The 72,089-nt window shown below is 25.9% G+C and overlaps 3 protein-coding genes across 4 annotated transcripts; all 3 read left to right on the forward strand.

The window, feature by feature from the left end:
- The first annotated feature begins 10,794 nt into the window (after positions 1–10,794).
- LOC113554601 lies at positions 10,795–14,614 on the forward strand. Its single transcript, XM_026958514.1, has 6 exons — positions 10,795–10,892; positions 10,977–11,334; positions 11,859–12,160; positions 13,420–13,488; positions 13,565–13,654; positions 14,465–14,614. The coding sequence occupies exons 2-6, from the start codon at positions 11,013–11,015 to the stop codon at positions 14,531–14,533; spliced, it is 852 nt and encodes a 283-aa protein (XP_026814315.1). The 5' UTR covers positions 10,795–10,892; positions 10,977–11,012; the 3' UTR covers positions 14,534–14,614.
- Positions 14,615–18,085: 3,471 nt separating this feature from the next.
- LOC113553739 (ectonucleotide pyrophosphatase/phosphodiesterase family member 5-like) lies at positions 18,086–34,591 on the forward strand. Of its 2 annotated transcripts, XM_026957237.2 has the most exons (7): positions 18,086–18,702; positions 26,973–27,082; positions 27,407–27,580; positions 27,805–27,986; positions 28,067–28,264; positions 28,809–29,075; positions 34,372–34,591. In XM_026957237.2, the coding sequence occupies exons 1-7, from the start codon at positions 18,343–18,345 to the stop codon at positions 34,407–34,409; spliced, it is 1,329 nt and encodes a 442-aa protein (XP_026813038.1). In that variant the 5' UTR covers positions 18,086–18,342; the 3' UTR covers positions 34,410–34,591. The 2 variants fall into 2 exon arrangements, with proteins under 2 accessions (XP_026813038.1, XP_026813037.1); XM_026957236.2 differs by lacking the exon at positions 34,372–34,591 and having other exon boundaries at positions 18,343–18,702; positions 28,809–29,883.
- A 2,478-nt stretch (positions 34,592–37,069) lies between these two features.
- On the forward strand, positions 37,070–47,027 carry LOC113553523 (ectonucleotide pyrophosphatase/phosphodiesterase family member 5-like). The gene is made up of 6 exons (XM_026956891.1): positions 37,070–38,118; positions 43,814–43,923; positions 44,457–44,630; positions 45,015–45,196; positions 45,264–45,461; positions 46,450–47,027. Exons 1-6 carry the CDS (start codon positions 37,678–37,680, stop codon positions 46,776–46,778), a joined length of 1,434 nt encoding a protein of 477 aa, XP_026812692.1. The 5' UTR covers positions 37,070–37,677; the 3' UTR covers positions 46,779–47,027.
- Positions 47,028–72,089: the final 25,062 nt, after the last annotated feature.

The raw sequence follows: 72,089 nt of genomic DNA on the forward strand, positions 1-72,089 counted from the left end.
ATTCTATTTCCGTTGGATTTTAATCGTTTATCAATTAATTTTGTATATTTTTAATAATACCTATATGTAATAATTAACAATTTAAAAATTGACTCCTCAAATAAAAAAATATTTAAATATAATACTTAGTTCCTCCATAGTTTTAAAATATGATTACAATGCTAAGCGTTAAAAAATAACCAATTTAAATGGTTACAATGGAAAATATTAAATTATATCATTGAATTATTAAACAAAATAATTAATAAATAATAATTATGTGTTAAATATATATGCGATCGTGAATATTGTTACTATTAGATAAAAATATTTTTAAAAATTATTTTTAAATGCATACTATATAAATACATAATATTGGCATGATTTGAATATTGTCGTATTTTCTGTATGGGTTATATCATTTAAAATCATTTGATTCTATAACTAAGTATTTTTAAATGCATAAAAAGTAATATTATGATTTCTCTTTGTATATATATATATATAAAAAGTTATATTCGTCATGATTAAAGACCGGATTTAATTGCACTAAAAATATGTCAAAATTGCAATGAAATTAATACAATAATTGCATAACAAAATCAAAAAATTGTTTAAAAAAAAGTACAAATTGAATTATAAAATGTATTCTTAAAATATTACAAAATGTATAATTATTATTTATTTTCTTACAAACATGATAGACATTTAAAAATTATAAAATAAAAAAGTTTTTGAAAGTATTCAATAATTAAAATATATTATTTTTCTGAATTAAAATTTATAATTATGTACATTTCTAAATTTTATTCCTTAAAATTATATTGTCGGTTACTTAAAATATATTTATACAAAGAAAATGATCTTTCAACATCCACACTGGTTATTGGCACATATTTAAAACAATTAAAAAAATATGGTGTTATGTTTATATCTAAATTAACAATTAACATTTAAATTACCTGCTATCAGCTCAGAGTAAGTTTTAACTGTTTTAAATCCATCATTTTTGTCTAATATATAAATAAATCTATTTTTTTATTATTTTTTCATGAGGACCGTGAATGGTGGAAATATTTATTAATATGTATAAGTAATTGGCTGTTTGATTCTCCTAAATTTGTGAGTTTTGTGGTTAACTCGGATAAATGTAACTTTAAAAATGCCAAACCACATTTCCCTACATTATTATTTATTAATGATTTTAATTTACCAACACTAATGGCATCATCGTCTAAATTTTCTACTAAATTTTTAAAAGTGATTAAAAATTGATTTGTACATTTATTTACGTAAAATATACAAAATTTCAAAAAATTTCCAAAACATTAAAAATTGTAAATAAATTGCAACATAAAATTAAATAGAAAGACTGTAATTAATACAGATCGTGTACATATTTGATCAAATTCGAATTATTTGATGATACAAATAAGTTGCAATATCAATTAAATCCGGTTTTTAGTCTTGATCATAGAGAGTGTTTGTATGAACTTTATATGATATTTTAACAATTTCCTATTATGAATGGATTTAAAAATATATTTCATTCAAGTTATATTAGTTATATAGTTGATATTCTAAATATATTTGAAAGATTTACTGCGACAAAAAAAAAAAAAAATTCATTGTATTGTTTTTAATCATTTTAATAAAAAGTATGTAATTTATATTATTATGTAACATAATAAGTCAATTAAACAAGAAATTATGTAAGAACATTAATTATATGGATATACTGTACGGTAGTTACTGATAGTCGTTTAGCGATTTAAAAAATTAAATATTTTATACCCCAGAAAATGTATTACGAAATGAATATGAAAAATTGCCAAAGTAGCTATTGTTATTTCTAGTTAAGTATAAATGCGATAAAATTAAATTAGAATGGACAGTCATGATTCATAATATTAAAATTAAGGCTCAAATAGGTGTATTGCATAAGACAATTTCTCATAAAAAAAATCATTACATGGTTTTTTCATAGGCATATTATCTTTAATAATTTTATTATAATATGATTTAAATTTCTGTTTTTATAGATACTTAGTTACATATTTTTTTTAATATGATAGTTTCATTAAAATGTTGATAATTAGATAAACCTTGTAACTTTGGAGACTAAATTGGAGTGGCATCGGATAAAATATCATTTCTAATAATTAATATAATTTTAATTGTGAATTATATGAATGCTACATAAGTATTTAATGGTTTTAAGTATTTACTCTGTATATATTTTATTTTTATTTATAACATTTATAATCTGTATTTCTTAATTTACTAGCTCTCCAGACGTGCAGTTACCCGGTGTTGCCTGGGGATAAATGACACCGAGATGGGCAATCGGTAATGCGGTGGCATTATCGGCATTATATGTGCGGGAATCATCAATGCAGTGGATAGTAATATGCAGGACTCGTAAGTTCATGCATTATCATGTATTTTTTGCTACACAGGAAAACATGCTAACTGAGATACAAATCCACTTCATAACAAAAGTAATAATTATATAAAGTTTAATAGTGCAAGTTTTTGCATATTTTGGGTGTAAAAGCATATTTGATATATTATAGTAGATTTGTTAGGATTATTCGCGCATACTACATAAAAAAAATATTATAATTATTTATTTAAATATTTTGGTTCTTTTTTGTTTCTTATTTTATTTATTTTCTTATTGAAAAAAATAGTGTTAGTTTTGATTTATTTTTATTAATTTTGACTATTTAAAATAAATATAACTAAAAAAAAAAATAAATAAAATAACTCATTCAAATTTTGTTTTTTTTTACGTTAAAATTTTCAGAAAAAATATCCAATAAATAATTTACTGTTTACAAAAGGGTATGAAATTTTAAAAACAAAAATTTGTATCACCACAAGTACTACAAATATCAATTATTTGAAAATATTGTCTTTAAGTAGGTAAATTTGAAAATTATAAAAATTCAATTTTGAATAACTGTATTATTTAAAAAGAAAGTTAGCATGCTTGGTAAATTACTTTTTATAAAAAAAGATAAGAACAAGAATGATATAATATATTTAAGTTTAAACTTTATTTAAACATTTTTTTTTTTTTTTAATAGATCTACCTTAACAAATTATAGGTTAATAGGTATTAAATAAAAGTAGGTACAGCATATATTAACAATAATATAAATAATTTTGAAATTTTAAGATATATGGAATAAAAGCTGCTTTAATTATACAAATACAAATTCTAATGAAGTTTACTCTTAACTCATCTAACTTAAATTGTATGTTTTCAGTTGATCACGGTCAATCGTTCTACCCACTCGTGTTATAATAGCAATATTGTCATTCAAAAAATGTGGTTTTTCAATTACAGTACAATTTTTAAGTAAATTCTCAATTTGTATTACATTTTATGTACTCCAATCTTAATACATCCTTATAAACTATGAATTCTAATACATAGGTGTTAGATTACGTTAGGTTAGGTAAAACCAAAACCTATACTGTTTTACAAAAATTATTCAATTCTGTTTTTTTAATAAAAACCTATAAAATTGCCTGTATTTGAAATATAATATTCTAATTTATAGCTGTATAACTGTGTAAGTAATAATTTTTATTTTTTTTTTTATTAAAAGAAAAAATATATACAATCTGTATTATACTGTATAATAAGTAATATGGTTAATAATTTACAAAACTGGACGGCTTGATAGAAGGGGGTGTCCAAACAAAACTACTTAAATTCTAGACTTTTATTATTAATTTTTTAATTTTTTTTTTTTTTTATTGGTTGAGAAGGTCCCTGGGCCAATTTCGCTTTAGACAACGTGGTGGGTTATCAGGGAATGTGAGGGAGGAGAGATTGGAAATGAGTGGATTAGGATGGTTGACTGTGTTATTGTGAAGTAATTTATAGTAGCGGGAGGCTAGGGTATTTACGTTTGGGATTTTGAGGTCAGAGTGGAGTGTGAGGTTGCTGATGTACCAGTTGGTGAGGAGGCGAAGGCAAATTGATTGGAAGGATTGGAATTTTTGAATGTTGAATTTTTTGGAGGTACCCTATAGTTTGGTAAGTAATACTGTAATTATTTTTAGTTGAAAGTGCAAATTTAAGTTTCGCTGTTTAATCATAACAATTAAATAAAAACATATCATAATATTTTAACAAACAATTATTTTACTCAAAGTAAAATTAAAAATATAGGTTATGTAACATTCAATTTGTCGTTCGTGTTTTTTTTTGTAGTTTGTAATTTAACGACCATTAATTTTATACGAAAGGTTTAAATGATTTTTTGCTAAACGTTACAAATAATGAATATGCGATCATTGGTCAACTGTATTAACCGTTTACTAGTTATTAGGAAATTATTAAAGAATATCCACCACCTACAGGTTAAAATATTGTAGTCAGTCAAACCTTCAGGAGAAGTAATGTGTAGGTGTTTCCTCTTACCAATAACAATGCTACAGTAAAAAAAAAAAAAAATACTTTAGTTCAGAAAGTAATTTAGAAAGGCAATGGGCACTATTAAAAACGATTGTACCTAACCTCATAAAATAAAAGCCTTGTTGCAGTTTTCAACTAGATGATCGATATTTGTAATTTATATAAATATATACTATTTATTATATTATATTTGTATTTATTATTTTGTATTTGTATATTTATTAATTCATTAAATCGACCCTTTTATATTAATTCAGATTATCTTAGCGAAACCTGCGAATAATACATACATAATTAATTCTTCTATATGGTATGTAATATATTAATTATTAGTTCATCAAATAACAATGATTTATTCAATTTTACAATATAAAACATAGAAATTTAATTATATATATTTAAATCAAAAATTGCACTGACCGAAAGTTGGATCAACGCAACTATTATTCAATAAAACGAAAGCAAGATTATAGAAGAATCATAGTAATTAAAAAATGACGATGCAATATAAATCTTAAGCCATCAGAGCATAAAATATACGACTAGTGCAACGCCTAGAAACACGCGATAACAAATTTTATGACAACATATTATATTATAAGTTTCAAATCACTGAACATCGCAATATTATTTTTCGTTTTATATTTTTTAACTGAAATAACTGAATTGATTTTTATATTTTAGTATTAGTTTATGGTCATGTATAAATGGGGAAAGTTCATAGTCGCTCTACCGGTAGGCATCAAGTGTTACTTCGTCTTTGAGTAAGTTACTGTATAATGTAAGTGTTAAATTTTAATTAAATGATTAATCATTGCATACAAAAAACGATTCTGAACAAAGACGGTCAGACAACTTATATTATTACTATTATAACGGTAAGTTGAATTCATTTTTTGCCAAACACATTGTACTTGAAATGTCATTGTGCCTATAAAAAAAGGTAATATACGTTAAATAATTCAAGTACCAGTGTCCAGTGAAGCAGTGGATAATATTTTATAAACTATAACCATAGACCTTAAGGTTTATGACTATAACTTAAAAACCAAAATCGTTGTTCTTCGTTTCAATATCTAAATTTGTCAACATGTGTAGGTACTTCATAATAATATGCTTGTTAATAAAAAATTTTAATTTTAGTTTTGACCTAAAAGTACTAACTATAATTATGTACCTATATAATTAATTAACTTGAAAAAATATAAAAAAATAATTTTTCAATCTAATCTGATATTATTTATTTTATTAAATTACTAATTTGTTTCACAAAATCCATTTAAGTGATGCAATTCAAATTTATAAAAATAATAACATGTATTTTCAGTTAGGTAAGCCCGATATTAATTTATAAAATATAAAATAATAATAATAAGAAATAATGATCATTTATATACTATATTTTTATTCACTTATGTTTTTATATACCAAAAATTATTTCGAAATTTGATACAACTAGAACGAATTTACTACTTACTAGTTACTTAATATATGCATTATAAGATAATAAGTTAGTAACAAAATAGTATTTACATTACAATTACATGGATTTATTTTTAAGTTTAGTTTAAATATATTTTATAATAATTGATAATATAATTGGTCTATATATGGATGCCCACCGCTAGCCCTCATTAAATGTTAGAAGACATATACAAATATAAAATCTTTTTTTTATTTATTAAGTTGATAAATTCTAAATAGACATTACAAAAAGTCAAAAGACACAACTATGAAAATATTTACGTTATTATTTGTATTAATAATTTAAATAAATAAAGAATTATAAATATGTTAAAATATAAACGATTTATACTACGTCTACTTATATACTTATACTTTACTACTCTATTGTTTATGCCTATAATTCGTGTATAGATAATGTATTTAAGTATAATAATGTTATGTTTAAGTGGTGAAACTTGTTTATGAAATCTATAAAATGTGTTTCCTAAACAAGATTTCTTTGAATGATAACCATGCCTATTTTATTAGTCAGAAAGTTCTTCTGTTTAATTCCGGGGTATGGGTATACATAATATTTATATACAGCAAAAATCATAAAATTAAATAGCGAAAGTGGTTTAATATTTCAAAAATATATTTTTCAACTGAAATTTTCCGTTTTTGACGGTTTATAAAATCATACCTAAAGTGTTAAACATTTCTTAATAACATTAAAACTTCTGTGAACTCTATCTTGATTAAACTTAAACAAAATAGTTTATACTATTAACCGATAGATTTTATAGTAAAATTGAACTATTGTGAGTTAAGATTTTATCAATACTTAATTTAGAAAAAATTTAATGAAATAATTCATTCCCTGTGATTAAGTCCCATAAAAAATTATTATAGATTTAATTTTTTATCTAAAAAACTATACACATTTATTGCTGACTGCTGCTATTGATAATAATGACAACTATATTATGTATTGTGTTGAAATATTTGTTTCTGTAACAAAGTTTATTATTACAGTGTTATTTTTACAAAGGTCAAAGAGTACGACAAAAAACATATTTTGTTTTAAAAATACATACATACATTTATCGTAAAAATATATTAACGTATATTATACTATATAATCATAAAAAATAATATTACGTCCGACGTCGAGATTCGATCGCCGTCGGCCTGCTTGGTGATGCTGTCGATTTCAGCAAAACCACCTGCAAATGGTCAGTCCAACACTCCAAAAAAATATGCCGAAATTTTCAGTTCGACGATAAGATAATATATATCAATAATAATAATAATATATCAATGCCCAATATTGTAGTGATGTCTGGTGCAGATCGTTGTCTTCGGTATCGACGCAGCATGTGTTTGTGGGCCTGACCGAACCGGATGTGGCGAGCGGCGACTTCATCGATCTACCGAGGAAATCATGGAGTTCGATGTCGGACATTCTCATATAACGTTCGGGGACTTAGTGCAACCAAAGCAACCGAGTTTGAGTGCATTCTGATACAAGTTTTGGCCTAGGTTCAATAAAATATACAAAATTGATCAACAATTCTGGTCTATGTACATAGTTATTCAGATCCAATAACCAGCCACAGTGCTGGAAAAGAGTCCGTGGTTACCGTTCTTGCGGAAACGCACAAAAAAATTTGTCCGTCGCATGTTTTGTTGTGCGTAATATAGCCTATAGTAAATATAATACAGTTTATAATGTCCGAAATTATAACCGCGTGCACGTTAAAATAAAAAGTAAGTATTACATAAGTTATATAGAATGACTACCGAAAATAGTATTTATTTACACAAATAAATATTTTCGTTATATTATTTAATTGATTTTTATATTTTATTTTATGTATTATTATTAAATAAGGTTAATACACATTTGTAAAATGTTAATTTTATATTATTTTACAGATACTTTCGGTAATTTTTTTTTTTTACCAGTGTAAAAAAAACTCGCGAGGTTAAGTTAAGTAGTGAATATTTTGAAGCTTTTTGACAAGTTACTTATATTCTAGTATTCCCCTTTACACAAGAACTGACCGCACATATCAGAGAGTGAATCACATAAGTATTTTTAAATTATATACATATTTAAATATTTAATGTGCATAATAATGTACACGAACAAGATTGTAAATAAAACGTATAATATAGATATTTTTCAAATTAATGCAAAAACAGTAAAACTGTCAAATAGGTACAACAATTTAAATAAAAAATAATTCGTATATACTCTCATTATGTACCTTTATTACAAAATATTTTTTTTAAACCATTTATGTGAAGTTTCGTCTTATTTTTACAATTTATTTTTAGAATGGATTTATTATCATTATAATTTCAATATAATATTAATATTTAATATTAAGTGAACACGCGAATTGCTTAGAAAACAGCCGTAATCGTATGCTATCGTATTGACCGTGATGTAATATTTAACATTGGAATAAATTTGTTCGATTATTATCGTATAATGTCATGCGCTATCAAATGCCATACTATAATATTATGTAGGTTTTTTTTACACTAAAGATAATTCAATGAAAATAGCATATTGGAAATACTTTCACTGAGTCATGGAATAATGACAGAGAAATAATCAATAATAATAGTAATAATTATTCAATAGATTAAAAATAATAATAATAATAAAAATATTATCATCAAAGTTGTAGAACATTAATAATTACGATTTCCCATTATGTGCACTTAAAACACTCATTATGTTTTCACCTATGTGTGTACAGTGCAATCGCGTCACATGGGACATTATAAGCTCAACCGTCGAACTTAAACAATCGATTAAAATATATCTACGGTTGTGAGATTTATTCATTAATTAAGACGAACAATATGCGTATGATTGGCGTACAATAAAATCAATTTATACCTATTGAGCTTCGGAGAACGCCTGCGTAATATCATGTATTATACACTGCGTATACAAAAAATTCAGGAAGTAATAAATACATATTATTGTTTGTGAAGATGTTACACAATTTTAATAAACGCCGTTTACGATTAAGTAAAAACCGGATCTATACCGTGGAGTGTACGACATTGAAACAATATATAGGTAGGTAGGTACTATAACGGGTATAACGTCATCAAAATTTCTTTCTATGCTTATGAATATACTTGAACAAATTCCAAAAATATTTATGATGTTTAATTCTTACCCAACAACTAATATGAACCACTAGTAAGAACCAATATTTTTAACACAAAAAACTACTTTACTATAATAATGACATAACGCGACATAACAAAGTTACGTTCAGCAAAACTATTGATTATAGAATATATATTCTATAACCAATGGCAGAACCAATCTTGTGTTATTAACACCTATATTATAAGAATGAATTGTGACCTATTATCGAAATTAAATTTAAAAATATTATTTTTATTTCTACGTTGTCTTTTGAATAATATTTCAATTTTTTGGTGATATTATATGCGTGTTTTTAAATTGTTATATTTCACATTATCACAAATTTCATAGAAATTTAAATATAGCAAAAATTCAATGAAGAAATATTGATAATTTTCTCAATTTTCAATTTGATAGATTCAAAAATTAGTAGAGTGGCGTAAATAATAAGCGCCTACTGTGTAAAAGATTTTCATATTAGGTATATCTCACAAAATCACAAGCGTAATTGTAATGGGGAGGTAAAAAATGTATTATTTTTCTTCCCAGATATGTGAACAGTATACATTTTTAAATCTTCTAAGCTCGATAATAAAAAATGTACTTAACGTATTTATAAGATAAAAATATTCTTTTCATCAAGATATTGTACAAAGAATCTACATTTATTTAACTTTTCTGCTGTTGTATAATTGAATATAATTACCTAGTTACACCACTGTCAATGTACTATACTATATGATATAAACGCATAGAACAGAAATCCATTAATACAATTATTATTATATTATTTTCCAGGAAATCAATTATGTTCTATGCAGTAACACGAATCTGGTGAAAAATCGTGTTATTGGTAGAATGGTAAATATATTATAGTTATAAAATCGACAGATCGACGCTCGCTATGTGGTGATCGCCATCTATTGGCAACGGTTAGTGTAGTGGTAACGTTTGCTCCGTTTACTGTCACGTCCACTGGGCCGCGTGCGATAATATGATAAAAAGAAGAGTCGATGAGTTGTATATCTGTAAAAGTGGATAGAAATCGTCAGAAATAGGAAGAAGTACAGTAAATTAATTACCTATACAATTTATGTATTTTATCGTATTTAATCATGAGTAAAAATACTTATATCCTATAACACTGAAAAATTATTGGTAGCCTATAACTAACTCCAATATTACTGTTAAAACATATTATTATTTTAAATCCAAATTCTGATTGAAATGTATATTTTTATTATGTTAACTTATACTTTTCAACATACAAGTATGATATATATTATTGATTATATGTCTATTTACTTATGTACCCATAATGTATATCCTTAAATATTTATGTTCATAATGACATAAATACGATCTGAAGAGCTGTCAAAAACATTGCTTCTAAATTATACCATTTATTCAGAAATACAATAAATTATTAGAGGATAGATATGGATTAATTATTAAAATCAATCACTACAGGTAGCAGGTTAATTGATTTCAGAGTACTTTAAAATACTTATATAAAAAACTGGTGACTAAATGCAAGTACTTGCCGAGCATCTGCTGTCGAAATATTTTAATGTCGTCTTTATAAACAACGGAAACTATACGTATTTAAGATTCCCGCGTGCGTAGTCTGTTAAGTGAATTAATATGTATTCGACGTGGAGCAATTTTAACCTAATATATTATACAGGAAAATTAATCGGTTTCTTTCCATTTGCTGAAAACCATAAGTACTTATCCTTTTGTTATTCATTAGTTGTGTGGATTTCATTATATTTTACAAGTATATCAATCCATATTGGACTTCACAAATATACTAATAGTATAGCACCATCACAAAGATTGATAAAATATGTAAGTTCTTTATTCATTTCGTCACGTATCCACATTAAATATCATATAAAATGTATAATAAACTACCATACTATCTGATTTCAGGTTATTTTATTCGAAACATATGTTAACTTAATTTCGATGGTTGTTAACGTAGTACTTTCAGCAAATAAAAGTAAACATTTTTTTAAAATATTTGATTCATTTTATCGATTTGATGAGCTTGTACTACAAGTCCATTGTTCATCGAATTATAAGGCACAACAATTTTACTTAGTATACGTCTTACTAATTGGGACTTACCATATAACTTTCACATATTATTTTTATAATTATAATTTTTTCATATTATTTATGTGGAGTTTGATCACTTTATTGACAATGATAACAGTATTACCATATATTATAAGTATAAGAATGTTAAGAGACAGATACAAACTAGCCAACTTAGTATTTAAAAACAGTAAGTACCTTCTATAATAGTCAAATATACATTAATATTATTTGATGGTTTATTAAATATAGTGACCATTCGAAGTATCCACGGAAATTTATAATTTAGTTTTATCCACCTAGGTTAGGATTATGATTTATGACCATGATATACTGTGATATATTATACAATAGTCACTAACTTACAACTTACAGTCCTATTATGAACTGCATTTAAATGAAATCAAATTTTTGTTAAAATTTGTATAAATTGCGAAAATTGTATCAATATAAAATGTATATGTATATATATTTACAGAGTAATTCACGGAGCATGCTTATATTCATTTTATTCTTAAATAATATAGTTATTCAACATCTGATTTTTGGAAATTTTCGGTATACTTAGACAATATTTAAAATAATTGAGATTTTTAAATTTTAATTCTATACTTAAGAAGCATCTTATGGAGATTAAACTTTTATGTTTAAAATGACAACCTCTTTTTAATACAGTAAGTTAGTTGATGAACACTTAGTTGTTATCATTTTTAGATTTAAGCAATCCAACTGCAACTATTACTACAAAATGTTTCTATCCGACCGAAATACACAATTTATTTATTGAACTACGGAATTTGACAGAAAAAGTAAAAACATATTATGCTTTTCACGCATTGCTAATCATCATCGAATCAGTTTTACTTATTGCTTCAAACGTAACAAAATTAGCATTTAACTACACCAACAACATTAACACAAGCTTAGCATTCAACAGATTAGCTTTAGTATTTTATATTTTGAAGATGATATTTATATTTTTCATCGTTCGAGAAGCGCATAATACTATACAAGAAGTAAATTTTAAATTTGTTATTTATTTATTATTTTTAAATAGTTATTATATTATTTTATAATTTATATTTTATAGAATATTAATATAAAATTATAAGCTAACATTGTCCTAAAATTTTAAAAATTTTATCTTATTTTAAACTGTAATAAAAAATAACACTGTTAGTTCAGATAATTGAAATATTTTAAAACAAAATATGTATTTAATAACATTTCACGTAAGTAAAGTATTAAACAGTAAAATCATCTTAAATTAATCGAAAATTTTAAAATATTAAGTTATATATGATTAGATTTTTATCAAAAATAATATTATTAAATGATCTATAAGTTTAGTTATAATTTGAGTAAATTCTAGGTACTCAATATAAGCGTAATAAAATGTAAATACATATAACTTCAAAATATGATATATTATTTTAATTTATTTTTTTTTAACAGTTTAATTATTTTTTTATATTTTTCAAGAATAAAAAGTTAATTTCATGAAATGAAAATGATAAAATATTACTTGTTTTTAGACAATTATTAGTTATAAGTTATAACATTTTTTGAAGAAAACTGCTGGAAAATTCCAATAGTTCCAATAGTTAAATTTCCCTATGCGATTTCTTATTGTTTGTAATTTATATTTATTTTTTATATAATATTTTCTCAACATCTTGAAAATATTAAAATCCATTCTTAATTTAAAAGATTACATTTTTAGAAAACCAATATCATATACTCTCTATATAATCATGAGACATTTAATTTTACATAAATTAAATTGTTTGTTAAGAATTAAAAATGTATGTTTTGAGATGTAAGAGTTTAAGATGTATGCTGCTTATATCAATAAATTAATAAACTATAAAATTTACTATAGTTCGTGTTTTTGTCTACATAAAACAACTTTAAACTGTATTCAAAGTAAATCATTACAGTTATTAGTTTCCAAGATTGTAATTTAGGAAATTGTTTTTAAACTAAAAAAATACAAAATATTTTTATGTTATTTCTATTGCAGTGATTTTCCCATAAAATTTGTTGATATATATAAATATATTTTCTACATTGACAATTTTTAAGATTTAAATTCTTTATGTTTATTTAGAAATCAGTTTTTTTATAAAAATTTCAGATACTTTTTTTTAGATTATATGTGTATACCTACAATAGCACGGTATTGTTAATTTATACAATAATATATTAACAATCTTATAATTAGTATTTGCATGTCAATAACTAAATGTAATAATGTATGCTTATTGTTATGCAGTCAAAAAAAACCGTTTTGATCGCCCATGATATACTTCGTACTACGACAAATACTGGGATTATCAAAGAAGTAAAATATTATTATTAACCTTTTAAAATAAAAATATTCTAATGTCTATAAAATATTATTCATTATATATATATAGTTTGAAGTATTTGTATTGAGTCGTTGGAACAACCCAATCATATTTGATGTGTATGATTTTTTTGATTTGGACTACAAACTCCTTCAGTCAGTGAGTTTTTGAATATATGTATTTAAAAAAAAAAAATATTTAACTATCAAACATCATTATTAAAACAAAATGTAAAAATGTACGAACCAAAAAGGCAAAAGTACTAAATAATTATCTTAATATAGATTATAGGTATTGTGTTTTTAGTGTATTAAATAATACTATAATAGACATTATATATTATTCATTCAACAGAGTTAGAAAAAGTGTGTAAGAATTTTCAAAATAATTATATAATATAATGATGTGTTAGGTATTTTTTTTTATTAAATTATCCATACAGAAAACTAAAATTTATTAATTCTTAAAATTACAGAAATAGTGAAACAATTAAAACGTATACATAAAATCGGTTTTTATGAAGTTTGAATAATCTTAGAATAAAATCATCTATTATAAAATCTATAAAAATAATATTTTTTATAAAGTTTTTTTAATAAGTTTATTAAATTATTTTTGTAATTTACTTATTATTTTAAGTTATATTTAACTTTAACTTAAAAAAAAATAAAATTATTAGTATAAATAACTATAAAATTGTATTGAAATTAATATTTAGATAACGTTGTATATTATTATTGTAATAAATGATTTGATTATTATTATTATTATTATTTAATAGATTGACTTTAAAATTACTCAAAAACTATAAAAACAAATTTTACTGAATAATTTGGATGTTGCGACTGTTGCATAGTTATGTGTGTGTCAGAAAGAAAAAACAAATAGTTTTTATATAGATAGGTAGTTTTAATATAAACATATTATTGATTTATGTTATATAATATTTTACTAAATTTATTCTTTCAGATAATTGCATCCATCGTCACGTATATTGTAGTTTTGGTTCAAATTCAGTTGGCAATATCCAGTCAATAACAAAACAAAAAAAAAAAAAATTAAAAAAACTAGTTTTACCTACGTAGTATAATGAATATTATATGATTTTCATAATTTTAGTTGTTCAAATAATCGCACTTTAATAATTATATAACTAAAGTATGTTTACTGGTTTTATAGCAGTTGTATTTAGTTTATATACAAAAAAAAATATTTTCTTTGAAAAATGTATTTGTATAACATTTTTTATATCTTATAAAATATATAGTATACTTAAATATGTAAAAAAAAACCTATTTCAAAAATACGAACGATGGAGACTATATTGAATCATTTAATATTATTAATTGTAATTATGAAACAATAGTATCAATCAAAATTCATACGATGTCGATCAATATACTACTACGAGTTTAAAAGTAAAACAATTCATACAATGATAGTCACTAGCGGATATCGCGGGAGGGATTGGTGGATCACCCCATCCCTCTCTTTGGATTATACATTATTACCTACAACTTAATGCTTAAAAAATTAAATAGGTATATAGGTAGAAGGTACCTACATTAAATCATTCAATTTTGATAATTTTTTTTTTTTAATTTCCAGTCAATTTTAATGATAAGAAGTCATTACCGTATTGTAATCATCAATAAAAACGATTATTATTATCTATAGTTGTAATAAACAACCATTGAAATATTGATTATATAGAGTTGTAACGCCCTGATTATCTACATCAATATTTTAAACGTTAACTACCTATCCAAAAACAGTTGAAATAGGAAAATATTCTAACAGGAGTGTGCTTAGAAACTTTCGTATGGAAAGGATATGAACATTTAGAGAAATTACAACCAACAAAATGTAAATTATTTTTATGTTAATTAGAATGATAAATTTGTGAATTTTAAATTTGATTCTTCCCCCCCCCCACACACACACAGAACTACTTCGCTACTGATGATAGTTCACTTAGAAATTATGAGCTGTATTTGGTTAAGATTCCTGACATCACCGCCAATAGTGTATAATATATTATTATGTATATAATTTTTCTATTCATAACGTCTGTGTTCTTAAAACGTATTATTAGCAAAATAAAAGGTATATAATATAGTGACATGGACGTACTGTATTACGCTAAGTGCTTATCCACCACCAAAAGTATAAAAGGCAAAATATGAACTTCTAAAAAACACCAATCAATAATAATTTGTTTATGTAGCCAAAAATAAATGCACAATGTATTTGACAGACACTAATTGAGCAAATATTGTGTCTTGGTCAACTCTTGTCTTCTATTAAGGTTTTATTTAGTATTTATTGAACATTGTGACTGATTATTTCTCGTATACATATACATATATATATTATAGATAGGTTGTAAACCATAAGTGCACAATATGTCAATATACATCATATAAGTGCACTTATAATGTCGCTAATCAAATATATCTTACTGTACTAACTTATAGATTATACAGTTATAAATATGGTATTAATTTTTTCTGCTACTATTGTACAGTTTTATTTTAATCATTATTACCTATTTTTCAGAGAATCCATATCACATAAACAATATGGCATTCCAACATAAATATCGCATTAAAAAAATTTTAGACAATTATTTTTTTTCTTATTTTTTATTATATAAAAATAAATGTGTGATACGATTAATATATTAATATAAAACAAGGTCTGTAAATCTTGATATGAGAAGTATAATTTAACGTAAAAATATAATTAATAATCAAAGGATTTTTTCAACAATGTATAGTGTATTATATTTTAGTGTTGCTATAATAATAATATAGTATAAAATATTAATCGTTCCGATAACGATTTGTTTTCTCTCAGTCAAAGTCGGGGTTCACTGAGTGATCCATCATCTTTATAATATACATGTGTTCATATAATAATCATATGTTAGACGAATGGACATCAAAGGCTAATCTACTATGATGGGTACAACGATCGACCGTAATTTCTGACCACGAAAATCATATTATTATTAATATTATTATTATACTTCAAAAATATTTAATTTAATTGAATTTAATATTTATAGACCTAGTATCTATATCTATATTTCACACAGACCTATCAGTGCATCGTGCATCACACATTTATATACAATGACCTACGCAAGTAGACGATTTCATTGACAAGGGTTTACTAGTGTATGGTAGTAGATACGAGCCGATGACTTATGACTTGCTGATATACTATAACTCCATAACCTATTTTTATTCGATTTATGATAAGTGATGTTATGAATTCGTGATAATAGGTAGGTACGGTTGGACGTTTGAAAATAATATGTGAATAAGATTAACGACGGAGGATGAAATTTTTTCATTGTTCATACATCACTCATAATACATTTGCCTTGTCAAGACCGTACCTGGGGGGATTGGAGGTTCACCCCCGCCGAAATTTTTTCGTGTTACGGCCTTGTGCCTTGTGATTACGATTTACCATTAAATCAGTTATATTGATAACGTTAAACGGAAACGCTAATAAATGTGCTTGTGAACGTAATGATAAAAACCTCACGTTCATTCCTAGGCTCAAGAGTTAGCCTTGTTATCACGCCACTGATGATAAGATTAAACAAGTACGTGCAGAAGAAGTCATCAATAATTTTGATAACAAAAAAGTAAATTAGACTAGATGAAAAATTTAAAAATATACGCGTACATTTTACACTGTATATAACCTTTATTGTTGATAATATTATTAAGTTAAGTGAGTCACCAAAACTTTAATGCTTCAAGTCCCACTCTAATTTGAGTAAATCTTAAATACAACTGCGTGTACGTGCATGTATCTAATATAAGCTTCACCAACACGTCTACAATCTATAGTCTTTGTACACACAAATTAAGTAGGAAATAGTATTTATATATATATATATATGTATAAGTCTTTTACGAGTACTATTGTATGCAATTTTTTTTTTTTTTGAAATTCTTAGCACATACAGTATACTTGTGTACTATTGTATATTGACGTGTCGTATTACAAAACTTAAAATAATTTTAAGTAATTTCACATCGCACTCTGTAGTCTGTATACACATTTTGCACCCACAGGCAATAGCAGAGTGTGCATCAATTATTAAAATAACGCATTCTCACTGAGGCGTATTTGCAAAACAAATAAAATCATTGAATAAATCAAAGCCATTTTTCATAGAAAAAAAAATACGCTGCGAACGTTTTGAAAATAATAGCAATTAAAAATGGGTAATTTATGTACCTAACCTGCGGTACCTATTATAATATAAATGATGTTATAGAAACATTTGTTGTCGTTGTTTAAACTCGTGAAGTCGTGATCTCAAACAAATATACTTATCTGTAGTACTACAGTACAGATCATCATTATGATTGTTATTATTTCAATACTCATCACGATATGAATAATAATAATGAACAATAACAATAATAATATGAACAAAAAACACACACACACACACACTGCAGTACGACCGGAGAGTGAAGCTCTCTTTACGCGTTGTCCCCACTCCGACGAAGCACCTGTTTTGATGTGCGCGTGCAATTCGTTTGATCAGTGAAGGGTACCGTCGACGGTGTGTTTGCAGTTTTTTACCGCACACCGACCCGCACGCACGTCGGCCCGTCGACCACCGCGTGGCCAACGAATAGGCGACCATTGCAGCACACGTGCGATCGATCTGATAATTCCGACATCGGACTCATCCCACGTGTCACGTCCGGCCACTCCGGAAGCAAACGTCGATTTGTCGATATACCAGACGTAGATCGCGGACTAAAACCTTCTCGGTCCGCTGCCCGGCACGTCACCGTCCGTCGTTGGCCATGTGCAGGTCAGCCGCCGCACAGTGCTACTTGGTCGCCGTGATATGCGCGGTGGCCGGGGTGGCGGCCGTCAGCCGACACCCGGTGACGGTGGTCGTGTCGTTCGACGGTTTCCGGCCCGAATACATCCGGCAGAACCTGACGCCGACAATGGCCCGGTTCCGGAACGCTTCCGCCGCGCCGCCGTACATGCGCGCGACGTTCCCCACGAAGACGTTCGTTAACCATTTCACCATGGCCACCGGAATGTACCCGGAGACTCACGGCGTGCTCGACAATTACATGTTCGACCAAAACAACAAAACGATGCACTACACGTACGAGCAGTTCCACTACGACGATTCGTTGGTGCCTATCTGGGTAAGGTCCCGCCGCCCACGTGACTGAGTTATACATTTTGATATTCAATTTTTTTTGTTTTTGGTTGACGCGTATGTAGTAAACGTTGTCCTTACAATGACAGTTCCGGCCATGTGTCGCACGTGGTTTGAGACATTTGGTGAAAATGTTAAGGTTTATCACGAATAATAGACCACAGACGATTGGTGCGTACACCCCGTGATAGTTTATGATGTAGACGTAACTACTGTATGAACTGCAAACAGCAGCGGTGTGTTGGCTGACGAAAACAAAATATTCGGTTTACGCAATTATTTGTAATTTTCAATTCTCAAATGTTATTCAATATAGTTATCGAGTAATTTTCAAAAAAAAATATATATTTTTTGATAAACAATGACATTTTGTTTACAATAGGGTGGATATACCGTTTATGAGTATCACTGGATACTTTACTTTATGGATATACTGAATTGAATGTCATTTTTTTGGAATTCAAGTTTCCAAGAATAGAAAATGTCATCTATGTGCGACTTCTTTTTTAAAAAATATTTATTGGATTTCAATACATTTTATTTGGATAAATACCACAGTAAATATTCACGAAAGACTACATTAAAAAGTAATGAATACTTTTATCTCATAGCTCATATTAAGTAACAGTCATAATAAGGCCAACAATTATCATGGCTCTTTTCTGCTAAAAAAACGGTTCTCTGATTTACGCATAAAATTTTTCCGTCAAAAACAAAGGTTAATGCTGTGTGATGTTGTACGGTCTTCACGATTATATACTAACTTTAAAACGCGCATTACAATTTTTTACAAGCATAATAACGTTATGATATACCTACCTCTTACGTACTATACTGTCTAAAAATTAAAATTATTACCTCTAATTTCTTTTTGGCGAAAATGGAAATTGTACCTCATTTATGGCGCAAAAGGGCTTTGGTGGAACCGGGTAACACCTCAACAGTTTGTTTTTGATTTAATGATACATTTTTTACCATTGTTAACCTACGAATGTTTTTAACAATGGTACAATACATCACTGGTTGCAAACTATCATATTATTATATTATGACCTCCACGTGCATGCGAGACGATTATGAAGAGACGATAGACATTCTATTACTAGTACTAGTACTCCACTACGAAGATTCGGTAGTCCCGAATTTGCTAAGCTGGAGCCGATTTTTCAAGTGATTTGCCATCGATGTACGACTGTACAGACTTAGTTTCGTCGCTTCAACTCATCGCCCTTCTCCGGACAAAGTTTTATGTCTAACGAAAGGATTAATTACGATAACTCTAGTCAGACCGTATTCTAAGTGTTTATCCGTCCACTGCTCAAACTAGTATTGATGATCACGATACTCCGATTTTACAGAGAGAGCAAGCAGACCGGATAATGTTTATGCGGTTTATAATAATGTTGTGCATTGTGTTTACATTTTAAAACAGTATGGGTCTGTAATGGTAGATCAAAATAATGTTGGAATTGAAATTGAAAAGTTCCAATAATATCTGGCCTCGATCATAACAATTTTATAAAAGTATTTCATATTTATTGGCATATTAAACATAAACATTTTTTTAATTTTTATAAAATAAAATTAAAATAGGTATAGGTGTAGTAACGAAAGAATAAACATCATTGCTTCTTTCTTATTTAGCTATTTATTTATTTTTAATTTACTCGTGTATTTGCAATGTATTAAACAAAAGAACTGTGCTTTGTTATAACACAGTCTATACCAGAGGCGGCCAAACTTTTTTGGCCGCGATCTACTAAAAATATACTTCACCTTTGAGGATCGACTTCCATAAAAAACCTAACCACCATGATTAATTTTCGTGTGCGTAGCCTAAAAATAAATTCTAACACGATCGACTTTGAAATCGTTTGCGATCGACCGTTTGGCCGCCCCTGGTCTATACTATACTCGTTGTTTGTAATTTTTAAAGGACTTACTAGCGCTATACAGTCAAATTTGTTTTTTACTTTACCCGTCTGAGCGAGTGCACATATTTTAACACCGGACAGAGTTGTATTTCAATGAATGCCGAATTAATCATTACTAGAAATATACTATACGCGATTCCCCTAACCGAAGCGTCCATTCTATATAATCAGGTCAATGTCTTCATACATTTCATACACTATTATGCCCGTAAAACGGTTGTGATGTGACAAATTACGTCTGACGTATAAGTACAACTGTGTATGACGTATTTCTCGGTTTTCGGAACAACTGAGTTTCTTCTCTTATTTTCACGTCTAACTGGTTTCAGTAATCGATATTCCGAACAATGTACAACGATTATTTGTGATGATGGACAGTCTTAAATTAATAGTAATTATTCTGTGTGGATATACAATATTAAAATAATAATAAAACAATAATAATGGTACTCATATATTACGACCCAGCCACTGCACGGAATCTGTCGCTCAAATTGATGCATTCCACCACGCGACTTTTACACTTATTAATTATTTGGCTTTACCTCCTCTCCTTAAGCATACCACTGCGGTACTAAGAGATTAAATAAAAACCAATAAATATCAAAATGTATTAAGATTGTGGTCTTAAATGGTATTTTATAGGTAAAATTGAACGTACATTGACGATATCATTTTACGAAAAACACTTTTAGTGTTTTTATTAACTTTTCTAATTTAATACGATCATAATTTATCATCGTTTGATACGACATGAATTTATAAAAAATTATTTTATTATATTCCCGATGACAAGTGCTATTCAGATTTTACAAACTACAAAGTAAATTTATTATAAAAGGCTGAATTTATATATTCAAAATATACATTTCGTATATTTACCACAGAAGCCTGATTTTGCCTATAAATTGGATGTATTTTTGTAATATATTCATAATTATCAATTTAGACTAGCTGAGTTAAATTTATTGTAATATACTTATTTGAATTTTATAAACGATTTATACGAATTTGTAAGCTTTATGAATATCTTTTTAATTCTTGAATAGCATATATCACATTTGACATTTTGTAATATTAACTGATAAAAATTAAAAAGTCACGTAGTTGCGGGGCATGATACATTTCGATCGATCGATTTCATCTGGTGACGGAAATATAATAGACGAGTACCTACCATAAAAATAATATTACTATACTATACGTCATAACTCGTTTCTTGTTCATCGTAGGACATTATAATTATTTTTTCAAATATTTAAAAAAATTAAAATACAATTGCTAAATTTATATTTTAAAGTTGTTCTTTGGGATCTGTATATTTAATCTTAGTATCATTTAGAAATATGCTGCATTATCAAATACATACTTTTATGTCGAACCCGTAATCTATTAAAATTCTTTTAAAATCGAATGTAAAAAAAACACACCATTGTCAATAATAACATACTAATAACCACGGTCTTGTAAATTACATATTATCCAAAATGTCTATAAAATGTTTTGGTACAATGGTAGGTATCTATTTGAAATTGAATTCTATAAAGAAAAACAAATTAAAATATTAAATAATAAAATCCAAAGATTACAATAAATCATAAATTATATAGTGGTAGACTAGTAGGTATATTCATCAAAATAAAGTAAAATACTAAACTAATATCCAGAAATTCACATAGTAAGATAATGAATACATTGGTCACACTCAAAATCTAAAATATAATTTTAAATTCAATATATAAGTAATTATTTTGATAGATAGTTTATTAAAGTTTATATAAATACATTAATTTCGTTAACTCGTCTAAAAGTAAAAGTCTATACTTTATAAATCTATTGTACACATTTAATTATTCCATAATTATATAAATTATGAAAGTTTATTATTTATATTTTATTCAGTTAGTAATTTATATTTTGGTGAACGCTCTTTATAAATGTATATTGTGTAATATAAATTGTTCCTATGTATTTTAATAATATATTTCTATATTTTTCCAATTCACGTAAACATGAATGTTACATGTATACGATATACGTGCATAAATTTAAAATTGGAATATATTAGTAAAACTTATACTATATAAATATTTAATAGGTACGTCAAATAATTGAACATTCTTGTGAGCTTTATCATATATGTCAAAAACTTAAAACGAATGTCGAATAGTCTTAATGATCTTACCTACAAATGTCACATTTCTATTTGAAAATTTACCTGAATAGATTAGAATATAACAGTTAACGAATGTAATATGTAAAATTAGTTCGTATTTATATTGATATTCTTAAACATTACGTAGTAGCTATACAGTATAATAACTGTATTAATGTTCTCGTGTGAAATATTTGAATGATAAGCATATTACGACACAATTACATAACGGTAAACATATAATATTATATTACATACAATTTTAAAATAAGAAATAATCTACATCACGTAAATCGTGATTTTGTAAAAAATTAATAATAAGTAGTTAATTAGATAAGTATATCTTGATCATAAACTGTAACGTCCAGTAACTTTAAAGAAAATGTAAATAGTATATTATATACCGTATATTAACTTAATCCGTTGTTATACGTTGTAATAGGTTCTCGTATATTAGACACGGTATTATAAACTCATAATAAATAGACGATAAGTATTATTTAAATAATAGATCAAGTCAGGTCAAGTTGGGTAATTTGCATGTTTTTACTTGTAAAAGAAACCGTACACATCATAATATTCATTATCCATTAGTTAATGATATCTCGACGTCAATAAATATGTAAGTGTAATCACTAAATACTCGATTATATTATGTAAACAATTATTTTTCAAAAATGAATTTCTTCGGAAAACATAAAATTACTATTTTAGCACCAAGTATTATAGATTTTAGTGATAATAGGTATGAGTATTTTAGTCCTATATTAATTAGGTATGATCGCGAATCCTAAAATCTAACCATAACGGGTTTTCCATATTATAATACCTACAATGAGCGTATATTACACTATTACCTGTCATATTTTTAAATTAAATATTACGAATTATACTTTAATAATTATATCGTTAGTGAATATGGGACCAACTTTGTTTTTTCTACATCAAATTTAAAATCCTATCCATTTTATGTTTATAATACTATAAATATGTAAATAACAGCTACCTTTGTACAGTAAAGTCAAGTTAATTCTGGTGACTATTATTTAAATAAATAATTAAATAATTAAAAAATGAAAATAACGCATATATGCTTGCATTTCACAGTATAAATATCGAAATACTAGACCCTGGAATAGTGGGACAAGTTTCACAAATTTTTGACAAATTTCTTTAAATCAGTTGTACTTATAATAATTTAAATTGTGTACAGATTATGTTTATTATTTGTCGGTAAATTAAAAATAACAAAGTACAAATAAAAGCTACCGATCAAAATGATCTGATATACCAGCGGTTCCCAACCCATGGGCCGCGAGCAGCGTGGTACTAGGCCGTGAACCATATAATATACAATAATATTATATATATTTAAAATAATAGTATTAAATAATTTTATTTTAGCTAATAATATTTATGGTTATAATAATATTTAATTATTTTATTTTAGATTTTTTTACAAAATTGGTGGTCCGCATAACTAAAAAGATTGGGAACTGCTGTTATATACTATGTACACAAATGTCCACAGTATAATATTATAGTATTATGTCTATAGTAAAACATCATTACGCACTACCATTTTTTCAAATGTGTATAATTTATCATTTCTATAAAACTCAGAATAAATAATACGATTAATATACTGGTTTATTTCAAGGTCTGAGATACAGGACAAGTGTGCAACAACTTGTTTTTATAGTCTTTTCTGTGTACTACAACCAATGTATCTTATCTATGCACATTATTCTATTAATAATTATTTTAAAAGTAATAATTATTTTACAAGGTATGAAACTCTTGAAGATTGAATTACTATTATCATCAACAAAACCCAAGAGCAAGATGCTACATAGTATATGTATACCATAATATTATGAAGTACTATTTTTATACTTCCATCTTACTATTATAAACTATTAAAAAAATTGTAAATTTAATTCTCTTATTTTAATTTTATAATCATAAATTTGTATCTAATCTTTCAATTTTCAGATTATAAAAGTAAACATTTAAAATTGTTAAATAATCAAACTAAAATAAAATATCAAGTTTTTAAAATATTATACCTAGCTTACAATTAGGTAAATAAAAATAGGTTGATTTGAAACCAATTTTATATAGTGATGTTATATGTAATACCTACTCCTTTTAGAACACTTTATCGATAAACAATAATAAAAGTCAAAACAAACAAAAACACAAAAAAAAAAAAATAATAAAAAAGGTTTATTGTAAAACAAAATTTAAATCAACATTTAAAAATTTTATGACTGTACTATTTGTACTAGATACATTAACATAGGTACTATTAAATATAAATATTACTATAATTAAGAGTATGTGATATATATATTTATCAACATGTTTTCATTATTTATTATTGACTTTCACGCTTGCAGTAATGTTTCCCATACATTCATTGCTCACCAAATTTACGGTTAACAGAAGATTTGTATTTTGTATGGATAATTATATTATGTTATGTTATGTACGCTATGACATAGTCGAAAACATTTATATTATAAACAAATGGCTAGACATCATTTTTATCATACATGGTATAAGTGTTATTTTCTTAATCAGTGCTGGTAGGCGGTATCCAAGACGATAGACATTTTTGGCTAGTGTGACTATTCATTTTCAATCTGAAAAATGAAAAAAAAGAACATTTTCTAAAAATGTTAAGAATTGACGATACCTATTGGATATAATTATAAATGATTACTACTTAATTATCACGCTAATTTATTTTACTTTTTTTTTAATTTTATTACAATAGTAAAATAACAATTGAACACTACTCGTTTACTAGTTTTATAAACATACTTTACATAATGTGTATAATGTATATTTATAATATAATTATGATAATATATAGTCGTTAATACTTCAATAGTGTCTATTGTATAATTAAAACTCTTGTATCCCACCCTATTGATTTTTAGATTCTGAACGGAGTGATGAATGTATTGATTTTACAAAGATGTATGTTTTTTTTTAAATTTTTTTATTCGTGTCTATCATCACATTTTAGAGTAATAATAGTGCTTTGATTTTTAACTTCAGCCCCTCTTTGAAAAGAAAAATTAATCTAGTTAGTACTTTAGGAAGTCAAAACTAAGAAAATTTCAGTAGTTTTCAAAAACGTCAAGAAAAATCCTGAAAAAGTAATGGATAAACGGGAATTTTTACGTATAACCAGTTTTTAACAAAATCGGTTTTTTTATTTTGCTGTAACTCAAAAACGAATCATTGTAAATACTTGAAATTTTCACCAAATGTTTATATTAGCGTTATCTAGCCATACGATTAAATTTTCAAAATATTTTGAGTATAATATTTTATTAAGCTATATATAGACAATTGAAATTTTCGATTTTTCTAAGTTTTTTTTTTTAAATACCGATAAAAAAATCTAAAAAGTCTTTAAAATTAAATACAAGGTTTATTATAAGTTGTACTTGTTGTAGTAAAAAATAATCAAAAATCGTTTGTTACAATTTTTGTTTTTACGCATTTAAAGTTCAAATGTTTATAAAATATGTCAAAATCTCGAAAATTTGCGAGGAATTTTGAAGTTGAAAATTCATAAAATTGTTGTGATTTATATCGAAGCTTAAAAAACCCAATACAAGGTTTTCCATAACTTTTTCTTCAAATAACTGGAAAAAGAAAACTCCAGCGTCAATATAGAAAAAATTTATGAGCGTATGAAATTTAATGTTTTAGGAAATCGCGTAAAATAACGATATATCCTAAATCCTAAAACGGTTTAAAATATTTGTTGTTATTCAAAAAGTATAAGTCGTAGAAACTTGAAACTTTCACCAGTAGTCGAGAAAAATAAATTACAGTTCAAATATAGGTAATCATATAATATATCCTAGACTAACAAATCACCTCCAATGATACCTGTCATTGGATTCAAATTTAACACATCCATTATAATGACCTACTATATAGCAGAGCGATACCCACTTGCCGCCTACCCTTTTTTATTTTTAGTTTTATAGCTTAATATTTAATATAGTAGCAGCGGCCACCGAAGCATCTCGAATCGATTCTCGATTAGTTTTTAGGGACCCCTTCTCACATCTAAATCTTTGCCATACGCCACTAATACCGATATCCAATGCATGGTTTAATGAGATAAAATAATTTCAGATACAAAACGAAGTCAATGGAGATGGACGATATAGCGGTGTAATGATGTGGCCAGGTTCCGACTTTGCATATCAAGGCAAAAAACCTACCTATATGCAAATATACAACCAGTAATAATACATTGTAATTGTAATTTTAACGATAAGTTTAGTTTTTTTTCGGACTTTTTAACTTTAAAAACCTAATGAAGTAATATAATAATATATGTGATATTTTTAAAGTATAAATCTAACAAATTTAATGGAAAACGTTATTTTTTATTATCAAAATATTTTTTTCTAAAAATTAATGAGACATTTTAATATTGTATAAAATCCTCATTATTCTTCAAATAATATATATTGTAACAATAATATTGCTATTCTTAATTTTTTTTTTTTTTAAATCATATCAATATGTTTGACCATAATAATAATTTATTTATTTGTATCCAGTTCAATGCTTTGGAATACTCGTATAGACAAAATTATGTCATGGATTAAAGATGAAAAAAAACCAGCCAATCTAGTGTATATGTATTTTGATGAACCGGACAAAACTGGTCATTTAAAAGGAATAAATTCAAAAGAGATTCAAGATCAAATTGTGAGAGTAGACATAGCACTAAGGTATTTATTGACTTATAAATCATTTTAAAAATAAGTTTGTTTTTTAGATATGTAAACAGTTTACAAAATATAAGTATGTCTTTTCAAATTAGTAACATAATATGTATTTATTTATAATTTTTTTTCTTTATTATCAGTATAAGTTATATTTTATTAAATTTACAACAATCTGTTTTGTATTTTTAAACACAGTTAACAATTTTTTTATAAACATTTAATTTTAGGTATTTACTCGACCATATAAAATCTGAAAATCTAGAAAACAAAATAAATCTCATTATTCTCAGTGATCATGGTATGGATACAGTTACGTATGACCGAATGATACATTTAGATAAATATGTGACTAATACAACTTACAAAAAGGTTTCATCAGGTCCTAATGTGTTCATACGTCCAAATGAACGTAAGTAAATACTACGACCGTTATAAGAAGTATATCTATATAAGTGGTCTAAACACTTTTGTTGTTATTATTATTTTCAGATAAATTTGACGAAATTTATACAAATCTTTCCAAAATAGCCAATACTACCAACACATTCAGTGTATTTAAAAAAGATCAATTATTGGACCGTTGGCACATGAAAAATAATACTAGATTAAACAATACTATTTATTTGTTGGCTAATCCTGGATACGCCTTTTGGGATGAATATTATGAACTAATTTTGAGCGGAACAAGTTAGTACCTATAGCTCAATTAAATTACGTCTACGCTATCATAAACCAATGACCAATGAAGGTTTTCTATAGTGCATTAGTGTAACTTGAAATATACTTATTAGTGATGTAAGCTAATAGGCCGCTTTCAATCAGTAGCCGCTTAGTTTTCATACAAAATAATATATCATTGAATTCAAATTTAACACATCTATCTCAGACCTTAGTGATCTAGTTGATTAACCATACAGCATACCCACTTAATACATTTTTTATTTATAAATCCTAAATTTTATTTGTATACTAAATAAATAACAATACACCTACATATTTTATACTACATTAAATCGAATTAGTAATACTGTGTACGCCATCGATAGTTTAAAAGACAATTTCAAGTTAAATTAACACCGATCTCTATCAATTTGTTTTAAAAATGTCCATGCGCGATGAACAGTGTCCTATAATTTAAAGAAAAATGTTATTGTTACTTGTTCGTTTTTCGCAATATTAACGAGTTGTATCTACGCTCAAGACATTCAAACATTGATCAACCGTGTTTCAGCAAAAGAGAAATTCAACGTAGGGGCGCACGGGTACGATAACGAGGAACCGCAGATGCGAGCCATTTTCATGGCCTCCGGACCGGCGTTCAAGCAGAACTACACCGCCCAACCGTTCAACAACGTCGACCTTTACTCACTGATCTGCCGGATCGCGTCGCTAAAAGAGCCGAACCGACGTCCTGACGGAACTATAAAAGGCGTGGAACAGCTACTGTCTAACAAGTCCGGCGGTACCGCCGCCGCCACGTCCACGGCTCCCGTCATAGGTATATTGTCAGCTATGTTACTACACGTGATTACAGCACATAGTCTGTGAACCACAAATCCGAATACCATCTTCGCTAAACTAGTCAGACCCAAAATTTCATGGTTACATCTCGACGTTCCAGTTTTCGAGTGGGTCCGAAACATTTTTCGAATCCTATAAACTAATACAATTATTATTGTTATGGTTCTGTCGTTCGACATTTTATTCCTTTTCATTAATATATTATTTTAATATCAAACAACTATTTTATTTGATTAATTCATCAGCAGAACATACGTACATTTTAATGTGACACACGATTTACATATAACATATTTAACATGAATATAGTTAGCGGTTCATGTAGTATCCTATCACAATCGTATCGGAGATACAATTTTGATTATTCTAACGAGATCACAATACCTTAGGGGTTTAAAATATTGTTTTACTCTGCGTTATTAAATTCGTACGTGTTTATATCAATGTGCCTTATTTCAAGATCGTGTATCGTTTACTCGTTTATGTAATATATATAGTAAAGTAAATACTATAATATGTGTACGTTAGTTATGTTTTTTTCTAATCACTAAATTTTTTACATATATTTATGAAATATAAGTTACGACTTTATGAGATTTTCAAAGCAAAATCAAGAGATATGATTTAAAAAAAAAATCATATTTATATTTTTAAGTAAAATTATGTATATTTAAATCTAATACAACGTATTTTGATTAACTATATAGCGTTTATAATGTAATTGCAATTATAGTATATTTTTCAATAAAATTATAATATATTAAATAATAAACTTGTCTAAATTATATTCGTTATTTTTCAAAAATGTATATATATAATTTTAATGCAACTATGTTCTGCGAAAAATAATGCATATTATAATATATTAAAATGAATTTTTATTGTATTGATTTATATAATTACACATTTACACTAATTATATTTCATGAAAATTAATTATGAGTAAATAATTTTTGAATTAGGACATTGGTAATTAAACGAATTTTGTACTCTAATTTATTCTAATTATAAATACTTAACTTTAAAATTGCTGTTAAATATTTATTTTAAAAATCATTTCTATATTTTCGAAAATAAAATTAAAATTCTTAGTTTCTAATTAATTATTTTTTAATATAGTTTATATTAAGTCTGTTTAAAAAGAATATGTTCTATTGAATTTAAAATACTATATTTCTTTATATTTCTTAAAATATTTAATGATTGTAAATATGTTTAAATGAATTAATGTAAGATATTTATTTTTTGTTAAATAACTTGAAAATTGTACATTAATTTTGTCATAGTAAAAATCAGATAATTTTTTTGTTAGAAAAAAAAATTACTACAAACATAGTTTCAACATAGTACATTTTAATCAAAGTCATTATGGGAAATTCAAATATCAACACTATTAAAATTAAAATATATATACATGTATTAATATACCTATACACCAAAAAGTTTAAAAATTGAAAAATCACTATTCTCGTGAAACTTTATTCTAATGGAACCCACGGAGGTGATCAAAATGAGTTAAGTATCTAAGTTTATTATAGTGTTTTTTATATTAAAACTGTGATATTATTTTTATTGAATCGTTTTTTGCATAGTTATTATGCAAAAATGTATAACATAGGTACATTTGTAAATACTAAAATATGATTTAAATAAATATAATTTATTTTAACTTCAATCAACTTAATGTCATTTGAATATTATTTATGATAGTGAACACATGTTAATTTTATAGGTTCAACATTTTACAGTGGTAAATAAATCCACCATACAAAATTTTCATTATGAATAATTTACATAAAATAAAAAAGAATTAAAAAAATCTAAACCATAGTTTCAGCACTCTAATTCGTCACTGGATAAAATACTAGTATGTTATCATGAACAATTTAAAAGTAGAAACAAGAAACTTGCAAACAATTTTTCAAAGAATTTTTGAAGTTTTCAATTTTTTGTAGTTTTTTAAATTTATTATTCTCTATTGTTAAAATTTAAAAATTGCCTCTTTCAAATACCTATTACTTATTAAATATAAATGTCCAACTATTAATATGCTAGTGAAACTTAATTACATGTTTTTTTACTTGATCTTTTTTACAAATTAATAATTAGTATAAAATTACACCAATCAATACAAAATCAAGTATCACGAACTATCAGATTTGATAAAATACACCTAACAAGCAACATTTAGTAATGTTACAGTAGAGTATTATTATATTTATTATCTTATATGAACACAAATAGATCCTAAAATAAGCAGAGTAGAAGCAAAATATATTCTTGCTTATCTACTATCTAATAATAATAGATACTCAATCAAATCTTTTATGGATTTTTTGAAATATGTGAATACAAGCATACTTAGTTGACATTTTTCTGAGAAAACCACTGGCATGCAATTTCATTAAACATTACTTACTTATAATTTTAATATTCTATATTATAAATTATTAAAGTTATACGAAATACCGTGGTTATAACTGCTTACTATAAAATACACATTTAGTATATACATTAGCGATATTACACTATAGAATTAACTATTAATAATATTACAATATTATTAACGGAATAAATTATTAAAATAAACACTAGTCTGTATGGTTAGAAAAAACGTTGAATAAATTATGGCCGTGTATGTCTCTTTTAAGTTACAACAAAACTTTAACAAACTATTGAATATATTTGTACCTATTCATTGATTGTATATTTATGTTTTAATATATAGTCTATATTTGTGGGTAAATATTAAAAATAAACATTATATATAAATATAATACAATCTTTTATACACTTATGTACATATTATACATAAATATATTTATATGTATAATAATAAAGGTAATGTACGATATATTAAATATATTATACGACTTCGGTAAAATAAATATTTACTTACTTATTAATATTATATGTAAAACGCATTTTTTTGATATCTTTTTAATCGATTATTCTGAGTAGAATTTACACACGTGATACACTTAATTAATTGTTTTTACATTTATTTTCTGGGATATTTCATGTAAACCGGAAGTTTATTTTAAATGGTATAGGGTTACAACATTTGTAAAGTCTTCACTCGTCTAAATTTCAAATGCTAAAAATAAAAAAAACAATACGTGCAATTAAAATATTTAATTTTTAAAAAAGTATTTAGCTTTAAAATATAAAATTGAAAGTATAGATTATCATTTAAAAATACACACAAGCGAAAAGACGTAATACAAAATGGCATATATATATTATTTTTAAAGAAAATTTCTAAAGAAATTAATAATTTTTAAAATAACGTATATTATCTTTTCAGGCGAAAATGCAGGGGGGTTAGACGTTTATCTCCCCTACCGGAAATATCAGGAAAAAAATAAATTTGCACTAAAATTGACCCTAAATATTTACCAAATGTGTAATTTGCACCAACATTTTTAAACCGCATTTGTAATATGCACCAAAATAAATATATGTAATTTTCACCATCTTAGGTAGTAAGAAATAGGAAATGTAATTTGCACCAAAATCAAAATAGATTATTATAAGATAGGTACTATCGAAAGAATAATCATATAAGTTTCGATATTTGAGTATAATACATGGGTTATGAGGAGCTAAAAACATTGAATATTCCGTTTATTGATAATGAGTGGTTATTTACACCGTTCCACGTCAGTATTGACTTAAAATCTACACCGTATGTATAACAATAATAATACATGACAAACATTTTATATAATATTATAATTATTATATTATTTTAGCCAAAAATATAATTTAGTATATATTTTTTTTGCTAGAAATAAAAATCTTATTATTATTATAAAAAATTACTATTCGATAGTACCCATTATCAATAGATATTCATTTTGGTGCAAATTACACATGCCCTTATTTTATGAACATTTTTTCAATCCCTCACTTCAACCCTCCGAAATTTTAACGTGCATTCGCACCTGTATCTTTTATTTAAAATAACAATCATTGTGTATATTAGATTACACGGATTTTTGAATAAATATTATTAAAACTAAAACTATTAGATGTACTTTATAAATATACAATTTGTAAATTACAAAAGTCATTAATGTGCGGGCAGAACAAGTGGTAGTTACTTACCATATAGGTATAGGTATTATATCATCACTTGATGGTAAAGATGATCACAATTAGGCTTCCTATATAATATACCTACTAAGTAACCATAATTGCACTTTTTTGCATATAAAAAAAGATTTTTTTATGTTAGCTATCGTATTGTAAACAGTGGTCAATGATAGACTGATAGATATGTGTCAGTTAATGATTAAGATTTTTGGACCCAATTCCTAACCTATTATCATTTACCATGGAACTTTCATTTTTTATTTCGTCTCAGAATAAATGAGCCATTACATTGAGGGAGACACAGCCTATTAATTTTCAACAACAAAATAACGTGATATGCGAAAACGTTCACTTAAAACAATAATATAATAACTGTAATGAAAAAATGCATTTAAAACGCATACGATTTGGCGTAGTAACAGCTATAGCTATTGTTGATGTTCTTTACAGTATAAATCCTAGCTTTTATAAATTTGGCTATATTTTCCAATCTGTAATACGTTTATTGTTTAATATAGCTTTTAAATTCAACTATATTACAATAGTATATGATGTCCATAATGGTCATACTGATTAAATACACTAATTGGTTTAATGGTTTTCGAGTTAACGAGAATTAAGAAAATAAGAACTGTCTTTCTTTATAGTATATTGATATAGAACGTATAATTATAGTCTTCTAGGTCAAAGGAGTATATTTAGAAACAGATAATATACATTTTATACGATAACTTATAGTCATTAAAATTGCACTTAACAAACTTAATATCATGACCTTATTATACATTTATACAGTATACATGTACCTACAGCCGATGCATATTATTGTATCCACTACATAATTCATAATTATATCGTAGGTACCATTTGGCATTTGACTACTTACTACATCAAAATATGACTCTATACCTGGGTATGGGTACTGTATTAAAATTTAAAACCACTTTAGGTATTGGGAAACATTTTTTTTATTCATTGGAGTTTTCCATACTATATACTACCTATGTATACTGCAAGTAAGAGTATATACGCGACAGCAGGATTATGACAGTGGCTTTTGGTGTAAAGTATAGTTGTAGTGGTCAAAAACCCATTATTTCTCTATTGTACCAGCTTAATATGTGACACAAAACTATATCAACAAATATAATATATTATGAATTATGATGTTACAGGTAAGCAGAAGATTCCAGAGAAACGACAAAAAGGTTAGGCGCCTTGTCTATTGCAATGTATACATTTGTATTTGGTTTAAAAACTTCTTGCACGTGTACTTAACCTATTGTAAGAACGTGACATCTACGGGTGCACGTAACTAGCAACGTTTGATTCTTCTCGGCAAGAGGAGAAAAAACTTTTTTTATATTTTATTAATTTTTTTTTATTATTAAATCCATTAACGAGCAGTGAGCACGTGTGCAATTCTTACGTTGTTATTGAATTCATATAAATTGTTATTATACAAATTAGAAAACAGATATAGTTCCAAATAGTAGGTATGGATTTAATATTTTAAAAAAAATAAAAATGTGTGTTACAAAAATAAACATATTTCGACTGTATCTTATATAAAAATGAACTACCATTTAAATTATAAATTTAAAATAATTATTAATTATTGACAAATGTTTATAATTACATAAATATAGTATAAATGTTAACACAGTTATTTTAAAGCTACGTAATTGATAATTTTTTATCAAAACTACCTTATTTCCATTTGTCTTATGGTAACATTTTTATTTGCTAGTCAAAAAAATTGAAAATTGAATACAACATAATACAATAATACAAAAGTTATTCGTAAAAAATAAAATAAATATATCGTCTAAATCACCAACGATTAAAAATTGTCATTTTCATAAATTCATAATTTTTTTAATTTTAATAACCTGTAAGTCTTGAAATTCAAGCTGGTTTTATATAAATTACCTTACCATATTCATTTTTTTTAGGAGTCTTTGAAAACAGATTAAATAAAACGATTGTCAATAAATAATTTTAGTAATGTTGTTGTAATAATTAAAATAAATCTTAACCATAGAAACTTTATTAAACATTCCACTTTTACTATTATCATCTTCTACACACAATTAATTATACACTGACATTTTAAAAATATTCAGAATAATTTAATACTATTTACAAAGATTTGAAATTTCGGAATTTTCGGTATAAATTATTCATAGAAATGTAGTGACAAATCATATCTGGCTAGAATCGCTTGTCATGCAAGTGATTTATTATTTAATTCAAATATTTAACACACCTATTAAAGTAACCTACTAAATGACAAATTTACGAACCTTAATAATCAAAACCTAATATACAGCAAAGCGAATTCTCAAGTAAAATGTTTCAAAAAAAATTTGTACTTTATCTGGTTATTAATTTAAAAAGTAAGCACTTGCGTGTATTGAATAAATGGTAAAAGTTTGCTTACCTGTAGACATCATTTATCGCATAACAAATAAACACAATGTTTTTTTTATATTGTTCCCACTACTCCATTATAGTTGTGTAATTACTTTAAAATTGTACATTTTTATTTATCTATAATATAATTTTTTGTAGGGATTTTATGACTTATGCCTATTTTATTGGGTATATTAAATATTTATATTATTGTGAATCTAAAACTATAGTAGAAATCTGTGTTTATCAATGTTTGCGTACCACCGTATAAAATAATGTATAATTTATAATCATAGTTTTTAATTATAAGTTGTATTGTTGTACTTTGGATTGTAAACAAATGCAGTGGCTTCAAACGTTTATTATTGAAATTAAATAATATCAAACAATATGAATATGAATATGCATCTGAATATAGGCACTCAATTACTTTAATTACATAAAAGCCACGGCGAACATGCCAATTATCAGCTATTCAAAATTAAAATACACGTAGAAGTGTAAGATTGTAAGACAATATAATGTATTATATTATGTCGTTCAGTAGATGTCCTAAAATATCCATAGATTTTTGTTCAAACATAATATTATAATGGTTATCATAACTAATCACTAGTAAAACGAACCTAATGAGGTCGTTTTTGAAAAAATAAGATTTCGTAGCTTGAGATTATATAATTTTGTCGCAGTGCTCGCTAAATACTAAATTAGCTGTTCAACATGTCACTTTATTGTGAGATTGATTTATAACTCTTTCAAGAACATCTGTCTCAAATAGTGTAAAAACGTATTCGTCTAGTAAGGTTTTGACGAGTATTGTTCATTTATATTATGTGACTATCTTACGGGTAATGCGTTAGGTCGAGTATTTGATAAACATTATCTGTCAACTTTAAACTCACACACACTTTAGCCAATTTACTCGTATTTTTTATTATATTAATAATTTTTTAATATTATGTTAGTCGTTTATCATTTTAAAAATGCAAATTTCAACTCAATCCAGCTAATATTAAGACATAGCGTGTATCGTGGTAAACCTGTCAATCAAAGTCAGTTATTAGTTAAAATTACAAAAAAATTTGTTAGTCTTTTATAGGTGGTTAGGAATTACAAAAATATTGTTATGACTTTCATTCGATCAGAATTTTAATACGGTCAATGTGCAAAACACAAGCTGGATGCTGTATTTCGGTTTATCATACTTATCCAGAAAGTCTATTAATTTCGTTTGTTAATTGTAAAAACATATTATATATACATTGGTACTGTTGTATTTTAACCAGATTTTTTATTACCATCATATACCTCAATATGGTATATGCATTTTCATATGACCAGTCGTGGTGCGCTTCGGCTCGGCACGGAAAATCGGCGTGACGATGGAATAATCTAATTTATTCACGTTGCGCGACACCGCGTCACCGCTCCCACTCCGCGACCGCAAAACGAGTCTTGTCATCCGCTCGGCCCGCGCGTCATTTTCCGCACAGCCAGGCCACCATAAGAGTTTGAGGAGTGTTTCGCTGCAGTTACGCGTACGTCATTAATAATATTGTACACCGACCGTTCTCGTTCGGCCGTACTCCGCAAAAATATACACGAAACCGGAAATCGGGCGGAACCCTTTCGTTTTGACGTTAGCAGCTGATATTATCAATAGGCACCGTGACCTCTAACCCGACATCACGTTCAAGGACCCGACCAATAGTGTCATCATAATATTATATTTTAAATCTGTTTCACTGCGTTCGTGTAATATCCGTCTGGTCAGTGAAGTGTATTGACGACGGCACGCGATTGCAGTTTTTACCACCCACCGACTAACATAATACGTTTGATCACACCACGTCATTAAAATACGTGGTGGTCGAACAGCGACCTGCAGCAGACACCGACGCATTGCAAATATAAAATTATATCCGATAACGTTCCGACATGATGGGCACCGCGACATTGGCCGCCGTTCGATCGGGACGCCGCCGTTGACCCGTTTCACGTCCGGCCACGCGACCACGCCGGAAGTACGCATCGATTTCTCATAAATAATAATATCATTTAGACCAATGTCGCGGGTGGCCAGCGATTCCTTCTTTGGTCCGCTGCTCGGCACATCACCACCGTCCGCCGTTGGCCATAATATGTGCAGACCAATAGCCGTGCAGTGCTATTGGGTCATCGCGATCTTCGCGATCACGGTGGCCGGGGTGCCGGCCATCAACCGACACCCGGTGACGGTGGTCGTGTCGTTTGACGGTTTCCGGCCCGATTACATCCGGCCCGACACGACGCCGACAATGGCCCGGTTCCGGGACGCTTCCGCCGCGCCGCCGTACATGCGCAGTGCGTTCCCAACGAAGACGTTCGTCAACCATTTCACCATCGCCACCGGAATGCACCCCGAGACGCACGGCGTGCTCGACAATTCCATGTTCGACCGGAACAACGAGACGATGCACTACACGTACGAACAGTTCCACTACGACGATTCGTTGGTGCCTATTTGGGTAAGGTCCAGCCGCCTACGCTACATAATTACTATAGTATTAATTATACTATAGTTAAGGTGCTCTAATTCCAAGCTCGCTTTGATTGCTGACTTCTTAGAGAGTTTTGCCCCCACGACTCACGATTTACATCCCTTCACTCTTGTAACTTATGATATCTTTAATTTTAAACATTTAAAAATTAAAATACACATCTCTGCTCTATTATAATGGTTATCTTCAAGATTTTTAAATTGTTTTTTTTCTGACATTGCTTTTCGTAGTACTTTTAGACACTCGGTTTATTTTTACATCACTTTTTCTTCTTTATCTGATACCTTGTTAATTAGACATGAATCTCTTCTATGTGTACTGTTAATGTTATGTATGATCTAAATTATAAAAATGAAGCGAAAAAAAATTTTGGAAATTAAATGTTATATTTAGTGCTAAATAAAATTAAGTGGCCTTATAATAGTTCCATTCAATCCTAAGAAATTCATATTTATTAAACAAAATTTACAGATTCATTGACATTGTATGATTTGTACAAAAAACATCAATTGTATATATAATTGTATAATTTATATAACTCCTTGTTCTCTACTTGATTATACTTCGGTAACTATTATTGTACTTAGTTCTATCTTTTTTAGCTGAACTTAGACATACTGCTGGTATTATATTCATTGGAGGGTTATTAAATGACAATGTCAAATCATCTGCAATCGTGTCTTTAATTTGTTTTAAGGTAACTCACCGGTCAACCCAATCCATTGCTCGTTTTAAGTCACACATGCCACCATTATTAATTACTTAGCAAACGAGTCATACAATTAATATCAAATGGAAATATGGACCATAATTTCATATTTTTGTTTTTTTGTTGATATCTAATTTTTATGTTCTTTTTTTTTATTTCTGGACTATTGTTGCCATTGTAAACTTATCTATTGTAAATATAAATATAAATTCTATACTCATATATATATATATATATATGTAAAAATAAGCTCAGCGCGTAAAAATATATAAAATAGAGAGATGTAATTCATACACAAATTCTATTTTTTTCATAGAGAGATGCATTTTTTAACGGCATAGATAACAGTTATTTGATTCTAGCATTGCCAAATCACCCATGCTACTTTATTGTTTAAATTGATTGAATACATGTTTTTATTTTTATTCTTGGTGGTTGGTAAATAATGTACACGATTTAATAATGTAGTATAAGCCATAAATAAAATAAACTGTAAACGATAATTATAATATTAAACATTATATTCCAACTAATCTAACTATTTGATTGTAATCCCGCGTTCATTCAAGTTAACGATTACAATGATGCAGAAACAATAAGTATTCTCAATTCTCATACCTATTACCTACATCAATAGTTATACGAACCGTCTTTACTATGATATTGCATCGGCGTTTCCGGAGGTTAGAACGAATTCAGGTAGGTAATAATATTAATCTTCAACCGTCGAACAATACTTTCATATAAAATATTAGTCTAAATATTTAAGATAAAAATTCCTATATTTTTAATGAAATGATCTACACTTTTCAAATATTACTGCATTAACTATTTTGCCAAAAAAATATATATATTTGTGGTGTAAACATTTCATTAAAATCTGTTTCCGCCAAAATACTTAAAACACTTAAGACATTCTACAAAGATGTTATATTATTAAATAATTATATTTGATTTTAAACAAAATTACATAATCAATACATGCCTAAAAAGTTTTTCAGTTCAATTTAATGGCACTGTTGTTAATATTTTTACAAAATTATTACTATCAGTTTTATACATTTTTTATGAAATAACTTTTGAGCCTTGCGTTTAGTTTATGTATAATTTGTTGCTAAACATTACAATAAACTTTGTTTTTTTTATTAAGTTATTTGTTACAACAATTTTACATTGTATTCAATCAAATTCACAAAATGTAGATAAATATTAGCAAATTGGTTACGTTTCGCTATTGTTTTAACTTTTGAACATTTTTATTACAATTTTTTGATAGTAAAGTTGAATACTACGTACATAATAATTACTAAAAAATAATATAAATAATTTTTTCATAGCCTTCTTAGTATGTTTAATTATTTTATAACTCTGGTTTCATATGGAACAAAATTAATCCATCACCGCTAAGAGATCTTTTAAACGTAACTATACTATTATTATTCGTTTCTCTGAAATTTCTAAGAAGAGAGAGAAGTTATAGTCAATTTTTTTGCATGCATTTGTAAAAATATTTGTTTAAATGTGTGACTTAACTAAACTGTATATATAGCTAATATTTTTTTATATTATATAGAAGCTTAAAAAAAATATACATAAAAACTCAAGTAAACCTGCTAAAACCAATATAAAGGGATTTTTCTTAATGGAAACTCATCAGAAGCTTTAATAACACATTATTAGTGTGCCTATAATGCATGCCAAAAAAAATTTTAGTTGGACAATTCAAGAACAAATTTTTTTTACCTTGGTTTTTATACAATTATAATTAGAGAAAATAAAAACTTTGGTAGGTAGAAATTCACAGTCATTGTTTTTTTTTTACTTATGGTGATAAGATAACTATATACAAATGAGAATAATTGTGATTTAATTATCATACGTTTATTGTTTATATAAGTATTTTAAAAACATTATAATACTCCATGAAAAAGAACAAACACTACCCAATGTACAAAAAAATCTTCACGTATTAAAATATTAAATTTTTATTGATATATTATTATTATGAATTTAGAACTTATAAATCATTACCATGTATTATAGAATCTAGAACGGTGTGAATATGTTAGTGGTATAAATATTTTAGTATAAAGTATAAAATAAAATGTGTATTCAAATGTTCGTAATTTTTACAAAATTGTTTAACTTAATATACGTTTAAAGAAAAAGGTGACCATGTGTTTCATTAATAATTTTAATAGACATAATATAGAAAACTTTTGAGAAACCTTGTACTACATTTTCTATAGCTTTTTATTTGTAAGCAAATATTTTATAAACATTGTTAAAAATAATACCAACAATTCAAAAATGTCAAGTATCTATAAATAGCTCAGAAACAACCAAAATAATTTTTAAATGATATTATGTTTATAAATATATAAAAATATATATATAAATATATATAAATTTAAATATTTATGAACATCAATTATTTAGAATTAGTTTTTTTAAATTACAAATAAATAACAAAATCATTTAAATCGTGTTGATGTTCCCATGTTTCCATACTTTTTTTTTAATTTTTCCAATTATTTTGAAACTTACTAGAACAATTTTTTATTTTAGACCAATTTTTCACCAGAAACTACCCTAAAAAGGTAAAAATTCAAAAGATTTTTATTTATAGTAAAATAAACACACGCACAAACACAATTTTAAAATCAATATATTATCGTACACTCGTCACTCCGCTCAGAATCTAAAATACATAGGTACATTCTTCTATTACGATGATATTTTATTTATTTATTTTGACCTTGAAATCCATTGTTTTATGTTTTAAATATGTTTCATTTTTAATTATTATATTTTGTAAAAACCATTATTATTTCAGAGGATTTAAACGAATTTTAATTATTGTAGATGATTATACAAAAAAAGTTTCATAAAAATAAAGTTAGGAACATAAATCAAAAATTTCATATTGTACAGTTTTAGTTTTAATTTTAAACTCTACAGGGACACCCGAAGGCCTAATATTATTCAAGTGAATGAATTAATGTATAAATATATGTATTAATGTATTACGACTAAACAATTTATTTTTATAATTTATGTATAAAAACTAATTAGCACATAAGTAACTATTAGTTTTTTTAATTTACGCTTTAAAACATAATTTAAAATTGAATATATCTAGATTATTATCTATTAATATACAATAGGGTTTTACTTATAAGTTGTATAAAAAAATATTGCATAATCAGTTTTTGAATGATGGCTTATGTTATATTGTTATTATTATTATTATTATTTTTGCGCTTTTGACTTATTATAAATTATTATTAAATAGTAAAAACTGTTATATTTACGTAGAACTTACGATTATTGTAATCTTAATATTAAGAAAAATTTTATAGTTTATTTTCATACAGTATTTTTTTTTTTAATCAACTAAACTACCCACAAAAAAAATAAATAAAGCTATATATGCTGTATACTATATACATATTTTGTTAAGTCAAAAATGGAACGCCTTGGCCTTGAAAATGTGTGGTCCTCGATTTGGCTCATAGGTAGATAGTGAGGGAACTTATTTTACATTAAGAACTACCAAATAATTTACTCTTGCCAAGATCTGCGAAATAGTTCTGTACACACATATGTATGATTTTAACCATACCAGTTTAGTAATACCTTTTACAAATCTATGTTGAACTCTATACAAATTATACACTGATAAATTACTATTGAAAATTTGAAATTATATAACTAATAAACTAATTTCTAATATTAAGCCAATATTACGAACAATGTAATCTGTTGAAACAATATCAGCTATCCTGATTAAATATATTATTATACTTTATAAATTATGCATTTACTATTTATAGATTAAAATTATATGTATTTTTTTGTTTATGATATATTCAAGTTATTCAAATACTACGGCGTAGTATCCTTATTATTAAGTAAACATAAAGTTTAATAACTTAGAAACTATACTTACTCGTTAAATTTTCGATTTAGATACACCGACATTTTCAACAGAATTTTCTGCTTAAGAAGTTGATTATTCAAATTAAAGTAAGATGATTTAAATTGAAAAAATAAGTTTGTATCATCACAGTCTATTTAAAAAAGAGATATATAAAAATCAAGTTTGTATTTAAAACTTTTTGCTATACATATAGTACTTAATCTATATAACTTTATATATCAGGGGGGTCTGGATAGTAAAACCTCCCTCTAATACTACATTAATATTTCATTCAACCCTATACCAAAATTTAGATAGTCCCAAATTATCTTTTTTGAAAAATTCCTGGTGCCTCCACTGAAAATACTAGACATTACCATATACACTATTTTAAATAATTTTCAACAGTTGCTATATGCAACATATTATTTACACTACTAGGTATAGCTAAAATTAAAATTCTTACAACTATCATTCAATGATATTATGTACTTTAGTATTAATGACCACTAAAATATACAATATTTATTACATTTTAACAATTATTAATTCGTTTTATATATCCGTAATCTATGTATTATCAAATTAAAATTATAAGGACAGCTACTAATAATTTTACTTGATACTTATTCAACCAAATCTATATAGTTTTTTTCTATACCGATGATATTATTTTCTTTTTATAAGACATTGTAAAATATACAATTAATTTGCATGGTTTTATCCTTTTATGAGAATAATTTGTTGATCATCAGCTCATATAAATTATCATTGAATTTTAATTAAGAATAAATAATTTAAACTTTTTACAATTAATTTTATTAAAAATCAAAAAACGATAATTAGATAAAGTGTACATGTGAGTTTAAAAAATAATATAAAAATTATTGTGTAGATAGATTATTTGATTTTTAACGTTAAGCTATTGTTAATTAGCTAAAATATAAAAATAATATTAAGCCATTTCAATTGTTAGATATACCTCGAATTTTATTTTCTATTTGATGTTTTATAAGCTAAGTTGTTTACAGATGCAAAACGAATATAATGGTGAAGGACGACATAGTGGTGTAATGATGTGGCCCGGATCCGAATTTCCATATCAAGGAAAATACCCAACTTACACTGAAGTATACAACAAGTAATAACACGATTAGGTCCTGAAGCAATAAAGTTTTACCACAACTTTACTTTTTTAATCTTAAATTGAAAGCGTATAGATATTTCATACTATATAAATTGAAAAAATATAAAGTTAATAGTAAATATTCATTGAAATGAACAAGCAAATTCGAAATAATATTTCATATTATTTTTGTTATTTATTCAAAAAAACCATATCTACTTTCCAATTTAATTTAAAAAAAAACTTTAATAACAACGATCAAATTTAATGTTAATATGCATAATCCATATAGTAATAACTCAAGAAAACAAAAGCATTCGCGTCAAACGTTCTATTTTACTGAATTTAAATGTAAAAATTATTTTTTACTGTCAACATTTGACATTTATATAAAAGAGAGAGAAAAAAAAGAGAGCATAAAAAATTAGCACTCGTATTTAAAATGTCTTATTAAATATTTGAATCACTTCTAACTAATCAATTATTTCCAATGATGCCCATTCTACATAATTAATACAGAACAAGTAAAAATTGTTTTTATTGTTTAGTTCAATACATTGGAATTCCCGGATAGACACTATTATGTCATGGATTGAAGATGAAAATCGACCAGCTAATCTAGTGTTTGCATATTTCGAAGAACCAGATAAAACTGGTCATAAAAAAGGAGTCAACTCACAAGAGATAAAAAAACAAATCACGAGAGTAGAAGATACAGTCAAGTATATTTATGATTATTTTATAATAATATATCAAATCTATTAATATTTAATACATACTTAGAAAAACTATTTAAATGATTATTTGAAACCAAAAATGGGCATTTAATAGTTAAAATTAGTTAATGATAATTAAAATTTTTTTTCAATAAAATACAATATTAAATAAATTCTTTTTAAACAAGGTAAATCAATATTTTTCTATAACATATTTTTTAAAGTTACATACATTGTTTTTTGATTATTAACGTTATAACAGCTTAACGTTCTTAACTAACTTGCTCAATTAAATTTTTTCATTTATCTGTCCATCTAAGCTAAACTTAATATAAATATATTGAAAATAATTTTAAAATCATAATTTTGTTTTGTTTAATATATACATAGACACATGCTTGATGAAATAAAATATAAAAAATTAGAAAAAAAAATAAACCTCATAATTCTTAGCGACCACGGAATGGATACAGTTACATATGATAGAATTATATTTTTAGATGATTACGTATCTAATATGACCTACAAATCCGTTATTACAGGTCCAAATGCATTTATACTACCAAATATAGGTAAATAATTTAAAACAAGAGATATCTTATACATTACAATATTAGAGACACTAAACATAATTTTCAGGAAAATATGACGAAGTTTATACAAATCTTTCAAACGGAGCCAATACATCAAATAAATTTTATGTATTTAAAAAATATCAACTACCAGACCGTTGGTATATGAAGAATAACCCTAGATTGAATGGGATCATTTATTTGTTGGCAAAACCCGGTTACGCGTTTTGGTACAGTTTTTTTCAAAAAATTTTGGATCAAACAAGTTAGTTTACATCACACAATTTACATTATCAGCCTATCTCAGTAAATAATTATTAGTTTTGTCTTGAATCGTCAGAGATCTGTCTTATATCATAATTAAGTAATTATATATAAAAACACACAAATAGACTTATATAAATTAGTTATAAATACCAACTTTTCTGCTCTTTAAATTTCAAAGTTAACCAAATTCCTCATTTTAAATTATATTTTTCTGATCGTAAAATGTTAAATAATTATGTAAAATATATTTTAAATTAATCATTTTACAAGATAATTAAAAAAGTTAGTGTATTTTAAAAACCGGATATTATAGAAACGTATATATTTATTATTTTAATATTAATATTACGATTGTTATTTGTTATATTATTTGCTATTTATTTGACGATAATTTATCAGAATTACGTTGTTAATCGAGTAGATGCTTCAGTAGATCCGACGATCAATATAATAGGTATATTCAAAATATTAAAAAAATAAAAACAACATTACCACATTTGGTTTGTAAAATGATTTTTCCTTACAATATTCGATTTTGATAATAACAACAGAAAGTATGTCGAAAAATAACTAAGAAAACAAAATTATCTTTATTACAAATTGTTTATTATTACAATATTACCTATGTACAAAAATATTGGTAATGTAAAAATATTAAAACTCATAAACTAAGAGATATTCCGTATTTAAGAAATTAATGCTAACATAATAAGACAGCAGAAAGCTGAAAAATCAATTCTCATTCCTATATATGTATAACTATTATAGATGTATGTGTTTTAAGCTTACCTTATATTATACCTACTTTATACATTATAAATATTGTTTGTAACATTATACCTTTATCTTGGATATTAAATAATAAGGGCCATTTTATCGACTAATAACATCACTAAGTCGGTTATCTATTATATCATTATAAAATACCTATGATATATCCGTTTATACCAAATATATTTTTTAAATGTTTGTCATCTGTCATGCAGCCAAAGAAATGTTCAGAGCTGGGACTCACGGGTACGACAACGACGACCCTATAATGCACGCCCTTTTCATAGCATCGGGACCGATGTTTAAGAGGAACTTCACCGCACAGCCATTTGACAACGTGGACCTGTACCCGCTGATCAGTCACCTGTTGGCTCTAAAGCAGCCAACCAATAAACAAGTGAACGGGACGATAGCCGGCGTCGAACAACTTCTGACGTCGTCCAAGTCGCCAATCGACGTCACATCGTCGCCACACATCCTAGCTGTCATGACAACGACCGTAATTGAAACTATTATAAATATAGCAGAGCGCCTGTTACCGTAATCGCATGTCCGGTTAGGTCGCTTGATGCATAATAATTATAGGTACAATATAATTTGTTTTTGTATCCGACGTAACCACTTACATTGTAACAAACCACTGACACATTTTTGTGTACACGTAAAGATTTTAACCGTTTATTTACGAAAGTATATCCGTCTTATGACATTTACATTGTTATAAATTATTATTGTTGTTGTTTCTGTGTTTATCATACGCTTAAAAGTGTAATGTAAATGCTCAATGGAACGATTTTAGACGAATTTTTTGAGAATTCATTATTTTATTAATTTTTTATAAATATTTCATTATAACTATTCAATACGATTATGCTAAAAAATAATGAGTGATTAATATTTTATATAATACGTACATTTTAATATTTGTGTTGTTTCTTTACATATACGATCTATACAATATTTGGATATTTTGATTTCTTTTTATAAATAGGCAACTAGATATGGCGATAACAAGTGTGAACTGTGGAGTTGTAGTGATACAAGGTAGTATGACATAATTTTCACAACAACGGTAACTTGTTTTACTAACCCGTGTGGTTGTAAGTTGCTTTGAATTAGTATTTTAAATATTTATAGATACTTTTTTTACAATTTTAAATTTACATCACAAAATATTATGCAATTTGCCTATATTAAACTCCTTAAATAACGCCATAAAAAGGCGGTAGTATTTTAGACTGATATCATACGAATTTGAAATAATAGTTTCTATGGATAAATTATTAATGACTGGATTAAATAAGACATTCGTTTTATAAATTGTATTTTTTTCACGTATGAATAAAGTAATATTAAAATATCTGGTCATTCTGCATTTAATAAAATAGATGTAATTAATGTAGCTACCCATAATATATAATATCTTATAAAATACCTATGTGATAATATTGAATATAATAAATATTAAATACCATGTAAGTCTACAAAATTATTTTATAAATTATTATTATTAATCATTTTATTATTGTTATTGAAATTATAAGATAGTAAACCTATTATAAGAAAAACATTACTGCTATAATATTGTTTTCATCTCGGTTACCTGAAATTTCATTTACAATCGAATCGTAGTAGGTATGATTTATATTAAATTAGACTTAGTCATTACTCATTACCAATACTTAATCACTTATATCCTCCCTGTACCATATTGTACATACTCTACGACTTAAAGAAATATGAATAACAAAAAAATAAAACTCAAACGTTATTATAATTTGATTTCTGAAGATTCATTGTGGTTATGTGATCATAATTTTAATTCGTGTTATTATTTATTATAATTCATAAATAAAATTGAATGATTCTGATAATACTCATTAAAATTCGGATTTCAATGCACTTGCATTTTTTTTTTTTTTTTGAATGTCTAACACGATGCTTTCCAAGCTACAAATGTGTTTCAAGTATCCCGTGTTCTAACCGCAACATTTTTTGGGGTATGTTTTGCTGTTAAGCGTATTTTATACTTTTAAAGGTAATTTTTTTATGTTTTTAATACATTTATTTCTCATATTATGACCAAAAAAATTAACTTCATTGAAATATAAGTACTACATAGTACTACGTAATATAAATTATTTTCATTTTGAACTTAACATCAGATAATCTGATTTCAAATTAGAGAAGGCTTAAATTGTTAATTGCTCATATTGGACAATTTAATTCAAATGGAATTTAATTTTTTTCTCATTTTGTATATTATATTTTTTTTACATTATAATCTAAATTTACTTATTTAATAAAAGAATAATACATTTTTTGATATTCTTAGGACATTTTTTTAGAGTTTTTAGGTCATAAATAAATTTTTTGGTATTTTTAAGAGCATTTATATCCCTGCCCTACTCATTATAGTTTTATTATTAATATACAGTTTATAATATTACGAATCACAGGAAAAATGAACCCACAACAGTAATGTACCTAAATTGCCTAACAAAAACGCCGTGCGATCACATTTAATAAATGTATAAAATATTTGATATTAGCATATTACTCTTTAGCTGTATGACATGATTAATTTCAATAAACAAAATAAAATTAACAGTGATTCCCAGAACGATGTATGAAATAATTTATGAAGTGAAGACTTATAAATTATAACAGAGAAGTAAAAACCTGGTAGTTAGTTTTTTATTTGTATTAATTTTAGCCTTTTTGGTTAACAATTTACATACAAATTATAAATCTGATAACAAATATATTCCCACAGTATTGTTACATTTATTACACCAATTAAATAAAAATAATTCATTGAAATTAATTAAATTGTCTTAAAATATTAAATATCCATTGTAGAAACCATATTTTTAAAATAGTCTATAGTCTTATACCGAATAAATTAATCGCAGATACGATAAGTGAGTCATATAAACTAATGCTATAGTTATGTCAAGATGTTTTATCAGATATTTGTTTATTTTAGTTATTTTATTTTATTTTAATAATGTACAATTTTAAAAAATCATTAAAATATTTGTAATAGGGTATACAATTTATTTTAAAATCTATTTTTAGTCATCAAATATATAAATTAAATTACATAACTATTTTACTAGAATGGTATAATACTCATGGGTGCCCATGAGGTAACATTTTAAAGGAGGGTGGGATCAAAAAAATTCAAATTGAAGCTAAATAATGGTGTAATGTTATTATTTGAACATATAAATATAAAATATATCCTGTTATTTATATTGGTATATTATAGTTCATAAAACAAATTTTAATAAGTACAGGAAAAATAGAAAATACGAAATAAAATTAATTATCCGGTATCGTTAAATAAGAATTGAACATTTCTTCATTTTATTATGTCTAAGTGATTAGGTATACCATGGTAATATTTATTAAATTGTAAGTTAATACTATTTTTCTAGCAGGGAAAGCGTGATTGAACACTCTCCCCCCTCCTTATTGATGGGGGACATCAATAATCGCTCATAAGTATACTTTGATTAATTTTGTAATTTCAATGCAATAAAATATAAACTTAAGTTTTATTATTTTAATTTTTGTAGGAAAATATGCAAGATATCCATAAACTATAAATATGACAAAAACTAATAATGTTTATTATATATTTATAGTGGGAAAAAGAAGGCAACCATTACTCAATAATAAAACTTTCTATATTTTTTTTTTTTTTTTGTTACATATTAACGTAAGATGTCAACAATTTTTCGCCCAAGTATCGCTCTATGTAAATTTCATACTCATTATGAAATTGACAAATAATAAAAGAATTTAGATGAAATGAGATATCTTAAAATATTTGTGAAATCTCTTATAAATATTTTACTAGTTCACTATGACCTTGGTGTAGGTAAACTTTTGACAAGAAATTTTCGATAGTATAATTAAATACAATAATATTATATCCGTTAATAAATATTGCAATAACTAAATTAATATATTTTTATTAATACATTAATAAACACAATATTACTAATAGATTGTATTTAAAATTTCATAATCAGACTGTGGCTTAGTGTCTAACCAAACAAGATATTTTTTTTATTAGTTTTAACAATAATTAGAACAAATTTTGTTAAGCAATTAAAGTTTAACTATAGCATTAAAATATTTACCTTGAAAGTTAACCATATATGTTTGTTTTATGTATAATTAAGACACAAGATATTAAAAACAAAAAAAAATGTTCACTTATTTGTCTTGTGTTTTAATGATTTTCTTAAAAATTATTACAAAACATTTATAGATATAATATACGTATATATTATATAATATGACTTAAATTTTAAACATTTATTCTATTGTAAATTAAAATATTACACATTATTTATATGATATTTTGACTTTAGGAGAATTCGTCTTACATATAATAACAAAAGCAGAAATAGAGTTTTTGCTTTGGTTGTATACCTAATAAAAACTATTTATATTATATTAAATATAACTATATAATTATTTTATTTTTGAGGTCTTGTATAGAAATTTATAGAAACATAAAATAATTATATCAATATTTTGTATGTTATCAAAATATTAGTTTAAACGATTTATTTAACTAATTTTTATTGATTATTAATCAAAGTTCCAATTACAATTTACATTATTATCACATAATATTTTATAGTGCCTACTCAAAGTTATATAATGCGAACGCTACAAATTTTATATTTTTCTAGAGTAAGTTTAATTGAATTGATTAAAATGTACACTACATTTACAAATTTCGTATATGAACATAATTGACCCACGATAATAATTTAGAAAACATCCATTAAATAAATCTAGGTAAACTGTAATGAGATTATTATATAATAGAAGATAACAATTCATAAATCAAATTGTCGTTTCTGAAAATAAACAATACATCGATAACCTTCATATTATAATGTAATATTTTTAATAAATTATACATACAAGTTACAACTATACAAATTAATATTGTAAATATATAATATTTAGTATCATTTACATTGATTCAAATACATATGTTATTGATATAAATTATTATATTTTTTGCATATTAATTAATAACATATAATATATGTACATTTTTATTTTTCGTGTACAGTTAAAAATATTTATACGAATATTTTATAAAAATCAAACACTTACAATATCGATGTATACTTTTAAACCATTAGTTATGTTATTATAGTAAAATGTTAATTAATAAATAAATAAAATCTAAATAATCTTAAGCAGTTATTAGAAAAACTATTGATGGAAATCAAAAGCTCTATCAACTATTCAACTATATCAAAAACTGTTTTTTATTATTTAAAATGTATTAAGTTCAACATAGGTCAAATATTTAAATCTAATAATTTTATGTATATATCAAAATTAATTTAATACCGACATTTGAAAAAAAAATCTAAAATAATATAATAATATTATATCTTATTTTTTTTAAAAATAATTATAATATAAATGATTTTATACGTTAGCAGCGTAACAATATTTTTTAAGCGTGAGTATCTACGTCACACACCTAATTTTAAAGCAAGTTTAATAAGCAATATTCATAATCAATAATAGAAATTAAAATATATTTACGAATTACAATTAGTCGAGTAACCAACTTAATTTTACCAATATAGTAATTTCATGCGCTTACATCATACGAGGTCATCAAATAAAATGTGTACCTACAACCTATTGCCAAGGATATTATGTATTTAAGTACGATAAGAATTAGGACTATTATGAAGAGATAATGGAAATAGGAAGTCGATAGACCTCTTATGGGATTTTATTACGCATTACAACAATATTATGCAGCAGATAATGCGTCAGTGGTTTTAAGTTTTAACGATAGGTGCATATAATATTATGATATATTATAATTTGCGATTAATATCATAAGATTCGTCCAGACACGGAAAATATATCTATACCCAAACAGTGGGAATTAATAGACAGCGTAGTTGCTTATAATCACATTTTACTGAAACAGACGCATAAAGTATCCACAAACAATATGTATGCATATATAGTATAGACTATATAGTATAATATAGTATATTAGTATATGTATATAATAATAATAATAATAGCTTTATTGTAACAATAGCATTCATAATTGACAATTTCGAAAATGGATTACAATATTACAGCATTTATAGCTATCCCTGTATATATTATGATAACCTGTATGTAGTACTAACTCAAACGTATAATATGAATTATGAATTATGATTTATGAATGCTCTCGTTTGACAACCACGAGACGTACTTCCACAGTACACATTGTTGTTTACTTGACCTAATAACTATAGCACAGAATTTTTGTTGCAATTTCCTTTTAATTTTTTTTTTATATATTTAACATATTTTGTTTTTATGCAAACTATAAAGTGTAAATTCCTTTTATAATGTAAGTTAAATTATTTCACAATTCAATTAATAACAAAAAATGTGTGTGCAAAATATTTAATTTAAGATATAATATGGTCATATAGCGCAACAATTAAATGAATTTAAAAATGTATAAATATATATTAGGTATTATTAGGTATAATTTTAAAATGTTACCTATCGCATTTCGCATACGACGTACTATGACTACACGACCCATAATTAGAAATATAATGTTCTTAATAGTTTATTTAAGTTATTTTAATAAATACGACGTATAATATACGTGTATTTAGTTTTTGTATATACATTGATATACCTAAATATATCGTGAATTGTGCTTAACTTTCTATTTAAATAATTAAAATTCTTTGTTATCAATTATATACTTAATACTTGATAATCAGTTCTAAAAGCTATCACTCTATATATGGACTGTTAAACCACAGAATATATTCTGTGATTAAACTACTAAGTTAATAATATCTATAATATGTTTATGGTCAATATTTGATATATTAAACGCAATAATGTTCCGATAAAAATATTCATTTATAGTTTACATATATATTAATAAATTGTAAGTATATTATATATATATATTGTAGTATTGATATTCAGACACTGCGTCAGTCCGGCACTCTTAGTAATCTGGCGTATTTTTACCATTTTCAGTTAAAATTTTATAATTGGATAATTTAATGTCATTGAATCTTTCGAAAATATTATTGGAATTACAACAACAATTATAAACCTTTCGGTGATATTATTTACATCCACGCATTATAATTCAATAAAAGTGTAATTAAAACAAATAAATTTTAATAATTTCCCGCTTTCTGTTGAAATATCTAATTTTTTAGAAAACACGGTAGTACGATAAGCCTATGCATTGGATTGAAAATACTCGTCTACTGTACCTACTGTCGTGGATCATTTAAGATGCCATCACTTATCAGTATTTAGTGTTATACTTTAGCGTAACATTGGATAAATTAAAGGCTATGGCCATATATTTTTACTAAATTACAAACCAGCATTTTGTTATTTTCATACTCAAGTAAAAAATCGATAGACGTGTGTCAAAACTCAAAAGTCTCCATAAAAACTTCTAATTTCCCAAAATAATGTATTAACAGTCACCGTGCTCGTAAGAAATACAATTACACGAAGATATTCAATTCTATGAAATTCAATGTTTTGATTTATAAATACTATAAACGCTCAAAAATGACCATAACCATTTATTAATATCATCAAGTTAACTTATTTCAAATTATCCACTTATACCTCTACACATAAAAATAATATCTAACTAATTTATTTTTTTTCTGATATTCATAGGAAAATAAAAATAATCATTTCAGTGATGTCTGTTACAGTTGTCTCGGCGCAGACATTAGCTATACATTTGTACGTAAATACACCATACATCCGTAACAGTGTTTTGAAATTAAATGCTGTGGCGCCCGGCAGATGAAAGACAAATGAGAAAATTTTCCGTACATAGTTTTTTTTTACACAATTTATTCTTATTTTTGTTTATGTTGGCGCCGGCTTAAGTTGTACAGGCGGAAAAGTTACTACTACACGTACTGCAAGGTTATACTGTTTTTATTTTAATGTACAGTGTGTCGTACGAATTGATATATTAATGTTTAATAATATTAGAAAAACACCCTTGCTAGAAAAAAAAGATTGTCTACTTTTTAAAAATAAAACGGTAGTGCGCAAAATTCTCTAAGGTCTCACTCGGCTCTATACGTTTTCTGTGTTGTCAGAAGCCTTATAGAAAAATCCACCATCACCAAAGTGAGTAATACAATTACCCAATTTTCCAATGACTCGACCCGTAATCACTGCAAATCGCAACAGCTCATTAACGTCTGTCATTTTAGTTGCTTGTCCCAAAATTGTTCAGGAGGCTAAAAGCATTGATCACTGAAATTATTTTTTATCTTATCATACTAATAGCATCGTTATTGGTACAAAAATTTAAATGAAAAATCATAAACTTAGCCACATATTATGATATATCTATAAATACAATAATATCTAGACGACCTTTAAACCCTAGCTTGTAATAGAGTAAAGAGTTATCTTTTGATAATTTTTATTAAACAGTAAAAACAATTAACATTATTAAAGGATTTACATTTTAGATTCTGAGCGGAGCGATAAATGTATTGATTTTACAATGATATTTTTTTGTTGTGTATATACACGTTAAGTTGTCAATAAAATGTTTTGATTTTCAACTTTGAGTGGGGTTTTTAATAAAAAATTGGATCTAGTTTGTACTTTAGAAAGTTCAAAATAAAAATACGTAGTATTTTGAGAAAACAAACAAAAAATTCAAGATTAATTGATTTCTTTATTTTGTTATAGTTCAAAAACATTATTTATGGAACTTAAAACTTTTATGTATAATATACCATTATGAATTTTATCATCATAAACAATTTCATTTTTGATTTATTTTAAGATATTATCTATTTATACTATATGAACCTATTTTTATTATTTTAGAATGTTATTAAATTTTGAATTATATAAGTTGATATAATATGGAATAAATACATATTATTTTAATTATTAAACACTAATAATATGATAAATGCAAAATTTTGGAAAAAATTATAAAAACCTAATAAATACTAAAAGTGAAATAAAATATTTGTAATTATATCATAAAAAATACTTTTAGATAAGGCTAGTATACCGCTCATTTGCTCAAAATCGTTTTTCCTATACAATAATGATATACCATTAAATTCAAATTTAACACTGCACCCATAATAATGACCGACTCGACACCCAATAATATGCAACACAGCTGCAGTTACCGCTTGCCGAACTTTTTTTAGAGTTAGACAAAATATACAAGTTAAAATGATAATTAGTTTAGCTTCAATTATATAGAACATAATTATATTGGTATTTACAAATGATTCAGCTTAAAACACTGCATACAAAACTAATACTATTGACTATTAATTCTGAAAATAGCTATTTATCACTATTTTACTTCCATTAAACAAACTAATAAACAAATATTTTTATTATAAATATTTTAAGCATTTGATTAAAAAAAAATCGGACCTAGATAATCAACAAAATATTATTATGTAAATTTTACAATTAGATGAAAATAAATGATAATTTTTTATAAACATCTCAATAACAATTTCACCCAACAATAGTTTTTATACAATGCAGAACACAGAGAAACACATCACATCAATATTCTGCTCATACTACCTGAAAAATCTAAATTTATGACATCATTTGAAATTATAGTTTTAATAAAATAGACAGGTCAGTATAAATAAATGTGACAATAATCTAAAACTTAAAATTAAGACAATTTTTTTTCAACGGAAATATTATAAATTAATAACGATTTAAGATACTATATATAGTGTGTCTGTAGCAACAAGTATACGGAGTATAATAGAGTATTAACTCTCACTGTGAAATTTCTTATTTCTAACTGTGCACCTGATCAATAATCATTGATCAGTGATCATATTTTGTACATACATTTTAAATTATAATTGCGTATTCGTTTAACCAACCATTTGGCATTTATAGTGACCTATCGTTATCCCAGTGTTTTTTATCAATTTGAATATATATAATAAATCGTTATAAAATTGTATTTTATATTACCAATTACCACGATCACACAAAATTATAATATTTTTGTATTCGATTCCAAAACATTTAGTGTGCTATTGGTGAAATCATATTACTATAGCTGTAAAATTTCAGAGCATACTTTTATTGTCAAATCAAAATGACTGTATAGAATTTAAGGTATAGGTACGTAAAATAATATCAGATAAAATTCACAAAATTGTATCGAAAATTTAACAAACATTCTTAAAATGAATTAAAATATTATTAATAATCTATATTATATTCACCAATTCACATCTAAATTATTCTTTAAACTATATGCTAATTTATTAATAATACATAGAGCAATATAATATTAAACAATTATAAAACTAATATTTCTCTGTAACATTTTATTAATTATACAAATGTACTATATACTATTATACTTACCTTAGTTTTCTATCACTGGTGTTTCTCATCATAATTCATTATTATAAATATTTGCAGGTATACAACATGCTATATTTAAATTAAATTGTAAATTTACATATTGTCCATATTTTTTATATGTATACACGTATATTTAAATATATTACAAAATAAAAATTTTAATAAATAATGTATTCAATAAAATTCAAATAAACTATAGTTTATATATAAAGAAATAAAACCAATTTTGTTAGTATGATAATTTAAAAAAAATATAAAATTTAAAATCTATAGATTTAATATATGACAAAAAAAAATATTTAATTTAACACATACATTTTTCGATGCAACTATTGAACTCTGGATTCTGTAACATGTCAATTTAACCATCCTATTTATAACTTGTCTGCAGTATAAAACAATTCTATAATCCAACTCACATGTAAAATCAGTAAGATTTGTGAAAATTGTACAGTTTGTAATTGTCATACATTAATATAATAATATAGTATATTGCAATGTAAATGCCATTATTTATACCAATACCAATACATTGCGAAACATTTTTTAATTGAAAATATGTAAAAAGGTAATATTACAAAGTATTAAAATTGTGACTATATATATATATACTATAGCATATACTTTCAACCGTCAGGTGGTCTCAATTAATTTAAATGTCTGGGTGGAACCCTGCGTAGTGTATTGTGTAATATAAGTAAGTGTACCTAATGTAATATTCTCAGTGTCGCAATAACTATAATTTATTAATTTTTATTTTAAAATTCCAAAATTTTGTTTTTATTTTAGTTGATTTTGACAATAATATTATGACATAAAAAAATATGTTATTTAGTAGGTATACATTGTATAGTGTACAATCACAAAACTATTATACCTTCGATGCCCGATAGTCGATTCGATTAAATAAAAACGTGTTAAGACGTAAAACTAAATCAAAACTATCGAAAATAACACTGCATTGGATAACAAAAAAATAAACTTTATAAATTTTACGTTTTTTCAGAGTATATTTGTCTCACAGTTTAATGTTTAACATATTTTTTACAAGGACAAACGTAACAATATGATAATCTCTTTATTGGAAAATGCATATACTATTCAAAGTTCAACAACATATTTTATGCGTATTTCACTAATATTGGCATCAATTTGGTTACAAACTTTAATTTTAATTGGACAAAATTTTTAACATAAATACTTCAAGTTCAAATTTGACAGTATATTTCATAATAATATACACTATAAATATATTATAGTGTTATATATTTTATGCACAATATATATTTTACATTAAATAATAAAAAAAAATTAAATTATTATTATTTATTCCTTACATTACTCAGTATTCAGTATTAATAGTATAAATATTTTACTGGAACTATACAAGGACTAATATATAATAGTAATAAACATAATTTACTAATTAATATCTTAATTAATTTTTTTGATAAAATAAACAACAGTCATAAAATATTAAACAATTTATTAATTATTTATAGATTAATATAATGATTAATGTATATAGTTCTTTATCGATGGAGTTTCTTATCAACGTTTAGGTATTTTATATGGACTCATCTTAAGTATTTAATTATTACATATCAATATATCGTGAACTATTGTAAAAATGTTTATTTTTTGCATTGATTTAATATTATGTTGTTTATCAATGTTATTACCGTTGTTAATAATATGTCCAAAAGTCTCATATCATTGACTATTAAGTATTGTACTACTTTTGAGAACTACATACTCTTATTTTTAAATGGTCCTTCTTGTATCCCACATTCACAACAATTTTAAATATTATTTTTTTAAATTTAATTTACATTTTAAAAATAAATATTTTCGTTTCATGATTTTTGATACAAAATTGGTATTGTTCAAGCATTGAACACTTTACATTATCATTCAATCATCAATCATAATTTTATTATTTATTATTCTAGGTAGGTACATTTGAAATATATATTTTAGAGTATTGTTTTATAAAAAGTAAAAATAATTAACGTATAGTAACTAAGCAGTTTATAACACTATCCAATGCATATCGGACAATTTAAAAAAAATTAAGAAGTATTTATCATGAAAATAATATGATCATAGTTATAAAAATTATATGCTTCTTTATATGAAAAATAGAATTTAATTATTTTCAATTTGTCAATAAAGTTATTGAATTAAGTACTCAAAGTAGGTACTTGTATACTATATACAGCACTTATATTAATAGTTTATTACCTACGATATTACGATATTACTAACTCGCCAAAATGGACAGTCATAATCCCGTACCTACAGTAGTACCTAATTATGTACACATACAATACAATCATAATAATTTATTATTATTATTATTATTAATTGTATAGTTTTAACAGTTTTACCAAACTACTTAAATACCCATGACTTTTTTTTTACAATAACTAATAAACACAAATTAGTTTTCTAAAGTTAATAAGCTATTTTTATATTAAAAATAAAAACGAAGACTAGAAAAAAGGAGCCATCCAGTGATGGATATTGGTGTTATAAAATAATAATATTTTATTAAATATTATAACATTATGATTGTCGATAACAGTAAATAAACTTGCAATTTTTTTTTTAATTTAAAATAACCCTAAACAGTAGTGGTTATTGGAATAGATTAACATATTACATATTATTATATTTATATAAATATTGGTTGCATACAAATACTAAAAATATGACATTATTTGAACGGCTATAAGAGATATGGTATTTAGATTGCAAACACAAATCAGTAGTATCTATTCCAATACCTAATACAAATCACTACAAATCGAGAATTCTTTAAAGTACGTCAATTTATTTTAAATATAAACGCAGCTTCGATTAATATATTAATTTTACAATGATGGGGTTTTCTAGAGTGCATGTGTATACTACACGATTTATAGAAGACAAATGCTTTGATTTTCAACTTCAATATCTTCTCCGGTAGATAAGTGAATATAGTAGTACCTACTTTAAAGATGTCAAAAATAAAAGTTCCAAATACTTTTCAAAATAATTGGAAAAAACGAAAACTATTTTACTAATATATAGAAAACAATTTTCTTATTTTGTTGTAAATAGTAATTCAAAAACGTACATAACCGAAGATAGTTCTTGAAAATTTCATCAAATGGTTATATTAGCATTTTCTATACATGATAGGTATTATTTTCAAAATATAATAGCAATTAATATATATTAAATATATTGTACCATCACAGGATAATTAATATATACGTATAAATAATAATATAAACATTATGTAGAATTTAGGTACGATTATTTTAAACTTTGGACATAAATTTAGCCGCCCAGCCGCGAGCAGCCCAAATCACAGGTTTACAATTTAATATGGAATACAAATTATGAAACTATTACACACCAAAATTCGAAGATAAGAAAAAAAAATACAAAACATTTACTTCAAATCATTGTAAAGGAAAATTGTTTCGTGGTAAAATCATATACTTTATGATAATATTATAACCTACAGTATATTTCACGTTTTCAACAATAATTCATTATTTCAATTAATCGATTACCCGCCGACGCAAATAAACTACGTCGATTTGCTCTGTATAGTTTACACGTGTTTATATTCGGTTTCGTATTAAATAAATTTTGAATAATCGATATTTTTGTAACGAAACAATAATTAATACAGCTGCTTGCAATTTATTCAAGGTCTTAACGTCGCGTATTTTGGCCGTTCGGGGCTATCTACCTAAATACAATGCTATAAGTTACACACCGTAAGCGTTTCACTGCGTTTCTGTAGACAGTTTTTGGCGGGATTTCGTTGATTAAAAACGTGCTGAACGAGATTTAATTTTTTTCATTTTGCGCAATACTGCAATAAGAATACGCGCGTTAAGGTGCCCCCTCTACCCACCTGCCAACGATGCACACACAAATAACTCATTTGGCTCTACTAAATCTGCAAAAATGATCACCCTTTATGGCTAATGATTGTTGACGTTACTATTATTCGAGGATCACGACGTTTCAACGAATTGTAATCGGGACCAAAACTAAATACAAACTTTTGAAATCATCGTACATCGTCTGCCCGTTTATTTTACAATACACATTCACAGTTTGAGATGCAAGAGATGGAGAATAAGTGATACAGCGGGATAGTGGAACAGATAGGAAGTATATTATGTTTTAACGGCATAATAAATTTTAATATTAAATTATTATTAATAAAATTAAGTCTCATTTCACAAAAATGTACCATATTGTCCCATAAGTTAAAAATTCGACGATAATACACTTATTTAATTGGGGTCTAACAATCTTATGTTTTCATTAAAAGTTCACAATTTTCATTGGGTCGTGACCGGCGACCACGTGTACATCTAATAAAATATATAGATAGTGTGATAATAATAAATAATAATAAATAATAAATATTACTAAATAATATTTTAGTACAATAATAATCCAAAAAATTATACTTATATTCTAAAAAACCTCTCAAGTAAATATGTTATTTACGGTGTTCCTGCGACATCACTATTAATTGGCGCGTGCCATTTAATTGTATAATTTATATTTTTATACGTTTGTAACGTAGTAAATATAAAATTGTTGACGTTTCTTAAAATAGACCGATTAATAATTTATTATTATACGTATCATCGGTACAAACGAAAGCTATATTTCAATTATTCCACTTTTATTAAAACATTTGTGTATTTTATGAACGGAATATAAATAAATATGTACTTAGGATCTCTAATAGAAACGACAAAAAAACCGGATATTCAAATAAAAGTAATTTAACGAACAGGGTCGTTTGAATATAAGATTTAAATTATGTCTTGTAGTCAGCTTTTTTACGGACGATCTAATTGGAGTTGAAATAATTACGTTAAGATTTCCTAGGGAATCGTCGGCATTCGACCTTGAATTTGAATGCTATTGAAATATTTTCATTATAACCCGCATTAGATGTACAATAATTTATTTTCCTAGTAGGGATTTTAAACTATCAATTTATAATTATTTTTTAAGTACCTACTAAATTCCGTATATAAAATGTATAATAATTTTACAGTCCGAATTAGAAAGATTAAACTATTATAAATAAATTTTAATTAGACCAACTTTGACCAGTTAGAGTTTAGACTGGAGCACAATCTGTTGTGTACATAATTTGACCGCTGTAGTTTATTAGTATTATATTAATATAGACCCAACAAAAGATATTATAAGAATTATTCCAAGAACCGTTTTATCTTTTCGTATTAACACATTAAGGAATTACGATCTATGTGAGGTTTTATTTAGTCATCTAATCGACAAAACCATGAAAGACTTCTTTGGGTAACTACTAACTTTGATAATCAAAAATCTGATAACACAATATGACTACTATGCATTAAAATTTCTGGACATCGTACGCAATGCGATAAATAATTAAACGTTCTCCAAGTCCGAAGTGCGTGTTAAAATAATAAAAATGTACATGCGTATAATATCGTACGCACGTTCACGTATGAAAATAGTATTCGAAGACTTCGATAATGTTAAATTGTATTCTATTTTAATCCTTTAAACGTACACACATTCTACCGATAAAAATATCCAATATGCACATATACATATATATATATATATATATATTGTATGGGCTATAAATAATACGGTCGGTAGTTCGACGACATAAAAATATTATTATTATCTGATAATATTCTGATATCTGTAAAATCCAAGGAGTGGATTATATTCATTATGGTTTTTATAGAGTCCAACAACTCGCGGCTCAATGATATTGTCGCAAACCTATATTTAGCCACTCTGGAAATACTAACACGTATTGTTTGTGTTTCTCGGTAATATATATATCATAATATTATAGTCGAGTATCGGAGTGTTTTATACAATGGGAATGTAGTAAAATGTACGTGTATGATACGCTTGTGCCTTTGATGTGTATGGTTAATATTATTAAATATTATATAATTTGATGTCTTCGATTTTAAATGGTAGACAATACGGCAATAATGTAATATAATATTGTGTTCACTAAATAACATTAAAGTATATGTAAAATCAGATTCATATTTCATTGTTTTATTATGTTTACACTTTTGTAGGGCTGTAGTTACAGCATTATAATTTACAACGTACTATATTTACAGTATTCACACATTATTATCATATTATTATTACCAAACATATCGTATATTATACGTGATATTAGCAAAGTTGGCATTGCTATGAATTAGGTTTAGGGCCATGTTTCGTTAGAAATTTAGTAAATAATTAAACAAAACACTATGAAACAATGTGCACTCGTACACCCGATCGACCAAAGAGAAATATTATGTCTGAGGATCGTGTGAAGCCCATACATATTATAATATTATAGTAAAATGAAAACATAACAAGCTACATAATCGACCAAACGTACATAAATAAAAAAAAAATTTATTCAAATGATTGTTTTTGTACATAACGATTGCAGTGAAGGATAATATTGATGTTATTACCATCCCCTTTTGTAATCGCTTCTTTTATTTGTGACATTACAGCATGGAATAATCAAATATTTTTATAACAATAATAATTTATATAACACACAGCATCTATTGACTATTACAGAAGTCTTCAATATGTTAAAATAAAATATCTATCTAACTATACCTCAATTATTTGTATTAAAGATTTATGTTTTTTAAAGAATGATAAGCGCCATCGGTGTTCAATCCAGGTATACTTTAGAAATTTTATTTGCCCATCCTCTGACAAGTATAACATTAAACAACATGTAATTATTGAAACTTTGAAAGTACAATACTTGTCGACAGTTTTATGCATATCAATTGACACTACTATGGTTGAACGATCATTCAGTGCGATGATTCGAATTATGTCAAGACTTTGAATCGGATGGGACAATACACATGGGTATTTCATATGAAAATAAGTATAAAAAGCGAAGAAGACCCATCTCAGGAGTTCATTGAAGAGGCAATTCGATTTGTAAGAAAAAAAAAAGATCATTGCATTATATTGATTAAAAAAAAAAGATAAATAAATAATATTTTTCAATAAAATAAATTATTTACCAAATATGTCATGTATCAAATACCAAAATGAATAGAATTAATCATAATGAATAATAATTTATTACATATGTATGACCAATTAAACAAAAAGTAAGCCTCCCCACTACCCTAACCAAACCTTCCCTGCCAAGAACCCAGGAAAATCGTCTAGATTCAACACTGAGCCCTATCGACATCATATTTAAAGTTTCAAAATTGAATTTCGTGTAATACAATAAGTAATTTTTTTGTTCAAAATGTACACAGTATAGCATAATATAAGTATTTTATTCTTTTTCTATGTCCATAGGTAGTAATATTAATATTTTATGATCCCATCTCGAACGCGTTATTAATATTTATTTTATACAGATGTGTTGTGTATGTTGCCTGTTCCAAAGTCCTGGGATGAAAGCGTACAGTACAGAAATTTAAATATTACAAATCGTTTTAGATAACGACGATAACATATTATATTACATATGTGTTCATCAACTGTTTTGACCTACACTACACATCGATTCATAAGTTATTCTATTCATATAACACGAGCACTGAACAGAGAATCGGGTGAATTATTTGGTAATCAATGTTAGCTAACAAATGCTTACAGTTTAAAAAAAAATTCTTGGAAAGTATTTTAAATATTATATTTAAACTATGTATAAGATTGCGACTAATGGCATTTAAATTGCACCAATGGTATTAAAATAGAGTTTAATATATATTATATTATAATAATAGCATAATAATTTTAACTGTCGATATTTTAATTTATTTATAGACTTGCATGATTCGTTTTAAAACGTTTAAATCTTAATTATTATAATAATATCTTAAATACTTTTAAATCATTAAAAATCTTAAAATTCATATTTTTATATAATACTATACTGATATGTTAAATGCAACATTATTCATTAAACAATAAATATAATTTTTTAATACATAAATATTCATCGTTCGTATGGTTTTATTGTGATATTTATTTTATGTATTTCAGTGAAAAACGGTTTATAACAATGTCAATATCCAATAGGTGATACTTCAAATACACTGTTTTTTAACTATTCACTTTGAAATCAATTACAATCGATGAGGATTTGGACATATGTCTAATCGAATTTAATTAATGAGTTATTTAAATTACGTTACATTTGTCCTACAGTTCTATGAAATGTATAATATGATTAAAATGTAAATATAACTACGAATATATTATAATTATTATACATAGTATATATTATATTATAATATAAACACCACCTAATATTTTAAAATAATTCCAAAAACGAGTATAAAATAATCATCATTATAATATAAAACGTATAAAATATTATATAGTCTTTCTAGGTCACGAGAAACCCACACTTTCAAATCATCGGATATATTAGCTTGATACAACTTTTTAATTGACATAACTCGTAAATCGTTTTTTTCTATCTCGTTGTTAGCTCGTATACATTTTTAAGTTGTCTAAAGCCTATCAACCTTTATTTTTTTAAATAGTAATATTTCATTTTTAATTCTGCATAAATCTAAAAATAAAAATTAACCGTGAGAACATTAAAATTATTACTACTCATTTAGCATTAATGTGAGTATTCTAATATTTATTTATTTTTCTATTAATAATAACTATAAGATTTAAGTTGAACTAATTTTTGCCAAAAACAAATGTTATTCACTAATAAAGTCGCTACACCATAAATAGAACGGTGTGAAGAGGCTCAGGATATTATAAATTAATGTAAATATTTTTTTTTAATTATATTGTGTAAATATTAAATAACAATATATATAATGGCGAATGGCGAAAATATGAATAATATTTTTTAAATTACAACAAAATAACTACAATCTAATTTTTCGTTTAAACATACAATTTCGTAAAAACATAAATTTAAAATGTGTATAAAATTAAATTGTGAATATGTATTTTGGATATTTGTTAATTGGAGTATGAACAATTTACGAGGACCCTTGTATTTAATTTTCAAGCTATTTTATACAAAAAATTAAAATTAATCATACAACAATTATAGGAAATATAAAAAGTTTAAAACTATATTTTGAAAATCGTATTATATCTAATAAATGCTAATAAGAATGTTTGGTAAAAATGTTAAGTCTATTCGGTTGCTATTTTTTGAGTAGAAAACAACAAAACAAAAAAAAATCGATTTTACTAAAAATCCCTGGTTCCAACGTTGGTCGTTGATGATAAAAATCGAAACAAGTTTTAATTGTATATAATATGTAGATTACAAGTATCCATTCCACCACGATCGTAATGATGTATGTATTACTGACGTTATTGGTTTTTGACTACTGTGTTTGATCTTGGGTAATCATGTATTACCATTTAATATTTATTACTATTCAATATTTAGCAATATTAGTACTGGTATGTATTTCAATTTTAATATATATTATGACTTGATGAGTATGTAAAATATTATTGCAATGGAGAATAATGAATTGTTATTTTGTTGTAATTAAAAATATTATTCATGGGTACTTGACATTTTTACGTTTTTAATAATATTTTATCAATATCTTACTATACGATATACAGAATGCCACAATGGTATTCAAAAATATATTTCTACTTCAATAATTTATAATAAATTATAATAAATACTGTATTTTTTGCAAAATATAAATCAATTACTTATAGTAAAATAAATTATTTTAATAGCAATATAAATATTTAATAATATATACTAAGTAATACAGGTTAAATCAGTTAAAAATTTTTATTTGTATACAAGGATTTATCAGTGAATTAAAATTTAACACGTTCGCATTAAAGGCATTAAAGTTACTTAATGACGGGGTATACTCGTCATTTATAATGTAGTGACTGTACGGCAGAGTGGTTAGTAGTTACCTACTTGCCTACTTTTGTTGTATTTTATTGAACCATAAATTAAATTAAATACATTTTAATTAATATTAAATTAACACCTACGAGTACATATTATAGGTACGTCATAATAAAAGATCTTTAAGTGGCTTTTAAATTATAAAACTGGCTAATCAATTCACTTTATGATTTCCTGTGTGAATAATACCTATTTATTTTCCTCCGGTTTAGTATCGTGTAGTACTATATTGTCTTATCGTATAAAGGTAGTATTTTTATTATAAATAATTACTTTATTACTTTTTTATCATAGAATTATTGAAACAATTTTCAGACTTGCAGATTATTACTAACTGAAAGCCCGTAAAAATAAAAAATGTTGTCGGACACCGATATCAAAAATATTTATATCCGTTTTGAGTCATTTAGTGTGAAATATATACGTTATCACACAATTCGGGAGTTACCTTGAGTACGTCCTGTAATGGCCTAAATTTAATGTCCTGACTTCCCGAGTGCGTTCTACGAAAAAAACACATTTATGACGTGGCCTAGCTGAATGCGTCCTAGTTTATTTAAGTTACCATGAATGCATCACCACGAAAAAGTGAACTGTAGGCTTACACCTCAAAAATGTTTGATTAAGAGGACGATATACCTGCATGTGTTGTCTCTGTCTTATACACGCTTAACATAGCTAAAACCTGTTTTGCGCGGGACAATTTCACTCCTTCGATATTTTAATCAAAACAATCAAAATTATAAATCCTATTGGAAAGAACTTTACCTGTAACGTAGCGTTTTAATTTTTTTGATAACATGAATGCAATTAAAGTTATCGGTTTGAGAACTTTAGGTTTTTTTCATTTAATTATTAAAAATTATTAGTTACCACTATCAAAAAAATTAAAACGCTACGTCACAGGTAAAGTTCTTCCCAATAGGATTTATAATTTTGGTAATTTTGATATAAGTATCTAGGAAGTAAAGTTGTCCCGCGCAAAACAGTTTTTAACTATGTTACGCGTGTATAAGACAGAGACAACACATGCGGGTATAGCGTCCTCTTAATGATAATTATTTATTTTATTATTTTGGATTAGCTACACTCATTTTTATACACTTTAACTTTTAAGCTCAGATGAATGTAATGATTATTATACTGTATATATTAGTATCTATAAGTTAAATTGTACATTTTTTGAATGTTTTGAAAATTAAAAACAGGTGTAACTACTTGTCTATTATAACAATACTTCGCGCATCAATTCACTATACTCGCACTAATTGACCATAATTGAGCTGTAGTCGTGCTCAATTATTATTGAAGTTGAAATAAAAATGTGATTTTCCTATTATTTACACAGTCGCCGTTGAAATTAAGTATGTAATTGTAATTTGTACTTTAATAATCGATTTCGGTTCTGTCTTTTAAAAGTTTTGGCTTGACCATGAAAAAGGTAAAAATTAAAAACTGGACACACTTGGAATATTACTACGAATTCGTCACGACAACGTTGTGTGAACATTGCATACACTTCTTAAAATACATGTAAATTTAATACTGAAGTGCATGTTAAGTCTCAAAAGTTGTAATAGACCTTCAATAAATTATAAATTATGATTATCTTGTCACACTTGAATAGTATATATTTTTCTTACCGTATCAATATAGATACGTAAAATGTGTAATTATGTAAGTAAAAATTGATTATTCTACTAATCAGAGAATATTGTGATTATATTATATACATGATAATATTATAATAATATATGTAATATTAGATGCGGATATCTTGCAATAACGAGACACGAGAGCTAGTCTAGTGATTTGTGGAAGGTAGTCGCGGTGGATATTATTTCCACACAACTACGTCTCTTGCGGCTTGAACAGTTGAAAATCAAAACGACAACGATCGCCACAGACGCACCCCTTGACCGTCGTCGCCAACAACTACACGGTCCACATGGCCGTCGGTGACTTAATTGGCTCTACACTGACTGACGGTGGACAACTGCGCTAAATAATAATTACAGAATCTATAGGTACCTATAAATTATTAAAACAGTATAAGAACGTATGATGTGCGATCGGCATTAATCGGCGGCGGCGGCGACAGTTCCGACGTGGTGTGTAATTATAAATCATAATATTATTATGTATCGTACAACACCACAGCGAAAACCACGTGTATTTGTAATTTACCTCAAAGAAATAACGCGCCATCAGTGTTAGGACACGGATGGTGTCTGGCCTGCACGGCGTAATATATAGTAATCAATTGGTATTGTTCTTCGCGTCCCCGTCAGTAAACCATAATAATAATTGATACTATAATAATAAATTAATGACTAATGACTGTCGGTGGGTTTCGGGTACGCGCGAAAATATTATTGTAGTGACTGTCGTCAAACAACGATCACGGGTCACAGTATTTACTATTTTGTCTTTAGTATAGGCTTATAGTATAGTATTCTCGCACGACGGTTTCGACACTAATGTCGTTGAACCTTGAAGTATCGAATGATTTGTTCGATACATCATATCATTATCATTATACCAATAAATTATTATATTATACAAACACTGAAAAACACATGTGCCACATATTGCATAATAATATAATATATTATATGTATATTTATATATATATATATATATATATATATATACATGGCTATTGGCTATTCGTTTATGAAGCACATGTGTTTTTATTTTGATATTGTTTATATTATAGATGTATTTAATATTGTTACAATATTATACAAAAAATTATTATGACTAAAACGATAAATATTCCGTTCGGTCTTGACAGATAACTAGAATAGTATTTTAGGACCTATCTATTGACTATATTATTATACATGCATATAGGTTCATTTTATACATTATATTTAATATTATCAAGTATCCAGATGAACTACTGGAATAAAACATGTAACATTTAGAATTCACACCCCACGCGTTATGATTATATTTTTTAAGTAGGATTGAGTTCTCAAACTCTTCAAACTTTAAAAAAATTCAAAGAGTTCGAAGTTCGGAGTTCAAAAAAAATTGAGGTTTAAATTCAAATTCAAACATTTTGAATTGACTTTTTTATCAGGGGCTAATACTATTCTCAACATCACGTTATAATGATATTTAACTCTGCGGGTTGTGATTATATTTATTTTGCTTTTTAGACTTAATTTTTAATTTTTTTACTTACATTGATTTAAAAATGTGAAGTTCAGTCCTTAAATTTTAGTTTATTTTATTAATACTGTATTATGTTTAAAATTTGTTTTATAGAGTACAGTTTAAAATAAGTAAGAGTTAGTAAAAATTTAAGTTAACCGGTAACCCATATATAGTTTTATGTAGAGATACAATTGTACAAACTTTGAAATTTATAAGCAGCTCAATCATACTGATCTAAAATATGTAAACGTGCATTGATGATAAATACATAATTACTAATTACTAATTAGTAATAACGATAATATACTGAACTGATTCGATTTCATTTTTATGGCTTCTTGACTGTTATCATTCTTTCAGCTTTCAACTGATGCGATTTAGTTTCAAACTCAGATAGGACGGATACGAAGAATATTTTTAATAAATAACCCACTCAAAAATAATTTTTATCAGTACCTACTGTTTGTCTTATCTAAAAAATACTAGGTAGGTTTACGTCAATATTTTAGTATACGTCCATTCGTTCGTCACAATAATGTTGTAACCTAATTCAATCTCCGTAATACGGATGATCTTCTATAATACGCGTAAATAAAATTAAAAAAAAAAATGTAAATAACAAACAAAAATGACGTAGGTATAAAAGGTGAGTTGCTTGAACTTACTCTGATTAACGTAAAATTTATAATGATAATAAGTCATGATTTTTGTTACAAAATTATGTAAGATTTTCATTTGAGAAAATAAATTATACATAATAATTATTCAATAATTTAAGTTAAAATTGAATCATTATATTTGATTTAACACTGTGTGATTAATATTATTTAACAAATTATTTATCTTAATACCAATGGGTTAATTTGTATAATTCTCATTTCTCTCCAACTCGAGGATTACATATTATTATTATTATTATTATTATACTTTATGTAAACTAAAGTAATTTCGTACTATACAGACATGCTGTGCAGTAGACAGTGCCACAGTGGTGTACTATATAATATTGATTATTTAGCATTTTCAGTAATTTTCTAATTAAGATATAAATAATAATATAATGTTCTTAACATAATGTGTATAATATTAATACATATCTGTTCAAGGACATTTCGTTCAAATATAATATGTTGTATTTTAAAATTAATTAATTTACCCATACATTTGCATTTTAACAGAAAACATTTTATTTTGATTTCCTCAGATTATTAATTTTCTAATTGTCAATTGATAATGTCTAATGAACAAAAATGATTATTTTAAACATATTAATATTTAAATGTTTTTTTGTTTTATAACTGATCATTAAAGAATTAATTAAATTATAATAAAATAAAAAATTTGTTTTTATTGTTTCTAATATGGGTCACCAAAATTACGTAGTTGGTTCTGGATTTCTAGATACACATTTTATTTTCAGATAACAAACGAAACATTAAAAATAATTGGAATATTTTTGTAATGATTAGATAAAGAATTTGATTGTATATATAAATAATTATAGTCAACACAAATGTGGTTAAGACCCAATTGGAACCGTGATCTGGACATATTTCTTACTTGTATAAATTAATTTATTGCGCACGCCGCACAGTGTTAAGCCTGACGGAATTACGCCGCGTAATTATAATAATATTATTGTTAATACATTTAATATGATGTGTGCCATTTGTGTGTGTATTTCACGCAAATACACTTCGCAAAGTGTATACATTATACAAGTTACAAGTATGTTGTATGTACATTCGTATAAACAATATTATACTATCTACGCGTGTCTTTATTTTATCTGCCCACACGATAGTCGATAACCACCGGAGAAACCGTGACGTCGTGAAATTTGGCACACGAGTACACGCGGGGTACTTTACACACACGATCTAAAAAAAAAAATTCCACCTCATCGGACAACTTTTACTCGCAATTGGCCTCAGGTGGAAAAAATGTAAGAACGTCAATTTGATATAATATCATATATGTGATACACGCACGCGTGTGTGTATAACATGCAAGATATAATTTCAACGTATTATCGCGGGGATCAAAGCTTTAACTTACCAGATCGCCGTTCGTCCGTACTTAGAATTTTAGAATATTCATCAAAATAGGTTAATAGCAAGTTTTTGTAGCCCAGTGTGCATATCTGTATATTATTATGAGATAATATTATTGCGATATAAATATATTACAATATACTACAGTATGCACTCAGCCACAGGTGGTATACTGTTATAATTCAATATTATTACT

This window comes from Rhopalosiphum maidis, chromosome 1 (assembly GCF_003676215.2).
Source record: "Rhopalosiphum maidis isolate BTI-1 chromosome 1, ASM367621v3, whole genome shotgun sequence".
NCBI lineage: Eukaryota > Metazoa > Arthropoda > Insecta > Hemiptera > Aphididae > Rhopalosiphum > Rhopalosiphum maidis.

Coding starts and splice junctions, on each gene's coding strand:
- LOC113554601 (XM_026958514.1), top strand. CDS start 11,013: ATGGTTGTTAACGTAGTACTTTCAGCAAATAAAAGTAAACATTTTTTT. Junction 13,489..13,564: donor ATACTGGGATTATCAAAGAA/GTAAAATATTAT, acceptor ATATATATATAG/TTTGAAGTATTTGTATTGAG. Junction 13,655..14,464: donor ACTACAAACTCCTTCAGTCA/GTGAGTTTTTGA, acceptor TTATTCTTTCAG/ATAATTGCATCCATCGTCAC.
- LOC113553739 (XM_026957236.2), top strand. CDS start 18,343: ATGTGCAGGTCAGCCGCCGCACAGTGCTACTTGGTCGCCGTGATATGC. Junction 27,083..27,406: donor TATATGCAAATATACAACCA/GTAATAATACAT, acceptor ATTTGTATCCAG/TTCAATGCTTTGGAATACTC. Junction 27,987..28,066: donor GTTCATACGTCCAAATGAAC/GTAAGTAAATAC, acceptor TATTATTTTCAG/ATAAATTTGACGAAATTTAT.
- LOC113553523 (XM_026956891.1), top strand. CDS start 37,678: ATGTCGCGGGTGGCCAGCGATTCCTTCTTTGGTCCGCTGCTCGGCACA. Junction 44,631..45,014: donor AGAGTAGAAGATACAGTCAA/GTATATTTATGA, acceptor ATATATACATAG/ACACATGCTTGATGAAATAA. Junction 45,462..46,449: donor AAAAATTTTGGATCAAACAA/GTTAGTTTACAT, acceptor TCTGTCATGCAG/CCAAAGAAATGTTCAGAGCT.